Source organism: Ambystoma mexicanum, chromosome 1q (genome assembly GCF_040938575.1).
Source record: "Ambystoma mexicanum isolate Mex_15411 chromosome 1q, UKY_AmexF1_1, whole genome shotgun sequence".
NCBI classification, from domain to species: domain Eukaryota; kingdom Metazoa; phylum Chordata; class Amphibia; order Caudata; family Ambystomatidae; genus Ambystoma; species Ambystoma mexicanum.
The window spans coordinates 573741638-573813726 of record NC_090922.1 but is presented as its reverse complement, the minus strand read 5'-3'; positions in this window follow the sequence as shown (position 1 = coordinate 573813726).

The window sequence follows — 72089 nt, the reverse complement described above, 5'->3', positions numbered from 1 at the left end:
GTGCGGGTATAGGTGGGGATCGAAGGGGGGGAATATGGCACCGACAAGTTTGGGGGTTGTTGGTAGGGGGTGGGTTTACAGTAACATGGATGGTTTGGGGGTGCAAGCAGGTGAGAGGTACTTTGGATAGACAGGATGAACTGATAATGGATGGCGACACTTAACCTTTTGACTTGTAACGTCAGGGGTCTTAATAACCCACCCAAATGCCGGAAAGTCTTGCAATATTTGAGACGTCATCAGATAAGGGGTAGCGTTCCTCCAGGAAACTCACTTGACGGGGGATACGGAGTCCAAATTTGGTAATGGAGCTGGGGGTGCCATCGGTATTTTTCATCCTACTCTTCTTACTCTAGGGGAGTGGCTATCCTCGTGCATAGCTCGGTAGGTTTCCGACAGACGAGGATGCTGAAGGATAGTGAGGGAAGGGTGCTGATTGTGCAGGAGGTTATCCAGGGGAGGCTGTATACACTGATTTGTTACTATGGTCCTAACCAGGATGTGATGGATCCTCTGCAGTGGGTCGAGAGGCAGTTGGGGGAGATACCGGAGAGAGATATTTTGTGGGCTGGCAACTTTAATACGGTCCTGGATTCAGCTCAGGATATGGTAGGCAGTGCTTTACGCCAGATCAGTAGAAGCTCGGACAGAATTCGGGGCATTATGTCAGTGTGGGGGGTGGAGGATGTGTGGAGGGTGAGGAATCCGACCGCGTCAATTTACGCACTTCTCCGCCCCACATAACTCGGCCGGATTATTTCTTGATATCCCGCGCACTGTTGGGTCAAACTAAGGGGATAGATATACTAGCTTGCACCCTTTCGGATCATGCCCCTGTTGTGCTAAGGCTTTGCTTACGGGGACGGATAGAGTCGAGACCCCCTTGGAGGTTCAAAAGTGATAGCCTTACTGACACGGTATTCAAGGAGGAACTGTCGGCTGCCATAGATATGTATTTTAGGGAAAACGTTGGGTCAGTCGCCTCAGCTGGGACCCTATGGGAAGGATTTAAGTGTGTGATTAGGGGGGTGTGTCTGGCTAAGGAGGTGGGTATCCTGCGACGCATAAGGAGGGATCTTGCTGACAAAGAAGAGGAGATCGGATATTTTGCAAAGAGACTTCCCTACCGCGACAAAACTCCAACAAGGGGATTTAATGCGGAAATTGCAGGATTTTCACACCCTTGCTCAGAGGGAGGTGAAGTACCTTTGGGACAGGGCAGCACCTCGTCAGCATGGGGAGGGTGAGGCTCCTGGCCGGTCATTAGCCAGGGCCACCCAGCTGGGTGAGCAGGTGAATAGAATCACAGCAATTGCTGATGAGAGTGGGGTGGACCAATTCGAGGATGAGAAGATCATTACCGAATTTCATAAATTTTACAGTCATTTCCCCATATTGCATATTCCCCAGTGACGAGGACCGGAGGCGGAAGCCGGCCCTAAACAGCCTAAGGCCCATGAGCCAAAGGCCCCTCCTGTCTGCCCCTGTCCGCCACTGCGCTACGGCGCGGGACGCTGTCCTGTCGCCTCCCCCGCCCCTACAAGCCTGAAAAGTCTTCTTGTCCATCGCCAGTGAACCCGTGATCCCGCGGCTGTCCTGATGACATTTGAACACAAGGAGACACAAAGAGTTGAACATTTACACCTGACACCCAGGACCCTCACAGGCACTCCTATACTGAAGGCACCACAACAGTAAGTCTTACCCGCCTATTCTCTAAGCTGGGCTTAAGACCCGCCCACCGTGGATAAGCGGACATATACATCTAGTAACAATTAATGCCAAATGCTCCATCCCATATAATGTGCATTCTTCCCTTCAGGCCAATAGTGTGTATTGTGCATTCTGCCCTCCAGGCCAACAGTGTGTATTGTGCATTCTCCCCTCCAGGCCAATAGTGTGTAATCTGTATCTTGCTCAACAGTAATACATGCTCCCTGCCTATGAGCAACATCCTTACCTCTAGAGCACACAGCACAACAAACTCACACACAGTATGTGCTCTCTGCCTTTCCTCGTTTGCCTAGTAAGCACGCTACTCACCCTAATGACCACACCTCACCCTTATACTTCAAAGCTCAACCACCACTAACAAATCGCCTCTAGTCGTCCACACACGATGGACCTCCTGCCCAAGCCTTCACACACTCCAGAAAACACAGCACTGATACCTAACCTCAGCCTCAGACTAGACAGACTCAGAGCCCGCACCCTCCCTATCCACCACCTTGCCACCCCTACACTCATACCACACAGAAACTGCCGACTTAGCTCACGCACCTCCAAAGTGCACACACTCCACCACCGTGACAATACCTCTATATGCCACAGCTCCAAACATACGCTCAACACACCTAGCGGGAACTCCTACTCTCAATGTACCGCTGTACCCAAAGCAGACCCTCACACCATACCCACTAAAAACTCCTGTGCAATGCTATACAAATGCGCCTTAATCAATGTACGATCACTCAATGCCCCACGCATTAGAAGTAAATGACCTAATAACTACCCAAAACCTAGACATACTCGCTATCACAGAGACCTGGCTCAACAAAGCTTCCGGCCCAGCCATCACACTAGCCCTACCACAAGGGTATGACATCCTTCGACAAGACGGGATAGCCAAAACAGGAGGGGGGGTAGCCATTATTCACAAAGAAACACTAACTATCAGAACTTTACCCCACCAAGAGGAAGGAAATATTGACATCCTATCAGTCAAGTTAGCACTCTCTCCAAATAGCACAATAAATATTTATACCTTATACCGTTCACCTGGCCCAACCGCCAACTTCATAGGTCAAGTCAATCACCTCCTAGGAAACATTAAAAAAATCCACGAAATCACTACTCATAGGTGACCTTAACTTAGGATTCAACGACCCGAAGGACAAAACTGCTATCTCTCTAGCTAAAGACCTCCACGACCTAGGCTTCTCTCAAAAGATCACATCGCCTACTCACGCCAAAGGACGCATCCTAGATTGGATTATAGACCATTACTGTAACACTGCCATCACTTCCAATGCTAGCCTCCCATGGACAGACCACAACCTTCTCCTATTTGACATCCCTGTCTCATTAAGCACTAAAGTACCTACCAAAGCACCAGCGACCCTAGACAGAAGTGCCAAAAAACTCACTGCTGACAACGTCCGTGCACTCCTCAATCTGCCATATCTAGCGCCCCCATTCTCCGCAGACCCTAACATCCTCACAGAAATATTCAAAGACACCATTACAATGGCTGTCAACACCGTTGCCCCATTGGAAAACAAAAAAGAGAAAAAATCCTTCCACTCCAATTCCTGGTTCACAGAGAAACTCCAGACTCTGCGCAAAGACAAACGCATGGCGCTCAAAAATTGGCAGTGTAACCCCTGTGATACCACAAATGGTAACTTCAAATCCATAGCAAAAAAATACAAAAACGCCATCTTCCTTGCTAAATCGGAAGCCTATAACCACTGCATCTCCACTGCCAACTCTCACTCTAAAGAACTCTTCAATATCTTCAAAGAACTAACCGTACCACCTACATGCCCTGATGAGATTGTCAAAGACGAGGCATGGTGTACAGGCATTCAATCAGCCATGCTTGCAAAAATAAACCTCCTCCAAAATAAGATATCCCACCACTTCAATACTCTACCTAAGCAAAGCACACATGCACAGACAAAACCAAATGTAAAAGTAAGAAACATGCCCAAATTTGCATTTACCGAAATCTCCGAAGCCGAGGTCACTGACATCCTCAGACACCTCAAACCTTCACTATGTAAGGGTGGTGTATGCCTCCCTAAAATCATCAAAGACTTCGCAGAACCACTCGCCTCTCTTCTCACAGCTTTCATCAATGCATCCTTCAAAACGGGCATAGTCCCAGACAGCCTCAAAGAGGCCTGGGTACGCCCTCTCTTAAAAAAAAACGACGCTAGACCCTGCCAACCCTAACAACTACCGACCCATAACCACAGTCCCATACCTCCTGAAACTACTTGACAAGGCTGCCCACAAACAGATTCAACTATACCTTGAATCGAACGCAATCCTAGGTAAAAGACAATCTGGGTTCCGCAAGGGACACGGAACTGAAACAGCCCTTCTATACCTAAAAAATGAAATCGCCAACATCCTAGACAAAGGCAAGCCCGCTCTCCTCCTTCTCCTTGACCTTTCAGCTGCATTTGATTTGGTAGATCACACTACACTTACCAGTCACCTGACGCACGCTGCACACTTCTCTAAGGACGCAGCATCCTGGGTAACATCATTCCTAGAGAGTAAAGCTATGAAAGTGTTCTCTAACACAGCACATGCAGCACCCTCCATCATCCACTGTGGAGTCCCACAAGGTTCCTGTACTGCCCCCACGCTCTATAATGTTTTTACCAAGCCTCTCTTTGATAAACTAGACCCGCTGGGGATCACCTACACAAATTATGCCGACGACACGTAGGTTCTCCTTCCCCTGACGGGGGAATTATCACCAAGACGCCACTACCTTACAGCAAATCTACTCTACCATACAAGCATGGATGGCTACTAACGGCCTCTGCTTGAACAGGGACAAGACCGAAATCCTCATTCTAGGCCAGAAATCCACCCTCTCCAACCTCAACCCTCTATACACCAACTTCAACATAGATAATTGTATCATCCCAGTCCTATCCTCAGTCAAAACACTGGGGGTTCACATAGACGCTACCCTATCTATGGGCAAACAAGTCAGCGCCATAGTCTCGGCCTCAGCACTGAGTACTAAACTCATTAACGCAATAAAACCATTGCTAACCAAGGATAACAGCCTCTCCATCGCCCGAGCATCTATAGGAGCCAAACTAGACTATTGTAATGCGCTCCAAGCCGGCACCTCCAAAAAAAAGTATCTATGCTCCAAACAACCCAAAACAACGCTCTCAGAGCAGCCCTCAGCATACTGAAAAGAGAACACATCACACAAGCCAGAAAGACAGCTCATTGGATCCCAGTCAAGGACCGTATCTCCTTCAAAATTCTAATAACCACGCATAAATGCATCAACCTCTCAGCTCCCTCCTACCTATCTGACACGATAGGTAGATCTCAATCTACGAGACCGAGAAGATCACAATACACCAATCAACTAATGATACCTCACATCAACAGAACCAAGGCAGGAGGTATAGGCTTCCCCTTCCTCGCACCGAAGCTCTGGAACTCTCTGCCCACTGACCTCAGAGCTAAAACAGCTCTCTTCTCCTTCTGAAAAAAAACTAAAAACTGCCCTCTTCAACTAACCTTGTTCTCATGTTCTCTCCTGCTGCTCATCACATATATGTGAAAAAAAAAAAGAATAGATCATCCAATGTAACCGTACGGACATGAATTGTATGTAACTAAGTATAAGCAACACTGTAACTAGCGCCACAATGCCTTCGGTCTGCTGTGCGCTCAACAAATGCAAATAAATAAATACATTTATACTCTACTCGATTGCAGGCCACGCAGGGGGCTATAGACGCTTATTTGGATGAGGTGGGGCTGTACTGGTGCTTGGAGGGGAAGCAGGAATGGCTGGGCAGGCCCTTCACATTAGAGTAGGTGGTTGAGGCCATTAAATCGCTGCAGAGTGGGAAATCGCCTGGACCAGATGGCTTCACGGCTGAATTTTATAAATGTTGTGGGCGAATTGGCACCATACCTGTTGCAGGTTTACCAGCAAGTAGTGGTTGAGGGCAGGTTTCCGGAGTCCCTCCGAGAAGCGGTGGTTGTCGTGGTGTTAAAGGCTGGGAATCCTGCTGAGGATTGTTCTTTGTAGCCCCCGATATCTCTTATCAATCTCAATAATAGGATATTAGCTAGTGTTGGCGACCAGACTAGCGCCATTGATGGCCACTATGGTCAGGGCTGATCAGGTGGGGTTTATACCTGGGCGGTCAACATCGTTTGGGTTGCGCATGATGTTTCGATTGATGGCGGCATTACCTAAAGATGAACCAACGGTGGCGGTTCTACTCGATGCCGCCAAACCATTCAATTCTGTTGACTGGTCGTTCCTATTCTCGGTTCTGCTGAGGATGGGGCTGGGTGACTGATTTTTCGCAATGATTTCTCTATTATACACAGATCCAGTGGCCAGGGTGAGGGTGAATGGACAGACCTGATAACACTTGTGCGTGGCAATTGAACCATGGGCAGAAAGGGTTAGGGAGTTACATGTACACCGGGGGGTCCAGCTGTTCACTCATAGGGTGGTGATCTCACTTTACGCGGACGATATGGTCCTGTTTATCCGTCGCCCTGAGGTCAATCTGGACCCGATTCTGCTAGATGTTCAGCTGTTCGGAGGACTATCTGGGCTTCAGGTGAACGCCAGTAAGTCGGTTATTTTTCTGTTAACAGAGGCAACGAGCCAGTTTCGTGATGCCTGGGGTTTTCAATGGGAACTGGTCCACACCCGCTATCTAGGGATCACAATCGCTAGGGAAAGGGGGGTTGTCTATCGCAGGAATTATCTAGAAACTCTGAAGTTGGCTAGGTCCGCAATGGCTAGATAGGGCAGACTCCCGCTTAACTTATATGGACGGATTTCAGTGGTCAAGATGACCATTCTCCCCAGGTTTCTTTATGTATTTTTGAATGCGCCCATAGCAGTGCCTAGGGCGTATTTTCGAGACCTCCGATCGGCAGTGACCAAATTTCTATGGGCTGGTAAGCAGGCGCGGATCTCCTGGAACAAATTGGTGGCACTGGTGCCAGAAGGGGGTTTGGCTTTGCCGGATTTTGAGCTATACTATACGGTGGCACAGGCGAGCTTCCTGTGGTACTGGTACGGGATGGCGGTGGAGCGTCGCCATGTGGAGGTGGAGAGGTCCATCGCTTCTCCGGCACTGCTGTGAGCGATCATTCTCACGCCACCAAGTCGGCCCCATGCAGCTCGGAGCATGGTGGATCTCACCTGCAGGGCCTGGACTCTTTTTGAGCGAAAAACCAGGGGGGAAATCCTATATTCGCCAGAGCTTCCGGTTATCTATGTCCCGGGTATCCCTCTGACTAGCGATAGGGGCTATGTGGCTCTGATGAAGAGGTTGGAGGTGACTAAATTCAGTGAGCTGTTTCCAAATGGCAAATTTATATCAGCTGTAGAATTGCGGGGCAGGGGAGATCTATCTGCGCTGGACGTTCTTCTGTATTATAGACTGAAGGTGTCGTTGCAACGTTTGTTTCCATCCTTTCCAGAGCAACCCTGTGTGGCAGGCCCACTAGATAAAATAATACAGGGTTGTTTAGGGGACCGTGTGATGTCCGCGCTTTATGCGATGGCTTTGAGGGACAGGTCAGATACAAGGAAATCGCCGCGGTAGGTGTGGGAGAGGACGCTCGGCAGGGAAATTCTGGTTACCATGTAGAGGTACTGCTGTGAAATGACTAGGAAAGGGGCGATTTGCACTAGGTTCAAATTAGTTAATTTTAAGTTCTTACATCAATATTATTATTCTACAGCTCAATTAAAGGAGTTTTTCCCTCAGAAGACTGAAGCTTGCCTTAGATGCGGGCAAGTTGAGGCGGGGTTCCTCCATGTGGCGTGAGCTTGCGTGGAGCTGCAGCAATTCTAGAGGCAAGTCTTTGATGTTGTTGGTGAAATAGTGGGGCAGCGAGTCGAGCCGGACCCTATGGTTGCCCTATTGGGGTACACCAAACAAATACCTAAAGAGACGAGGAAATTGATAAACCTTCTTTTGAATTTAGCTAAGCAAAGAGTGGCTATGGGTTGGGGAAGTAGGGTGTGTCTTAGGGTTGATCAGTGGACAGAGGATATTCTGTACTGTAATGATATTTAATCCAGATGGAGCGTGATGCAGGGGAACCGGTGGGGGGACAGGCATATGTGGGATGCATACACCCTGTATCTCCTTAGACAGTCGGGTGCTTAGCGGGTGGACCCCCCTGCCCCATGACATGGTGCATGTGGTCCTTCAGGCTTGCGGGGTGCCTGCTGTCCTTCCCTCCCGGCCGATGAGGCCGGAAGGGCTGGGACCCAGGTGGGGACTGGGGCACCGAGTTTGAGTTGGGCTCTAATCTGCGGCCTGCTTGCTTGGGGAGCCCCCGTGGGGGTTGATCTAATGGACTTGTTGTCTGAACCATGGAAGGGTTTAGTTTGTCATCAACTGTATTCTCTCTGCAGCTCGGACTTAATGTTAATTGGTCATGTATAAGGTTGCCCCTGCTTGCTACTACTTGGGGGTGGATCTGTTGGGGGGGTGCTGTTTCCTGTTTGTTATGACATAAAAATGCCAATAAAGAAAGTTTAAAAAAGAAAATAATAAAACATGGAGACACAGAGGAAATGCACAAACTGAACACCTGCGTCTAGTCTACTTACCCGTTTCCAAAAAGAGACATGATTTAAAGCATATTTTCATATTTCCATGTGCAGTGAAGGTTCGCAAACATTTCTAAGGTCATTATCAGCCTTTTAAATAACATGAGCACCCTGTGTATTGCAAAGATTCTAGCAGGGGGGCAGTGCATTTCTGCCAGAAGGGCAAACCCATTTACCTCTACTAGAGTGGCTCATGATAGGGGATAGCACCGAGCAGTGCTGAAAGTGCACATAAGAGACCATGGCCTTACTTCATTTGTTTGGTTTCTGAATAAATGTTCCCAAATTGAGCCTAGTACCTGATCTAGTAAAGAGGGTTCTAGCTGTACAGATGCAAAGGTTGCTATGGTGTACCCATCCAAAGAAAGGCTTGAAGCATTCCTGGCAACTGTTCCCAGTTACCAGCCAACATGAAAAAAGCACAGTGAGGAAGGTCGTGAAACTGAGAAGTATGATGGCATTGTGTCGTTTTCTAATAGCCCTTGCATGGCTGAGCATGAGGCTGCAGCAGGGGTTGCTTGGCTCTAGTTGGTCGCAGGCAACCAGGGATTGGGAAGATCTAGTGGTCATTTCAAAGGTGGTTCTATACATTCTGCAATGATGGAATGCAACACACGTGTTGACAGGGTGACTGTTCTTAAGTCCCTCAGTGCAAGTGACTATTATGACAGACTGGCTCCTTTTGAGGTGGCGAGTGTGCCTTCATATGCTCGAAGCATGGGGACAGACGAGTCCCACCAGAAGCTCCAACACATCAACATACTGAACCTGACGGCAGTTCACAGAGAACGGCTCCTTTTACAAGCTCTAATGAAGGATAAATGTCTTTCAATAAGACGCTCACACAACAATGTTTTGTCTGAATCAGTAGGGGGGACAATAGCTTCATTTAAGCTGTGAAACTGTCTCCACAGTCGGCATGTCCCTGGAGTGGGGAACCTCGGCAGGTTTGTACAGAAGAAACATGAGGGGGAACTAAGCACAGGAGCCCCCAAACACCTTTTCCAGAGGTGGGACAGATATGGACTTTTGTGCATCAAGTGCAAATGCAAAAAACCCATACTTTCGCCTCTAGGTTCCCAGAAGTAGGTCACTGAGCAATGTGCTATGGATGACATAGCCAAGGATATTTTGTTATGCTTTTCCCTCAACACCTCTATTAGAAACTATGGTGGGAACAATTGACTGTTATTAATTGCCCTGACATGGGCTCAACAAGTGTGTTATCCTCACTCGCTACACATGCTACTAGAACTGACAAGTTGAAACCAACACCAAATCTGCTCACTCAACAACTGCAACAAATAACACCCAAGCACACAAGCTATGTACTTGGCAACATGACCCCTGAGGTTATAGTCTTGACAGCTGCCACCCAGAACAATGGACATTCTCAGAGACACATGCAAGCACATAATTACACATGTTATTTTAGTAAGTGTTTTGTTTGGTCATTTGGTGCACAGGAGGATCCATTACCTCGAGACCATGGGTATTAACGTGGTTATTAATTTCTCATATCTGTTGGATTCAGGGCTTCTGTATAATTCCGTAGAAATACAATTTGCAGCTTCGGTCCTATACCCCGCACAGAATGTTCTGGTGGTTAGAGCCTTCATGGAAGGAGTTGAACATAGTCATCCACCAGTGGCTAACCCAGGACCTAGCTAGGACCTAAACAGTTTTGCACAAGTCAATACTTCCAACTTTAGAACCCATTTGTATATCTTCATTAAAACCCTAACATACAAATGCGCAATTCGTTCAATTAGAAGAGTAAAATAACCTTAAGCCTTATCTGATGTGTATTTGGTCACTATTCATGAAGACAGGGTGGCTTTCGGAATACAAATCCATGTTTCAGGTTAACCAGTCCATTTAATTGCCACATTTTTCAAAAGCCATAGACGGGGGCACAAAGGTCTTTGCTTACATTTGATATAACACTACTGCTTCGGCTGTCGCTCTGGTTAGTTCTAAACTCGACTGTGGTAACAGCCTGCTGGCAGGTACTTCAAAGTCCAACTTGGACCTACTCCAAGTTGCCCAAAATAATGCTGTTTGAGCTGTGTGTGGCCTCTCTAGAAGGAATCCTGTCACTGAGACCCATATATACCCTCATTTGCTTCCTATTAAACATCGTATTACTTACAAGGTCCTGCTTCTCACTCATAAGTGCCTCACTGATAAAGCGCCAATCTATCTCAAGGATAGGATCAAGCGTTCCTGTATTTCCCGTTCACTTCATTCTAGTAACTCGAACAGACTCGATCTACCTAAATACAATCTGACTCACTTTGGTGGTACCAGTTTTGACTCCATTGCTCCTCACCTGTGGAACTTACCACATCTCTTCGACTTTGTTTGGAAATACTTTCCTTTAAGAGATCTCTTAAAACGTTTCTTTTTAATTCTAATGACTAAATACCTCTTTTTCCCATTGGTGTCCTCCAGGCTCATCCCTGTTTTGCTGCACACTGAGGCCTTCAGGAGAGTTGCACCTTATACAAGTTATATAACAATAACAAAATATAGGGGTGTTATGTTCCACATGAATAGAATCAAGAGAATACAAAAGACAAACCAGTTCTTGGTTTATTTTGCTACAGAAAAAGAATACAGCCCTGTAAGTAAAGCATTGCGAGTTGGATTTTGCATTGCCTTCAAGAATGCTATATACGGCATAAACAATTTGGCAAGTCACAAAGTATATTGTACTAGAATAGGGATCTGCAACCTTTATGATTCCTAGGGCTGATGGGAGATGTAGTCTAAAACATCTGGAGTCAGTGAATGATGTGGCATGATGAGCCGTAGTTCAAACCACCTGGAGAGCCAAAGGCTGCAGAACCCTATACTAGAGGGACTGGGGCCACTGGAGCATTTATAGCCAGCGTTCATCCAGAAACCACCTGCTAGGGTTCAGCGTGGGCACCTGTACACACCTCAGCCAAGTGCAGATTCAAGTGGGGGCATGAAATGTTTTCTAGCATGTTCCCTGCGCCCCCGCCACCAAGTACACATATGGTTCATTAATCTATGCATAGCATGCAAATCTAAACAGATACACAACCTGTCAATTGTGATGAATCCTGTGGAGTCTGCACTGATTCCCAGTGATGATCTCCTCCCACATGGCCAGGGGATGGCAGCCGCCAATAGATCCTGACCCTGAGGGTGGTATTATGAGGGAGGATCATGTGGGAGGGGAAGACTATTGGGAGGAGGTGATGACTCCATTCAGATAAACGCAGTATACTTCCTTCCCCTTTTGAAGAAAACACTAACATCTAAAACGATAATGGCATATTGTCAATCTGAGGCAAGTGCTATTCATGCCTCATATACACATAATGCTCCCTTAACATCTAATGTCTCTGATGGTTTTGATTTAAACCAGAATTCAAAACGATTTATCTTTAAAAAGTCTAAAACTGCTATGGACTCCAGCTCTCATAAACCCTCAAGTACTGATATGAGGAAGAGGACAGAGGAGTTAATGTGGATTGATGGAAACACCAAGTTTCATACTAGTTACAGTATAAATCAGCTGTGTGGGACATTTAAACAGGCAGAAAACCTTCAATTGGGAAGTGAAGGTGGTGACAAGAGATGCAGAGAGGGTGAAGCCGGAAGCAGAACCGGCGAGAGAAATGAATGCATGTCTGCAAAGCAGGGGAAGATTTCCCAGAGTAAAAACGTCGCCACATCAACGTGCCATGATTTGTTAACGCCATCAAACATCAGTGAGTCTGCCCACAGGTGTTGGGACCCCTGGGGTGTGCCAAAATGCAGATGAACAATTGAAAACATATTTTGAATACGGACCAAGTAAATTAGAATGATAGTCCTTATATTGATCTCCATCTTGACCTTCTCCTCTCTCACCACATTTCTCTCACTGCTAAATCCTGTCGCTTTCACCTCTATAACATTCATAAAATTCGACCCCTCCTTACCTTTAACACCACTAAACTTTTCATTACTTCCCTCCTCTTCTTCAGACTCTTCTACTGTTCCTCCCTTCTCTTCGGACTCCCCTCCACTCATCTCTCCCCTCTTAAATCCATCTACCACTCTGCCATCCGCTACCCATGCCTTCTCTCACCTCTTGACTCCATCTCCTCCTCCCTCACCTCGCTGGGTTGGCTCTCGTTCCACTCCCAAATCAAGGTCAAATTCCTCCGTCTTGTTTTCAAATCCCTCTATGATCTTGCTCCCCCTTACCTCTCCTCCCTTCTTCTACACCCCTTCTCCTCCTCTCCGCTCTGCTAATCTTTTCCTACTCTCTCCTCCTCCTCCACCCTGTGCCCCCTCCTGCTTCCGCTCATTCCAACTCCTTGCTCCTTTCCACTGGAACCGCCTCCCCCATCACATCCGCTCTTCTCCCTCCTACCCTTCCTTTCACTCTTCTCTAAAATCTTACCTCTTCCACTCACCTCCCTAGCACCCCACCTTCCCTACCTCCTTCCTTCCTTCCCTTTTACCCTTACCTCTTACTCCTCCTCTTCCTTACCCTCTCCATCCCTCCGATCCCCTTCCTCCCTTCCCCCGTCTGATTCTTTTCTCACCTTCTCCGCTCTTCTTCTCTCACATACCTGCTCTTTCCCCCGTCCTTACCTCCTCTAACACCTACCACTCCCTTGATCACCCCCCCACACCCTCCTCTCCGCTGCAATATTGTAAGTTGTTCTTCATGCTGTTATCAGGTTGTGGTTCAAATGTCATTTTATGCTTGCTGTATGTTTACTTGTTCTTATGTAAAGCACTTTGGAGTAAAGGGCTATATAAATTCAATAAAATACAAATACAAATATTAGAGAAGTCAATATGGGGAAAGTTGGAGTATTACATTATGACTAGCAGATGAACATTAATGAAGAAGTTGAAAGGTAAAATCTGTACTAGTCTCCATATTTGAGATGTCAATTTGGGGAAAATCAGAACAGGCATTGCCACAAGCAAATGAATACCATTGAAGAAGTTCACAGACAGAACTTGAGCAAGTCTCTATATACGAGATGTCAATATTGGGAAAGTTGGAACAAGTAGTGCCTGAAGTATAAACATTGAAGGAGTACAACTGTGTTATACTGAAAGAGAACGTCAGAGAAGCACGTCAGGCAGTGAGCCTTTGGGAAAAAGATACCTGGCAGGAGAGTATTCCAGGGGATCTACAAAACCCTGAAGGGGACTTCTGGAAAGGAAAAGACATTGGGAGGAAAGATACCAGGCAGGAGAGTACACAAGGGGATCTAAAGAATCTACTGAAGAAGCGTGTAGAAAATACACTTCTGGCCATCCTTAAAATGTTGTCGTGTAAAGAGACACTTTTTTGCCATTTCTAAGAAAGTGTATGAAAAAGCCATTTCTGCTATTCTTATGTAATCGTTGTTTGAAGGGGACACTTTCACTATCCTGTCTGAAACAATCCAGGGGAAGGGAACCACATCCTGGATTCCAGGATTATTTGTTGGATTTTCATATTTGATGCTTACACACTTTTTGCTCAATCAAAACAGACATACACAGACCATACCCCTCTAATTGTTCATTTTTAGTGCAATGGTCAGTTATAATTTTGACACGAGGACAGTTTGCATACTTTTGATGACAAGATGCAGACTAATCTTAAATTTTAGTTTCCTAGGCAGGGAAACATTTTAGGATAGGGACAGAAAGGCCTTTATCCAACTCCTTTATTTTAATAAAGATGGCTGATGTTGAAAATATTACAACTTTGTGGCGACCTCTCATTTCTGACCCCTCATATATGATGTTAGAAATGGGATCAGATTTACAGGGTAATTCATAGAATTTCGCAGAAAAGTGTCGCAAGCGGCTGGCGCAGAGTGTCCGCGTGCGATTGACTGCGCCAGGCACGTGCGCTAAAACCGATTTCCGCGCACAGCGTATTCATGGATTTCAGGCTCCCAAACCAGCCGTGGCGCAGAGTATCGCAGCGACCCTGCAGCAGCGCCAGTAACGCCCCCAAGAACGCCCTTGCGCAAGGAAAAGCCATCAAAATCGCTAAATCATCGCAAAGGGCTGCGCTAACCCTGGACCAGTTTACAGGGCTGCCAAACAAGGAACGCAAAGCGGGAAACGTGCATATCAGGGGTACACGTGAAGTCATACACGCGATTAGCCAGGGTACGTGTATTACAGGGGTACGTGGGAAGTTTAACACGCGATTGGCCAGGGTACGTCTATTACAGGGGTACGCGGGAAGTTTAACACGCAATTAGCCAGGGTACGTGTATTACAGGGGTACGCGGGAACTTTAACACGCGATTGGCCAGGGTACGTGTATTACAGGGGTACGCGGGAAGTCTAACACGCAATTGGCCAGGGTATGTGTATTACAGGGGTACGCGGGAAGTTATACACGGGATTAGCCAGGGTACGTGTATTACAGGGGTACGCGGGAAGTTTAACACGCGATTGCCCAGGGTACGTGTATTACAGGGGTACGCGGGAAGTTTAACACGCGATTAGGCAGGGTACGTGTATTACAGGGGTACGCGGGAAGTTTAACACGCGATTGCCCAGGGTACGTGTATTACAGGGGTACGCGGGAAGTTTAACACGCGATTAGGCAGGGTACGTGTATTACAGGGGTATGCGGGAAGTTTAACACGCGATTAGGCAGGGTACGTGTATTACAGGGGTACGTGGGAAGTTTAACACGCGATTGCCCAGGGTACGTGTATTACAGGGGTACGCGGGAAGTTTAACACGCGATTAGGCAGGGTACGTGTATTACAGGGGTACGCGGGAAGTTTAACACGCGATTGCCCAGGGTACGTGTATTACAGGGGTACGTGGGAAGTTTAACACGCGATTAGGCAGGGTACGTGTATTACAGGGGTACGCGGGAAGTTTAACGCGATTAGGCAGGGTACGTGTATTACAGGGGTACGCGGGAAGTTTAACACGCGATTGCCCAGGGTACGTGTATTACAGGGGTACGCGGGAAGTTTAACACGCGATTAGGCAGGGTACGTGTATTACAGGGGTACGCGGGAAGTTTAACACGCGATTAGCCAGGGTAAGTGTATTACAGGGGTACGCGGGAAGTTTAACACGCGATTAGCCAGGGTACGTGTATTACAGGGGTACGCGGGAAGTTTAACACGCGATTGGCCAGGGTACGTCTATTACAGGGGTGCGTGGGAATCATCACACGCGATTAGGCTGGGTGGGTCCTCACAGGTGTTCCCTGTACACCCTCCACGGCCCCTGCAGGCAGCCTACAAAACAGGGGACTACCCTGCACACCTGCTCATGTCCCCCTGCACCCCCACCCCCCAGCAGTGCAGGGGCAGCCTCCACCAGGCCCCCACTCATGTCTCCCACCACCCCCACCCTCCCGCCACCAGGGGCAGCCTCCACCAGGCCCCCACCCATGTCTCCCACCACCCCCACCAGTGCAGGGGCACCCTCCACCAGGCCCCCACCCATGTCTCCCAACACCCCCACCCACAAGCACGGTGGGGCACGTGGCCAGCAGGCAGTCAGGCAGCAGCAGATGGCAGGTGGGAGCGTGCTCAGGGCTCTGGGGGGCAGTAATTTGGCCTCCTGGCCAGGAGCGTGGTCTCTCGTGTGTGAACGCGTGGACAGCCTGATAGGTAGTGAAATCCCACACGTCAGCAAAGGCCCTTAGCGCGTAAACCCATCAACAGCATATGCGCGCCTATAGTCACCTGCACGTGCAGGAAATTGTTGCGTGACACGTCCCAGTGTCAAAGCGTGTGATTGGTGAAAATGGATCTACACGCAGAAGTGACAAAGCGTGTGATTGGTGAAAATGGATCTACACGCAGGAGTGACAAAGCGTGTGATTGGTGAACGTACACGCTGCGTAAGTGACGCTGTACGTGTGGGCCTGTATATAAGGTACATGTAGAACACCATTTCCTTGTACGTGCTTTTCGTGGAGAGCGAGTGGGTGAATTCTGTACTTCTTGTCGTTTCACACGCGATTTACTTCACGGCGTTTCCAGTTCGTATTCCCTGTTACCTCTGACAGCTTTTTCTCTTTTTTCTCTTTTACTGGTTTACCTGGGCCTGTTCCCTCAAACAGTGTCCCCTTCTACTGTTGTCCTGTCTTCTCAGACAGCGTACACATCTTCTTTTGGCGGGGGTTTAGCCAGCCAAACGCGCTCATTCTTCACGCTCTTTTACCTGGCAGACGGTGAGTCACGCACGTATCCAACTTCTGTGCTTGCCCCGTGTGTAGCCTACCCCTTCAGAGGTCATTCTAGGCTGCGTGTGACACGCATACGTTCATTCTTGTGTTACTGGGTGCCACAGCGTAGTGCAGGTTTTTCTTTCTGCACACGTGGTCTAGGAGGGGTTGCGTGCACGTCATCTCCCTTTTTTGGGCCTCCTGTGCGTTGCGTGACCCGTCATCTTTCCCCAGGGGTTACAATCAGCCGTGCTAGAGCACTAGGGTACAATTACCATCTGGTACCCAACCCCTTTGACCCCCAATTGCCCAGGACAATTGTCTACAGCCACTCCCATACGCACATTAATATCAGTGCCATGGCTGGGAGGCGAGGATTCCGTAAGGGTGGCAAAGGTGGAAGAGCCACAAGTGGTGGCCGTGGTGAATCCGGTAGGGGATGTGGTCGTAACTTGCAGGGTGAGCCTGTCCCCCCCATGTGTGGAGGACCAGTCAAGGGCACCCATCATCCCCCCCCTCCCCCCCTCCCCCCCTCCCGTTGAGGCTGAAGTGGCTGACACCATCCATGCTCAGCCCTTGTTGGACCAGCCCATTGTGGCACCAGACCTGGCTGACTCCATGGCTGACTTCCAGGTCAGCAGGGCAACGACACGTGCGCTGGTGCACGTTGATGCCATCATGCCACGTGGATCTGGGGCAGCAAGGTCATCTGCTGCACCAAGGAGGCAGGGCGGAGTGGCTGCAGGGGCAGCTGCGGCTCCATCCACCCCAGCCCTCACACACCCAGCCAGGACAGTGTCGGTCCTAGTCCATGCTGCTGACATTCCCCCTGACACCATCACACTAGAGCCAATGCCTGCACCAACTCCCATGCTGAGTGTGCAATCCCACACTCCTGATACAGAGTCCACCAGGGCTCCTGCCCCTAGTGTCCAGAGCGGCGCAGGACACTCAGGATCACCACCACCTTCCAAGCGGAAGAGGAAGAGTGCTCGTCCGGCACAGGCTGATGCCCCAGACACGGCTACACAGTCCGGCCCGTCCAGGAAGCCCAGCTTCACGGATGACGAACTGAATGCACTTGTCGAGTATGTGTCCGGACATGACAACGAGATGGTCATTGTTGTAGGATCCAAGACCACACCTGCACAACGGCAGGCACACTGGCAGACCGTTGCGGACATCGTAAGTGCCCTTGGAATCGTGAGGCGCACAGCCAATGATTGCTATAAGCGCTGGAATGACCTAAAGCGCAGGGCAAAGAGTAAGCTGGCCTCAAGTCATGCCGCAACTCTAGTGACTGGAGGTGGGTCTCCAGTAGTAGACATGGAACTCACTCCACATGAGTCAGTCGCTGGGACCTACGTCACGGAGGAACAGATCCAAGGCGTGGGAGATCTGGCTGATTACGAGGCATTGTCCGGTGAGTGCACATGCATGTGTGTGTCATCCATGTGCATGGTGTGTGTGTGAGGGCTTCTGTTTGGGTGCCAGGTGAGAGTGTGTGCGCCTCAGTCGTATGGGTCAGCCATGTGCTTCATGCAATACTTCCTGCGCAGCTGCATTTGGCCATAGCAGTATCCCTTCTGCCAACAGTAGACATCTAGCACAACTGCACGCCAGTTGCCCTTGAAGTGTCACCTTGACACAACATATTTGCTTATTTTTCACTGTTCATTCAGTCAGTTTGTTTGCATTCCACCACTTTCACTAGGCATGTCGCTGTCCACTAGTCACATGTCTGACATGGGTATGGTAAAGGGGAGTGACTTTGTTACCTGGATATCATTTGTACACACATGTCCCTGTGCAATTTGACCATTACAGACTGGCAGCTCCAGGTGAAAAATCTGACCTGTTAGAATCAGAAAAGCTATTACATGCGGGAACTGGACTGAATGAATAGGTGCTGCCCTCCTCTCCATCTTCACTCAATAGCAATGGTACATGCCATCTGTGTGATGGCATGTGTGTTTCACCTGCCAATCACAGGCCAATGTGTGATGCCACTGCCAGGCAGCATGCAGAAAATTTGTTCATCTTCCATCTTGGTGTCATCAGTGTGTGCCGTTTGCCTGCACTTCATACGCAGTGAGGGTGCATGCATGGGAGGGTTTTAGTCATGTGGGACATGTGTCAATCAAGTACTGGTTCTTTTGCTTCTCAGCCCTCAATGTGTGCCATGGTGCTAATGCCTGTTTCCATTACTTTGTTTTCATGTCTTTGCAGGGGAAGACGCACCTGATACTGCTGGGGTTGTGGAGATGGTGCAGACCCAGGAGGTGTCCCAGGGCCGACCAACCACCAGTGAGGGACGTGGTGTGGTGGTGGGGGAGAACCCACAAGTGCTGCAGGTCGTGCTCTCAAGGGGTGTCTCTGGCTGCACCTCCCCCGAGCTGTACTCAGGTGTTGATTCGGATGAGACCTACGTGCCGTCGCTGGTGAGTGTTCCAGGGAGGGATTCTGTTCTGTCTCACCCACCTGCACCAGGGTCAGTACCCTCCATGGGGATGTCAGTGTTGGCAGCTACGCCTTCGGTGGTTACGGATGCAGGGTCACACTCTGCAACATCTGATCCTGTTCCTGGGCCAGCAGATCAGAGGGGGAATGCAGTCCTGCAGCCTCAGGCAGTGCCGGCACAGCAAGGCGCAGTTCGCCTTGCCCCAGACAGGTGTGGTGCCCGCCGACGTGGTGGCCGTACGCCACCCGGCAATACCGCATGGGAGCAATCCATTTACGGTATGGCTACCCAACAGGCTGCATCATCCGAGATGATGGCTCAGGCCATGGATAGGGTGGCCACTTCCATTGTCCCCCCAGAAAGGCTGATGGAGCGACTAGAGCAGGCAACCGACTCCATCTGCCAGTCACACAGGGAGGACATGTTGGGGTCCAACAGGGACAGGCGGGCGGCACTGGCGACTCTGCAGGAGGCCATCTCCATTGAGTCCCAGGGCCACAGGGAAGCCCTGAGGCAGGAGCTCCTACACCTCAGGACGACTCTTGTTGAGCTTGAGGCTTCAACACACCAAAGGACAGAACAGCAGCTGGAGCGTCTCACCCGTACGCTCTCAGCTGAGATGCAGGCAACGAGGGCGGAGGTCCGGGCATCCCGTGAGTTGTTGCATGGGGACCTCCGCACACTCATCCTCCAGAACCAGACCTACCACACCCCCATGCTTGCAGCCATGGAGGAGCAGACTAGGGCCTTGCGTGGGCTGCCTCCCATAGTGCAACCACCTCCGGATGCAGCTGCACAGGGTGATAATAGCGACAGCAGTGACACTCCCACAATAGGGTAGCCGTGTGGGCCATGAGCCCATGGAGGTGTTTTATCTTCCCAGGATCCACGCAGGTGGGTTCTGGTGTGCATCCTGTCCTCGGACCTCCTGGGTGGCCTCCCCAACCCCCCCGGGCCCATCAATGGCCATTTTTGATTGTTTCTTATTTTTATTTTTATTTTGATTTCTTTTATTCCCAATTTTTTTGGGAGGATCTGTTGGCTCCGATCTGTTGGCTCCGATCTGTTGGCTCCGATCTGTTGGCTCCGATCTGTTGGCTCCGATCTGTTGGCTCCGATCTGTTGGCTCCGATCAGTTGGCTCCGATCAGTTGGCTCCGATCTGTTGGCTCCGATCTGTTGGCTCCGATCTGTTGGCTTCGATGTGTTGGCTTCCGTGGTTCCTGTGGGCATACGCTGCATTGTGGCTGGGCACATGCAGGCTTGTAATGTATTTGGTTCAGATGCTTGGGTTTGAGTCACACACACCCCTCCTGCTTCCCGTTTACATGGGCTTGCAAAGGGTGTGCCCAAGTGACAGTGAATTACACAGTGACGTGGAACTCCCATGAGCGGTGTGGCCAGTCTGTAGTCAATACTGTGTATACATTCATAGTGCATATTGCTGTTGTGTTGTACACTGCATGTTGCATTGATGTGTAACTCTTCTTCTGTGTCTACCTCCCAATTTGCAGGTCCCTTCCTCAAGTCCACACAAGGACCTCTAGTCTGGCGAAGGGGACCATGTTGGCAGCAGTGCACCTACAACTCTACATGGCGCCAACACTGCACAGTTGGTAGTGGTGGGAGTGCAGGCATTTCCAGGTGGTGAAACTACTAATATGTAACCTTTTTGATGTCATGTTAATGGTACTACGTGCTCAAGTATGTTGTTGGTCCGGCATTGCTGTGAGCATTTCAGGTGTTGCAGGTTTCTAATAGTGCCACTGTACATAGTGAGAGTGATGTCATGTTGTGGGGATTACTTTGTTTACCTGCAATTAGCATGACATGGCACGGTGTGTCGTGTGGCAGTGCTGGGGTTGGGTTGGCTGACATGGCACTGTCCTCTTGTTGCATTTTGCAAGTGGGTATTCATTTTAGCTGCTTCAATGTGTAACTTCACAAAACTGCATTGGTGGTGTCTGTGTGGGTAGGGATGCACACATTGTGACACTTCCAGGTGAACAATCTCAGGCTGACATGGAATTCCCGGTTCATTCTCCACACATTCAGGATCAGTGTCAGGTTGAGTCATCATTGATTGTCAGATGTAATGTGCCAGGGCAGTGTGCACTCCACAGGGGTGTGATTTCTATGTAAAGTAATTAGCCACTAGCTGTGTACGGGCTGCCTCCCCCCGTGCCCTTTCCCCTCCCATGCGCGCAGCGGCTGTGCATGTGGTTGGGGATGTGGGGCCACCACCATGTCCACGGCCAGGCCCCGGCGTGTTGCAACATTGTGCAGGACACATGCTGCCACTATGATCCTGCACACTACTGGGGGAGCGTATAACAGCTGCCCGCCAGAACGGTCAAGGGAGCGAAAGCGTGACTTCAGCACTCCGAATGTGCGCTCCACTATGCCCCTGGTTGTAATGTGGGCTGTGTTAAATCTTACCTGGGGTGGCGTGGTGGGGTTCCGAATTGGCGTCATCATGTGGGGGCTGAGAGGGTAGGCACTGTCCCCTGTGGAGGTGGTGATTGGTATCATTGGTGAGGTTGTGACCTTGCTCAGTATCCAACATGCATGCATGTGCAGTGGCATACATACTCACCAAGCAGCCATGTATCGCCATGCCGCCCAGCTTCTAGGTCCCGGCTTAGGGTGGACATTCGGTAAATGAAGCTGTTGTGGGTGGAGCCGGGATAGTTGGCATATACTGAGGTGATGATTCCCTTGGCATTACATGCTACCTGCACGTTGATGGAATGCCAGTGCTTGCGGTTCCTATAGATGTGCTCAGATGCCCTGGGGGGACGTAGAGCCACATGGGTGCAGTCGATGGCACCTAGCACTTTGGGGAATCGTGCCACTGCGTAAAAATCCAGGGCGGCAGCATGCCTTTCTGCAGGTGTTCTGGGCAGGTATATGTGCCTGCGGACTGATGGGCGTGCAGTCATGATGTTCAAGACCTGGTGTAGGCAGCATGACTGGGTGGCCTGTGACACCCCACCCACTATGGCACTTGTCCGCTGAAATGATCCAGTGGCTAAGAAGTGCAGTACATTGAGGACCTTCTCCAGGGGGCTGAGTGCTTGGGAGCACAGGGTGGGTGATGTGAGGTCATCCTCCCACTCACTCACCAGGTCCAGTATGATGTGTGGTGGAAACCTGTACCTCCCATACACCTGGTCATCAGGCATCCCGAAAAGGCTGGTTCTGGGTGTGAATATTCTGGCCCTGACTATCCTCCTCCTCCTCCTTTGGTAGCCCACTGCCACTGCTGCTAGGAACGGTATGTTCATCCTGGCGTCTGAGCTTGTTATTGTTAAAGTCCGCAATTTATGCTTAGCGCGTGTTCTAGGCGAGCGTGTGACCCGCGCACCCCTGGAATCCAGTTCCCAGTCCAATAGCGTGCGGAAATTCACACGCACCACGGGATACAGCGTGTGACCCGCGCACCCCTGGAATCTAGTTCCCAGTCCAATAGCGTGTGGAAATTCACACGCACCACGGGATACAGCGTGTGACCCGCGCACCCCTGGAATCCAGTTCCCAGTCCAATAGCGTGTGGAAATTCACAAGCACCACGGGATACAGCGTGTGACCCGCGCACCCCTGGAATCCAGTTCCCAGTCCAATAGCGTGCGGAAATTCACACGCACCACGTGATACAGGTTCGCTGACGTACTTGCGTGTGTAAGTGGCCGCGCACCCATTAAATACACGTACATAGGCCAATCGAGTGTACGCGCACTTTTGTCCAATTACACGCGATGACACTCTGACGTGCAGTATCTCCACGTGTGCCCCGTCATCACGTGCTGAGTGGGGAACACCCGTGCGGGTCACGTCACAGACGCGCTTACGCGCTGAGGGACTCTGGTCCAATAGAATCGCGTATGCGTGCTGACGCGCTTACGCGCTAAGGGCCTTTCCTCGGATTTCACGCTGACGTGCAGGATTTTCACGTGCCAAATCACTCCGTATCAAGCTGGCCACGCGAAAACACACGGAAGCCCACGCTCCTGCCCAGAAGGCCGAGTTACTGCCCCCCAGTGCCCCGAGCAGCCTCCCACATGCCATCTGCTGCTGCCTGCCTGCCTGCTGCCACCGTGCCCTGCCATTTGGTGCCTGCACATCAGCCATCTGCAGGGGTCCAGTTGCTGTGTCCACCCCTGCTGGAACTGAAGACTCCCGACTGGTATTACATCGCTCCACAGCCCAGCCCCAGGACCCAGTTGCCCACCCACACCTGCCTCTGGGGTTGCCATGTCGGGCACTTCCACATCTGGCACCAGTGGCAACCCCAGGCCAGAGGGGCAGAGGGGCACCAGCTTCACTGTCACCGAAGTTGGTGTCCTGGTGGAGCATGTCCTGGGGCAGTATGATGCCCTCTTTGGATCGTCCCGCGCCAGCAAGGAAGGACGGCAGAGGATCTGGGCCGACTGTGTGGTTGCCATCAACGCGGAGGGGGTGGCAACCTGCGACGTCCTGAAGATCAAGAAGCGCTGGGAGGACTTGAGGTCCAGGACCCTTGTGAAGGCCCGGCGCCTCGTGGAGGGGGGCCGGGGCCGCATGAGTACCATCCAGATGAGGGTCCTGGAACGCGTACGCCCAGCGCTCCACGCCCAGATCCTTGAGAGGGAGGCCCGTCTGGAGTTGAGCGGTAAGTGTCCATGCATTACTGTGTGAGACAGGGCATGTTGCGGTGTGCTGGTTCTATGATACTTGCCTGTATGTGTGCCATAGGCCATGTATGCATGTATGTGTGCAGGGACATCATGGTAATGCATGTGCAACCAGTGATGTGTGATGCACATGGTTGTTGCATGTGTTGAAATGCCGCATGGGGAGCCCTAATCAGATTTTGAACATGAGAGCATGCCAGTCTCTGTACCTGGACATGGGTGGGGGTGAGGGATGGGTGCTGATGCCAGGTACATATATGGTAGCCATGTCTGTGTGCCTGACCTGCGTGTCTGTGACTTGTGCATGCCATGGATGCATGACACATGTGTGTGACAATGCAGAGATTCAGTAAAGCAGCAAAATTACCCTTGTATCCGCTGTGTTTGGTGTGTTTGGGGCCAGATGGATGTGACTGAGGTGAAGTATGTGCATGTGAAATGCATGAGCCATGATGCATGTGAGTTCCATATCATTGAATGTTTCAAGAGTCCATTGGACATGCATGGAAATGTCCATGGCATGCACCATGCCTGTTACTGTGTGTGTTTTGCCTGGACTGACCCATGTGTTGTGGAGGGACATGATGGAAGTGTACTTTGACAGTGGTGCTCATCTGCTATTGCTTCCTGTCTAGGGGACCATTGTACAGTGCCCTGATGCTTGTGTTCTTTGTCTCCCTCTACGCAGCGGCTAGTGAAGAAGAGGGCGGAGACGGCGCTGTGGAGCAAGGCGGCGGGGATGCCCCCACGGCTGCAGCGGAAGGGGTGGGTGAGCCCCCACAGGGGCCTGCTACGGTGGGAGACGGTGAGGAGCCATCCAGGTTGGTGGTTTGCACAGAGGAGGAGGAGGCCGCCACTGGGGCACACATGGGGCCTGGAGGGGGCATCCCTGCTCGTGCAAGTGGTGCAGTCCAGGGCCAGGGGCAGGAGGCAGCACAGGTCACCGTGGAGGGGCCTGTGCATGTCGCTGTCCCTGACCCTGTGAGTGCACCACCATGCACCAGCAGGGATGCCCCGTCCCAGGCCTGTCCGCAGGTAGAGGGGATGTCCATGTCACCTGACTCCCCTCCACCTGCGGACGTGGGAACCCCTGGCCGTGCGGAGAAGGTCCTGATTGGGGTCGCGTTGCGCACGGCTGTGATTCGTGATGCCGTGCGTGCTTCCCGGGAGGAGCACGCACGTCATCACGAAGTGCACCGTGCCGACGTGGCCCAATTGGGATCGGCCATGTTCGGGGGTTTCCTGCATGTGTTGGCCAATGTGGCGGCCCTCTCCTCCTCTGTGCAGGCTATCCACCAGTCGTTCTCCTTGCCGTCTTCCAGCCCAGATGCCACCAGGGCCCCCTGTGGACCTGCCCCGACCAATGCAGCCAGCTCGGTGGGGATCCCATCCCTGCCACAGTCGGGAGTCAGAGATCCAGCAGGGGTGGACACCAGAGCAACTGGACCCCAGCAGATGGAGGATGTGACGGCATCATCGGGCAGGGCACGTGCACGACGGCGTCGGTGGTTTCCATCAGCCTGGATGCCGTCGTGCTGGCACAGGCAGTTGCGTCGGAGGCAGCAGCAGGCTCAACGTGGGAGGCATCATGGCTCGGGGCCATCAACATCAGGGGTGCAGGCATCGGCCGGAGGGCAGGAGAACCCTGGAATGGGAGTGGCTTCCGTGTGGGAGAGGTTGTGCCAGCGGATAGGTGCGGAGCGGCAGCGGGCAGAGGAGGAACGGCTCACGATGGTCAGGGCGGAGGACTCCATGCGGAGGGCGCTGAGGCGGGCTGAGTGCCTCGAGGGTCTTCGCAGGGAGTTTGAGCTTGACACTGCGTTATCCCTGCGGGACCTCGGGGCCAGGGAACATGCCCGCCTCCAAGCCATTGACCAGGAGTTCGATGATGCCCTGGCCCATGACAACAACCAGTGAGCCGTCCGAATAGCCCGCTGCCTTTGTATATAGTTGTATAGTTAGGGTTAGGTTTCCTTTGTTTTTTTGTTTTTTTTTTGGTTGCGATTGGACAATGCACCACTTTTTTGTATATAGTTCCCTTTTTAGTTAGTAGTCAGTTAGGTTTAATTTGGTAGGGCTCATGGACCCGGGATGATCTTCTTAATTGGCTTATTTTAATTTTTCAGAATTTTTTCTTGGACATTCTTCTTGTTTTGTTTGATTTGCTTTGTGTTTTTTCTTATTTGCTGTTCAATACATATTATTTTTTTAATCTTCAATGTGTCGTATCATCTCATTGCTTTCAGGCATGTCATGTTGGGTGTTTTGTCATTCACTTGCAGCCATTGTGTGTGACAGACATGTGTTAAATTGCATTATTTACATTGGGGGTGTAACATGTAATTGCCTTTGATATGTGGGTGGGTGTGATAGTTGGTTGGGCCTTTTGGCAGGGGAGGATGGGCATTACGGACATGATTGGGGAATGTTGGGACCCAGGTGCAGGGGGGCATGGATTGGACATGGGTGGGGGCCTGCTGGCAGGTGCCCCACAGTGCTGGGGGGTGGGGGTGGTGGGAGACATGAGTTGGACATGGGTGGGGGCCTGCTGGCAGGTGCCCCACAGTGCTGGGGGGTGGGGGTGGTGGGAGACATGAGTGGGGCCCTGGTGGAGGGTGACCCTGCACTGCTGGGGTGTGGGGGTGGTGGGAGACATGAGTGGGGCCCTGGTGGAGGGTGACCCTGCACTGCTGGGGTGTGGGGGTGGTGGGTGACATGAGTGGGGGCCTGGCGGAGGGTGACCCTGGTGGCTGGGGGGTGGGGGTGGTGGTAGACATGAGTGGGGGCCTGGTGGAGGGTGACCCTGCACTGCTGGGGGGTGGGGGTGGTGGGAGACATGAGTGGGGCCCTGGTGGAGGGTGACCCTGCACTGCTGGGGTGTGGGGGTGGTGGGTGACATGAGTGGGGGCCTGGTGGAGGGTGACCCTGGTGGCTGGGGGGTGGGGGTGGTGGTAGACATGAGTGGGGGCCTGGTGGAGGGTGACCCTGCACTGCTGGGGTGTGGGGGTGGTGGGAGACATGAGTGGGGCCCTGGTGGAGGGTGACCCTGCACTGCTGGGGTGTGGGGGTGGTGGGTGACATGAGTGGGGGCCTGGTGGAGGGTGCCCCTGGTGGCTGGGGTTTGGGGGTGGTGGGAGACATGAGTTGGACATGGGTGGGGGCCTGCTGGCAGGTGCCCCACAGTGCTGGGGGGTGGGGGTGGTGGGAGACATGAGTTGGACATGGGTGGGGGCCTGCTGGCAGGTGCCCCACAGTGCTGGGGTGTGGGGGTGGTGGGAGACATGAGTGGGGCCCTGGTGGAGGGTGACCCTGCACTGCTGGGGTGTGGGGGTGGTGGGTGACATGAGTGGGGGCCTGGTGGAGGGTGCCCCTGGTGGCTGGGGTTTGGGGGTGGTGGGAGACATGAGTTGGACATGGGTGGGGGCCTGCTGGCAGGTGCCCCACAGTGCTGGGGGGTGGGGGTGGTGGGAGACATGAGTGGGGCCCTGGTGGAGGGTGACCCTGGTGGCTGGGGGGTGGGGGTGGTGGGAGACATGAGTTGGACATGGGTGGGGGCCTACTGGCAGGTGCCCCCAGTGCTGGGGGGTGGGGGTGGTGGGAGACATGAGTTGGACATGGGTGGGGGCCTGCTGGCAGGTGCCCCACAGTGCTGGGGGGTGGGGGTGGTGGGAGACATGAGTGGGGCCCTGGTGGAGGGTGACCCTGGTGGCTGGGGGGTGGGGGTGGTGGGAGACATGAGTTGGACATGGGTGGGGGCCTACTGGCAGGTGCCCCACAGTGCTGGGGGGTGGGGGTGGTGGGGGACATGAGTTGGACATGGGTGGGGGACTGCTGGCATGTGCCCCACAGTGCTGGGGGGTGGGGGTGCAAGGGGACATGTGTTGGTGTTCATTAGTTCAAGGAGACATGTGCCTTTGCTGGGGGGCATGCCCATGTTGGGTGGGCTGCCTGCGGGACATGACCAGGGATGCAGGGTAGTCCCCTGTGGTGTGGGCTGCCTGCAGGGGCCGTGGAGGGTGTACAGGGTACACCTGGGAGGACCCACACTGTCAAATCACATGTGGGACTCCCCGGCACCCCTGAAATACACGTACCGTGCAGAAATCGCGTGTAAAACTTCCCGCGCACCCCTGAAATACACGCGCCCAGGCTATTCGCGTGTAAAACTTCCCGCGCACCCCTGAAATACACGCGCACAGGCTATTCGCGTGTGGAACTTCCCGCGCACCCCTGAAATACACGCGCCCAGGCTATTCGCGTGTGGAACTCCCCGCGCACCCCTGAAATACACGCGCCCAGGCTATTCGCGTGTGGAACTTCCCGCGCACCCCGGAAATACACGCGCCCAGGCTATTCGCGTGTGGAACTTCCCGCGCACCCCTGAAATACACGCGCCCAGGCTATTCGCGTGTGGAACTTCCCGCGCACCCCTGAAATACACGCGCCCAGGCTATTCGCGTGTGGAACTTCCCGCGAACCCCTGAAATACACGCGCCCAGGCTATTCGCGTGTGGAACTTCCCGCGCACCCCTCAAATTCACGCGCCCAGGCTATTCGCGTGTGGAACTTCCCGCGAACCCCTGAAATACACGCGCCCAGGCTATTCGCGTGTGGAACTTCCCGCGCACCCCTGAAATACACGCGCCCAGGCTATTCGCGTGTGGAACTTTCCCGCGCACCCCTGAAATACACGCGCCCAGGCTATTCGCGTGTGGAAGTTCCCGCGCACCCCTCAAATTCACGCGCCCAGGCTATTCGCGTGTGGAACTTCCCACGCACCCCTGAAATACACGCGCCCAGGCTTTTCGCGTGTGGAACTTCCCGCGCACCCCTCAAATTCACGCGCCCAGGCTATTCGCGTGTGGAACTTCCCGCGAACCCCTGTAATACACGTAGCCCGCTCCCCCAGGCCCGATCGCGTGAGGAACTTCCCGCGCACCCCTCAAATTCACGCGCCCAGGCTATTCGCGTGTGAAACTTCACGCGAACCCCTGAAATACACGCGCCCAGGCTATTCGCGTGTGGAACTTCCCGCGCACCCCTGAAATACACGCGCCCAGGCTATTCGCGTGTGGAACTTCCCGCGCACCCCTCAAATTCACGCGCCCAGGCTATTCGCGTGTGGAACTTCCCGCGAACCCCTGTAATACACGTAGCCCGCTCCCCCAGGCCCGATCGCGTGAGGAACTTCCCGCGCACCCCTCAAATTCACGCGCCCAGGCTATTCGCGTGTGGAACTTCACGCGAACCCCTGAAATACACGTAGCACGCTCCCCCAGGCCCGATCGCGTGAGGAACTTCACGCGAACCCCTGTAATACACGTAGCCCGCTCCCCCAGGCCCGATCGCGTGTGGAACTTCACGCGAACCCTTGAAATACACGTAGCCCGCTCCCCCAGGCCCGATCGCGTGAGGAACTTCACGCGAACCCCTGTAATACACGTAGCCCACTCCCCCAGGCCCGATCGCGTGAGGAACTTCACGCGAACCCCTGTAATACACGTAGCCCGCTCCCCCAGGCCCGATCGCGTGAGGAACTTCACGCGAACCCCTGTAATACACGTAGCCCGCTCCCCCAGGCCCGATCGCGTGAATAACTTCACGCGAACCCCTGTGATGCACGTACCCTGCAAATCGCGTGTGACACTTCCCGCGCACCCCGGTATACATGCACACGTATTTTTTGTCAGCGGGTGTCCGTGTTTGTGGGTACCCCTTTGCACGTCATTTTTCCTGGAGGGCCACAGTATGGGACATTCATCATGGCAGTATATAGGTGCTATTTGTTGGCGCACCTTTTGGCGCACATTTCTTACAGCCGCAGAGACGCTACCGCCTCCTTTCTTGTGGCGGTTGTGTTTGTGCCTGTGCGCTGGTTTGAGCGTGCGCTTTTTTCCCCTATTCTATTCCATGAATACGTGTTGTAGGCGAGCGTGTGGGCGTTCCGCGCACTTGTGCCCTGTACTTCCCCCGTGACGCCCACGTTTTGGCAAGTTGTTCCCCATTCCGAGTGTTACGCCCGTGTTCCGCCTACTTTTATTGCGTGCGCCGCGCTATGTGCGAATTTCGATGTGGCCTGTGCGATTTTCGCTGTGACCTGGCGCACGCTGTTAGATGGCCTGTGCGCCAACGTGCGCCAACGTGCGCTGCGCACTTTTTTATCGCACATCCGCTGGTTTTCTCGCGCACGGCCTTCCATGAATCGACGTGCGCTGCTTTTCGTGCGATTTTCGCACTTGCACTGCGATTTTCGCTATTCCACTGCGATTCGCACGTTTTTGCCCACTTGCGCCGCGCTAATTATTCCAGGAATCGGCCTCTTAGTTGTCACAAACTGGGGGACCCTTAAGTTTGAGAAACTTAGTAAGGGAGATTTCGATCCTACTATTGTCACTCAACAGTCTATAAGAATTGACTTTTACAGTAGTAGGGTGTGTCATAGACCCAGATTATAGAGGGCATGTAAAAATGATGATACAAAATAACTGGAAAAAAAACCCTACCAAGTTAAAGCAGGGGAGGGGATAGTCCAAGGGATTTTGGAGAAGGCTCTATTTCCTAAACCCCAAGAAATCAAGCGGTGTGATGAAACTGCCAGAGGAACTAAATGTTTTGGAGAAGCAGATATAGAGCCTCACCCTAAACCAGCAGTAAATCCCATCCCTATAGTAGTAGTATCTGAGGTTATTCCTTACCTAGCTTTCACCCAAAGAAATGATCCCTTACTGACGGAACCGTTTCTTCATGTATTACTTGAGGAAGGAAAGGAAAAGGGTGGACCATTTTTTTTCTTGAAATCTAGTTTGTTATATAGGGGAGATGTTGGACCTGACTGTATCCATAGGTCACAAATGGTAGTACTGAAGCGTCCTAAAACCATTGTTTTAGATATTGTGAGGCGAAAGAGAGGCAGTCATAGCAGTGACCATATCTTTTGGAGTCTGCTTTCCCTGTCTACACGAAGGAGGCAGTGCATTTACTTCAAAATCCCTTTCTCCCGCGGAGAGGTAAAAGAAAGGCAGTCATAGCAGTCTGAGCTGTTGGGCGGAAGTGCGGGGGACTCCTGCTTTTTAGAGGCCTGACTGACCGAACTACTATAAGGTGAGCTGGGTAATATGGGGCTGCTGCACCCGCGTAGTTTGCAAGTTATGCCTCAAATCTCTCCTTTGGGTGTTTCATCAGCTGCTCGCTACCTGAACTGCTGCTTTGGGTGGTGACTGCAGGCCGGGGTGCCTTTGAACCATGCCAGGCACCACTTTCTTACTGTTTGTAATGATTTTTAGCTTTGTGTACTCTTTGTTTTAGGCGATTACTGTGGGCCTGGTGCCTTTGGGCCATTCCAGGGGGCTCATTGAAACTCTGCATTTTCCATTGGGGTTGTTTATTGACTGCTGATCGAGTTGTTTCTGGATACTCTTTCCTGCGAGGAGTACCCTTGATTGATTACCACCGGAACAGGGTGGTCGGTGCCGGGAGGTTGTTGAGTTTTGGAGCGACCTCGTGTGGCGGCTGCAGGGCTGAGGTGCCCAATTGTAGTCCACTGGGCACGGACAAATGGCTGACCATCAACTTTGTGCATAACATTAGTGCTATCTTGTGATTACACTTACTGGTGTGCACTCCCCTGTCTTGGCCGGTGACTGTGGGTCACGTGCCTGTGATCTATCCTTGGGAATTCCAAATTGATCTTGGTGAATTGTTTACTTGGTTCTTGTTTATAGAACCTAAGAACACATTGATAACCTCTTTTTTCTCTCCTAGTGAGGTTTCTAACATGGTGTCAGATTCCCCACTTACAGTAACGTTTGAGTGGGGGGGGCTCTAAAAGTTGTAACTCCTCATTGGAACCCTAATACCCAGTCTTTTGCTGATAAAGATGACCAAATATCCTTGTGTGAATCAACCAATTGATTAAACGCAAGCACGTCTAATGTCACATCGGAGTACAGTGAAACAAGAGAGTTTGATATGGACTGCTCATTTTTCTGTCCCCCCCACCTCCCATCCTCCCTGAGTTGGATCATCGACGTCACCCTTCTTTGTCAACACTGGGCAATAACATTCGTTGGGACGCCCCATCTGATGAAACCCTGATTGAAATTAATCAAGTCTTGTGTATAATGGTTAAACTATACAAAGGACTGAAAGTTGATGTGAGTAATAACTCCGACCTGTTGAAGTTAGTCCTTGGAAAGATTGAGGGGTTAAGTAGTTTGTTTGGTAAGATAGCCGAGGTGGGTGAGCTGGGAGTGATCGGGTCTTCTCAGGTGTTAAAACAGGAAATTGTACCTGATGTGAGTAGGGCTACCCCAGGGTCTGCAGTAGATTTACAGGGAAAGCCAGGTGAAATGGAAGGGAGGAGGTTGAATTTGAGTGATGATGAAGTAATGTTTGTGAAAGCCTTGTCCCCCCACCTGTGCCTGTCTTGCTGTCCAAACAGGCTGGTGAGGGAATTGATCCAAATAAGAAGATGGGCCTCCCCACGGTCGTCACATTTGTTAAAAAAAAATAGGAAAGAGCTTAGGGCAAGTCTCAGAAGTAAAAAGGAAAAGATCACTACTGGAAAGAACAGTTCAAAGCGATCAAACATTTTTTTAGTGATTTATTTTTATGCAACCTATTGTCAGAGAGATGCTGTTTGGTAGCCTGAGAAATATCCCGCGGAAGAAGGTTGCTAACCTGTCTCGAGCATCTAATGAGATTGTGAAAGAGGGGGAATCTGTGAGGAGTACATTTGTGGCTGTTGGAAAGGAAAATGTTGTAGATGCTGGGATAATCCACCATGGCTGTTCAAATAAACAACACATTCTGCTCCCATTAAGCAGAGCTAAGGGAACTCTGGGTCTGAGAAATCTCGGTGAAGGTTTGAATAGGATCCCAGTGGAGAGGACATGTATTATCCCAGGACGCCCCCCCCGCCCCTTCTTGAATCTTAGGGAGAGCTGAATGGGACGACAAAGGGGAAAATGGGCAAATGTTCTATCAGGGAAATTGAAAGATAACAATGTTCCACATGAGATCCAGGCCGACCCTTTAAACATATCTCCTTCCTCTCCCCTTCTTAGAGATGGTGAGGGAATAGCCATGGGGCACCGGAGTTGTTAGGCAAGGTAACTCAGAAGCGACCCTGGAAGGAGACCCGAACTGAGTTCCAACAAGCAGACAGGGGTGTGCCAACTCAGAGTCCCGGTGAAAGATGCCTGGGGAAATGTACCATATGGTGATAAGGGTGGTTTGAACAATAGGAAGCAACTGTAGAGGTTTCGTAAGGATCCTCTTCTTCGAAATGGGTCCAGAGATCAGAAGACTTGGGGGCGCAGGAGTTGGGCAAGGAAAGCGAGGGGCAGACCCCTAAGATGGGTGTGGATTATTCATTGACAATTCTTGTTGAGAGAGAGTATCCTTCCAGAGAACAGGGAAGAAGTTGAGATGTTCCATCATCTTGTAGTTGTTTGCAGAGATACCAAATTTGTTTGGTATCACTTTCAGTGACCTAAAGAGGGTGGACATTTTAGATTATGGGAAAACTGTGAGCCGTGGTAGTGCTAAATTCCAGATTTGTCCTCAACTCTATTTTTAGAGAAAGGGACAACCTTAAAGTCTTGGGGTTTGATATCAACCCTAACAGTGTTGAAAAAATGGGGACGGGGGGGGGGGGGGGAAATCTAATTTAACACCATGTGCTGAGATTGCGTATCTGACGCAGAAATTAGAACAATCTGAAGCTACAAACAATTGGGCGTGGCCGCTCCATGCGTCAAATCAGAAACAAGACTTCAAAGCTTTTGGCCTGGGGTGAAGTTTCACCCTTAAATTAATATCTTGGAATACTACAGCCATAGGCACTTGTTTTCTGCTCTAGATCTGGGGGAAAATATGCAGTCAGCACACATTGTAGCACTACAGGAAACATGGTTGACTAAGATGCCAGCCATGGACGAATTTGTAGTTAGAAGTCAGCCAGCAGTCCAAGGTGCTGTGGGACATCCTTCAGGAGGTCTATCGACCTAGATTAGATCCTCTAGTGAGCTGGAATTACTTAATTCTTTTGATGTAACCAGAGGCGTTCTAGCTTTGCATATTCGTTGGAGGGGGGATAAACCCTATGATTTACAACTATTAAATGAGTACTGGCATAAAGGGATGGGGCTCCTGGAAGACTTGTTGTGGGACATCTCGGACTGTGCGTTAGAATGGCGCGAGGTAGCCCGGGGAAGACACATAATGCTAGTCGGGGATTTAAACTCAGACTACATAAATTGCACGAATGGACTGGATTCTGGGATTTGAATGGCTCCGAATAACTATAAAAGGAGGAATGGCAGTAGGTGGGTTTTGACCCTGGCAGGTCTAGGGCTGTGGTTGTGAATGAGGCTTTTTGCTCTAAAACCCTGGTTCAATCTACGTGGAGAAATGGCTTCACAAGACAAAACCTAGAAGAACTATTCGAAGACGCTGACACCCCAAAACCTACACCTCAACAAGATCAGAAGACGATCCTAACAAGAAAAGACAAACCAAACTACACCTCCAAACTCCACTCCAATCTAATAAATGCAGGATCCATGTCAAAACACTCTACATAGATCTGCAAATAAACAGGAAAAACAAAAAAGGAGGAGGCATCACAATAGCATTCAAAGAACAGGTGAAATTAAAAACAGACAAACCACTCAACATCCTCAACTGCAAAACCACGGTTATATACCTAACGGCGAGCCCAAAAACGAACCTCACATTCATCTTGGTGTACAGACCACCGACATATGATGCATCCTTCGTCGACAACTTCATAGAAGCCATCACCCATCATCATCCTGGGGGACTTCAAAATCTGGTTCGAAGACAGTCACGCCAACTCCCAAAACTCACTGATTGAACAGCTCACTACCATGAAACTACGACAACTAGTAAAAGGGGCAACACACTGGGCAGGACACACCCTGGACGCAATCTTCGCCAAGAAAAAACTCCTCACCATGGCACCGCCGATACAAATACTTTGGAGCGACCAACTCATCATCCCATTCCTGATCACTCTGCCTACTCAAGTCTGCATCCAACCTCCTGAACTCACAACCATTATAAAAAGAAACTGGAAAGACGTCAAAGAGAGTAACCTATTCGAACAACTGGATTTAACCAACCCCCCAACTACAGAACTACAACTAGCTGACCTAGACGAGAAAGCAGAGCTGTTAAACAAATGGATTGCAGATACAATTGACAAGATCGCCCCAGAAGAACCATTCACCCCATCAAAAAAAAGAGCAATGGCAAAATGGTTCACCCCACTATTAAGCACAATGAAAAAGGAAAACAAACAGATGGAACTAGAATGGAGGAAAGAATACAACCCAGACCAAAAAACACTGTTCCAGAAACAAATCGGTGCATACAATAAGGAAATTCAAAAGGCAAAGAGATGGCATTATGATGACAGAATCACCAATGCCACCAACACACAAAAAGTAATGTTTAACATCATTAAAGAAATGAGAAACCCACCAGGCTGTGACAACACCCCAACCCCCTCAGAGAAACTATGCATCGACTTGGCAGACCACTTCAAGAAAAAAATCAATGACATCCAACAAACCATTCAACAGAGACCAATCAACGACAACATACAACCAAATGAACCTAACTCAGAACCGCAGCACAAACTCAAAAACTTTCCTGAAATATCAGCAGAGGCATTCGCAATGCTGGTAAAACACAGCAAGAAAGCTGGTTCACCCATGGACCCCTGTCCCCCGACATCTACAAATCAATCCTCGCACAAGGAACGCCAGCAGAATATTACAGAAACCTTCTAAATCTATCACTAGCAACAGGAAATGTACAGAGGACCTTCAAATCAGCATATATCAAACCACTTCTGAAAAACACAAGTGGCAACGTAGAAGACCTCTCCAACTACAGACCGATCTCAAACACCCCCTACCTGGCAAAACTCCTGGAAACCTACGTATGCAAACTAACCCAAGCACATGTAGAAAAACACCACCTGCTAGACCAAGCTCAAGTCGGTTTCAGACCTCCAAGAGGAACTGAAACAGCACTACTATCCATATGGGACGACCTAAAAACTAATGCAGACTCAAACACAACCTCAGTCCTTATTCTGCTTGACCTATCCACAGCCTTCGACACAGTTAGCCATGACACCCTAACTAAAAGACTAGAAGACATAGGCATAACAGACACAGCACTACGCTGGACTAAATCATTCCTAGCAGACAGAACAGAAACCGTATGGATTAAACCCTTCAAATCCACCCCACGAGTTAACGACTGTGGAGTTCCACAAGGATCCTCACTATCACCACAGTACTTCAACATCTACCAGACCCCAGTTATTAGAATCTTCAAGAAATGCAACATTACATGGTACAACTACGCAGATGATACTCAAATCATCTACACAATCAAAGACACCCAAGCCGACCATTCAACCCTAATCAACCGTCTAAAAGAAGTCTTCAACTGGATTGAAAATCCAACAACCTGAAAATCAACCCAGGAAAGACAGAAATCATGATCATATCCAAAGACCAAGAGAACAAAACCACCATACCGTGGCCAACGGAAATGGCAACCGCACCATCACCATCTAAGGTAGTAAAAAATCTGGGAGTCCTGATGGACAACACCCTAACCTTAGAACGACAAATAAATGCAACAGTCAAGAAATTTTTCTTCCTCCTCCACACGGCAAGAAGAATCCTACCTTTCCTCTCCTTCACGCACAAAACACTCACTTTCGTCGCCCTCATGTCAAGAATCGACTATGCAAAACTCGGAATACCAGAATACCTTGTGAAGAAACTACAACGATCCAAAATACAGCAGCCAGACTACTCCTCAAACTATCCAGAAGAGACCACATCACTCCTGCCCTAAAAACACTATACTGGCTCCCAGTAAAACATTACATCAACCTTCAAAACAATGTGCATAACGCACAGGGCAATCTGTGGACAAGGAGCAGAATTACACAAAAGAAAATAACAATCTACAAGCCAATGGGACTCCTCATGCCAAGCAACGAAATCCGCCTGGAACTAAAACCATACCTTAAGAAAAGAACTTGGAGGCACCGCCTTCTACCACTTAGCCGCAAAAACCTGGAACAACATCCCAAAAGAAATATGAAACACCAAGGATCACCTAAAATTCTGAAAATTACTAAAAACCTGTCTCTTCAACACCGCAGACTCAAACTCCAAACCGAAACAACAAAGGAAAAAGAATGACTAAAAAAAAAGGACACTGACAAGCTCACAGAACCGACTGAGAAGCACCCACGGCACCTGGATGGGTGACGCCGGGTAGAGTAGAACACAGGCGACACCCATGGAGACGGAGTCGACAACCCCAGCCAACATCTTCACTCGCCCCTTAGCTGCTACTAGGCACCACAGTGTTGTGGAATTGTCGAGATATTACCAATCGCTACACTGGCAGGTGCACTGGCCATTTAAATGGGAAAGAAGGACAGGTGGGGTTGTGAGGGAGGCTGGTGGAGATGGGAGCGAGATGTGAAGGGGACCTTGAATGCCGGAGAGATTACACAAGCCCAACACGTCAATTCAGGATAGAGATGCCAACTAACCAATTCCACTTACAATTTCCCCCTCTGCATACACCTCTCAAACCCCAAACCAAACACAACCACAAACCTACAGCACAACAAACCGCACAAACTTCACTACAATGAAACAACAAAACAAAAAACACACATAGACTCGCACAACAGTACACGACGACTACCGGCCGCCAACTGCATTATTGCACTTTTCCAGCTTCCTCCCACCAACTCACCCTCCCTTTCTCTTTCAGAGCCGCCAGAGCGCCAGGGGACCACTCCGGTGGTGATAGTGCGCAGTACAAATGTCCTTTAACATTAACATAGTCAACACTAGATTACATCTTTGTCGATGACTGATTGGCGGCACATTCCATGAGATTCAATGCAAACTTTACCTCATATCGATCCTGCGCTAGTTGAGGCACAGTTTGATATTTTGGGGAATTATGACAAGAGTTTGAGGGGAGAGGCCCAGAAACCTCAATGTGTCTCGAACTTGACAGTTAATGGTTCGGGCACTCATATTTGTTGGAACTCAGAAAAAGTCCTAAAAGTAAATATATTAGTAGATATCCTCTTAAATCTATGAATCAGTCCTGGAAATGTAAAACCTTTTGTTCCCAGTAGATTTGATAACTTTAATGGAGCCTTATTACAACAGGCTGGGGTGGGACCCAAGGGGTGCTCGACCAGATTCTGGGATAACTGTAAACACGTTTACAATAAAGATGTGGTCGTCCATAAGAGGGAGATGCGGAAAACAATTGCACATCTGAAAAGACAAGGAAACATTGCTAATTTGGAAATTTGAGAATGGATGAGCAAAATTAGGCAAGCTCACCAAAATCGGGTGCTCTAATCAAAAAAAGCAAGAGAGCACTTGGATGGAGAAGCAATGTTAATTTGCTTAAAGGACAATAATTCAAGAGCCTTTGGCAGATTATCAACAGCAGTGAAGCACCCCAGTCCTCACTCAAATTAACAGAGTTTCTGAGACAGATTGGGTGGTGTATCATGTGCAGGTCTTTGCAGACAACATGGGGTCGAGAGGGGACTTTGAGATTCCAGCCTGGGTTTCCTTTGCAGTGTCACACATGGATTTCGGAGAAGAAACGATGCCTAGGGTGTTGAATTCGATTAGTTCCTCATGTACGCTTCGTCTCAAAGGCCTGGCTAATCTTGTCTTTAAAGCAGATATGATGGTGTGGTATAAAACTCGATCCATCCTGTTTGCCACTATACTTGCTACGGGAGCTTTTGCGCACTCTTGGTCTTCTGCCTATATTGTTCCTATATTGCGCCTATTTTCAATAGAGAGGATAGAGCTAGCCCTGCGAGTTATCGGCCTGTTGCACTGCTCAACGCGCATAGTAAGATATTCGCGTTGATCATGCTACATCATCTGGAGGCCTGGGCAGCTGAGACAGGTAGAATTTCCAAATGGTAAATTGGTTTCAGGTATCAGATGGGGACAGTGTTGAACGGATTACTCACAACTCAGTCCTGAAATTGGCATGGAGTGAAAAATATGAGGTAATTTACGGGGCAACCCTTGACCTGACGGCAGTCTTTGACGCTTTGGATTGAGGGCTGCTTATGTCAGAAATTATCTAGTTGGGGTATTCTGGCTGGTTTTAATAATCTATTAATTGGTCTCTATTGAGAATAGAGATTCAAGTCCGACTGATTGAGGGGCTCCTATCAAGGAAAATGCCAACCTACCGCGGGGTCAGACTGGGATGTGTGCTCATCCCTTTTGTATTCAATTTACCTAGCTGATATCGAGGAGGCACTGTCTCCTGCCTTTTATATCTCCACAATTACAAAATCTGTGTTTCCATTGACTTTCATATGCTGATGACATTTGTCTGTTCGATGCTACTAAAATCAGTTTTGAACGCCTGATTTCCTCCTTTGTATTTTACATAGAGGAACCCGATTTGATTGTGAATCCTACTAGATCAAAAATAAGATTCTCAAAGATTAGGAAGAAGTGTCAAAGTGGTGTATCTGAAAATCAGTGATCAGTAGTGTTGACTCATTGATTTATCTGGACTTCTAGTCAACACAAGACCCTATTTAAGGAATAGTCTGGTTTGGTAAAATGAGTTAACTTCGAAAATGATCACCCAGTTAAAGATGATTGACATAAAGTTTGGCAGGTTCTCCTTGAAATCAGTTATAAAATACTACGAGGCCAAAATAATTCCCAAGCAGCTGTATGGAATTGAAACCCATACCGTTGCAACCTTTAGACTTTGTGACAGTTTTGGAGGGAAGAATTTGGAAAGTGTATTAAACTTACCCATGAGTTTTCCAGTAACAGTCATTCACTATGAATTAGGACTAGTCTCCTTAAAATCAAGAGCGTACTGGAAAACATTATCGCTCTTCCGTAAGATTCTTTGTCGGTAGTCAACTCTTTAATTGAAGACTTTAATACCTTTTACATTAAGAAGTGTTGTCGTAAAATTCTAGCCCTTCAAGAGCTGTTTAGTACGTTATTGGACAAGATAAATTGTTCTGTCCAGGACTTTATTGATTATCCAGGCAGGGTAAAGTTACTGTTATATCAACAGGATTGGACACCGACACTGGAAAGGTTCCACTCTTATCCATCGTTGGAATATCTGAGGTGCGACATTAAAAGGCTGTGCATGTTAGCCCCCTTCCTAAGCATACACCCGGACAGATTGGCCCGTGCACAGGTACGGAAAGCGGCGCAGCTACTCAGGGAATTGCCAGAGGTTTAGTGGCTGGGTACCGGGGGGAGTAAAAGGGGAGGAGAGTCGGGGGGACAACCCCAGGGGAAATGAGGGACAGGCAACTGGGTAAGGGAAGGGGACAAGTGGAACAGGGAATGAAGGAGGACAGAAACTTAATGGGGGGAGCAACAAAGGGGGGAGTCACACGAATGACGGGGAGCAAGTAGTAGGCCTGGAGACCGGCTGGAAGGGGCAGAGGTCAGGTACTTGGAGAGGAGGGGGGGAGGAGGCCACGTCGTGGCAGGATCCCAGGGACGAGGGAGAAAATAGGGACCTGGAGGCGGGGGGCCGGGGTTGGGAAGGGGTTGGGCGAAGGGAAAGTTTAGAGCACGAAAACCTGGACTACGGGGAGCGAGGGGGGGGGGCAGTTGACAGAGGGGGAGTGGTTTAACGATCCTGCACCTGTGAGAGTAGTGGAAGTGGCACCAGCTGCAAAATAAAGCTGGTGCCGAAAGGGGGAGTGTTCAAAGTACAAGTTTACAAGTGATACAGTGGAAAAGGAAGTTCATACTAGGTTAAAGTGAAAAGTAACGGCGTTGGTTCCACTTACCGGATGCTGCACGCCATCAAGTTTGGTTTCCTGCTAAGCAAAGTGTAAAATAACGGCATCAGTTCTGCTCAACGGATGCTGCTTGCCATTCAAGTTTGATTTAAAGTGGAAAGTAACAGCTTTGGTTCCGCGTAACGGATGCTGCTCACCATCGAGTGGGGAGTATAAGGGGTGCGGCTCAGAGCAGAATAACCTGATGCTGTATTACCCAGTGACAAGTAATGGAGCACCTGTAAGCTACCTCTTGCTTAATAAAGAAAGCAACTGCGGCCTATACATCCACAACCCGAGTCAGTGTATTATTTACGGGGGGGGGCGAGGTGGTGTTATATGAAAGGGGAATGTGTGGAGAGCTGCAAGTTAAACAAATGAATGGGAAACCAGGTAACCAAATATGGGCCCGGGGAAGGCCGGTGTGGGGTGTTGCAGCTATGGAAAGCGATCTTACGTTCATGGCACAGCTTTGCCATCCATCTGGCCAACGCCCTATAAGCGACCAGACAAAACCGTAGCCAGGATCGCCCTGCCTGGCAAGCTTTCTGTCTGGCATGAATCGCACCCTTCTTTCCACCTTACATTGCAAACATCGGCTTCCCACAAGCACACTGGGGTTTCTGCCTGCTGGTACGCCCCACCCCTCAGCCCTATGCCACGAACCCACCACGTCATCCCCGCCCACAGTAACAGTCCCTATCAATATTCATTCTCAGGGCCGGTCCTGCTGGCAAACGCACGCAACACATACCCACATCAGAGGCGCCACGGCCACCCTTCTAAATACGCCGCTCCCGTCCCTCCCCCAATGGTTACCCCTATGAAAAATGTCAGGGGGTGCCACTGACCCACATCTGGGCCTTGCCTCCTAATGCACGCACCACAACTCACTATACTGGCAGGGGTTCATAGTGACTGTTTCGACAGTCCCAGTTTCAAATGACAAAAGTTCTGACACAAAAATGTCGGGGAAAAAAAAGTTTTTAAGTTTTTTTTTTAAGGGGGCCCCCCCCCCAAACCACGATTTTTTTAATACACTTATTTTACCATGCAAACTTAAAATAAACCCTTTAATATTAACAAAAATACATTCCAAACTTTGTTTTGGGAACGTGATTTCTTCCGATCTGCACTAGGCTACACTTAAGGTGTCACGCCTTGCTTCTAGCGCTAACTTCCCCCGTCGCTTGCCGATCCTAGCGTTAAGAAGCTGGCACCGTTTTAATGCAAGGCAGGTAGCCCAGACCAGCCAATCAGTGCCAAAAAAGCCCTGCTGTGGAAGCGACAGGGAGGGATTGTGACATTTATTTTAGGGGCGGCGTCTTTTCCTTTCGAGGCTGGCATTGCCACACTAAGACGTGGGAAAAATATCAAATTAGGAAAAATCTTCCCCTGCTGCCTTCATGCGCAGAAACAGCTGCGCAACACTGAGCAGAAACAGCTGCGTGCCACTGAGCGGAAACAGCTGCGCACAACTGAGTGGATTTCGGGTCGAGTACAAATAATAGTGCAACAAAAAAAACATAGCGACTTTTGGGGGATGAGGTCCGGGCACGTGCCCAAGGAATGTTTGCTGGAATGTGTCTTCTGTGCTTGGAATGGATGCTGCCGTGGGAGACGCGCGTGCTGGCAAAGCAGAGAGCGTGATGCAAGGGGCCTGGATCAACACAATCATTATTACAATACAACAAGAGCCCCCATAGTCACGTATGACAAAAGAGCCCAGGGGCTGTGGGGTGGAGAGGGGCAGAGGTTTGCTAGATTGGTGGAATAAGGTAGTGACTGAGGGGACCAAGATGGATAGAGCGTGGGTTTGGTTTTCCCAGTGGGAGTGTTGCACTTGAAAGGGGCAAATACATATTCTTTCTTTAATCTTTATTTTGGATTTGAATATTGATGCCCGAACCCTTGACTTGAAACCACTGTCCGACTTTGCATCCTAGCCAAGCCTCGATGACGTTGGTCCTTTGAGCTGGCGTCATTTGCTAGACTTTAGTAAAACTGAGCCTTATTTTGTCACATTTGGTGACCTGATTGTGTATTTAAAGGATACTTGGCTTACTAGTTGAAGCACAACTTTGAAATAAGCAGAATATATTCAGACACCCCAACATTAGGGTAGTGTCAACAATCATATCTGTGGTTGGAGCCCTTCTTGTTCTCCGTCATCTGCCATCGAGCCATGAAATGATTGACCTGCTACTATCCCAGTGCAAGGAACACGCCAGCACGCCTGCATCCAAATGCCTTGAAATGGCACAGATTTGGGATTGGAGTTAGTCGCCTGTATTCCAGGTATAAACGTTTTCCCCTGTGCTTACATTTTTTGCATTTCTGCAGAGATGAAAAATACCCCATATTTTTTTAGTTTTTTAAGTGTAACATTTCTGATAAATGTCTTCCATGCTTACTGGTTCTAATTTCGAGGGTCAGGTCTCTGAATAAACCACGTTTTAAAACAAATTATTTCCTGGTTTCATATTTTTCAATGTGCATGCAGCATTTGAGCTGGTGAGGTTGGTGGTGTTTGCAGGTTACAAATAAAGCCTTACAGTAGGCAGCCTGTCAATAAAAAGAACTGCCAATGAAGTTGAGAAGAAGAGAGAAAGGCAAGGCAATCCGGGGATGGCCTACAATCAGGGATGTCTCTAGAAATAAGGGTTAGGTTGGCCACAAAAAAATCGAGGCAGGTGGAAAATGATGGCTACGAGAAGACCGTTACAAATTTGGTGGTAACACGCCAGTGCTACCGGCGGGTTGCTGCCGAACTCGTAACACTGTTCCACCGCCTGATATCCTAGTGCCACCGGGACATTGCGTCTCTGGATATCAGGCAGCTGAAAGTTTATGTCCCCATTCTGGTGGAGTCCTATAGGACTCGGGACACAGAAGCACTGCCACCTTTGCTAACGGTGCCGGTGCTTGCGTGCAAACAATACCTGCAGGGGCCAGTGAACCCAGGCAGGTCAGACCTGCCGGTAGCAACGGCCCCTGCAGGCATATTACAACTGTGGCAGTCTGGAGATAAGGATGCCGGTTGCATCGTACCAGCACCCTTTCCGGACCACCACAGTACAACTCTGCAGGCGGGGGCTGTTGCGCCCGGTAGGTCTTATCTACCGGGCGCAATGGCACCCACCTGCAGAGTTTTCATAGAAGCACCGTTAGCCATGGTGCCAGTGCTTCCATCTCCCCCACTCCCATAGAGTCCCCACAGGAATGGGGAACAACATTTTCCAGCACCTGACATCCCTGGCTGCCGGGACTGTCATGACCCATAGAACTTGCCCTTTCTGGACTTCCTGGTCCTTATCGCGACAGGGCTTGTATTCCTTGTTACTCCCAACATGGCCGTGCCAAGTGACTTACATCGCACCAGCCTTTACGTCGGACACGGCACGTTCTATAAATTGGCCATGCCCCCACGGCCCCACGCCTCTCAACGCTATCATTAGGTAGTGACTAGACGTGTGTGTGCTTTTCGGCGAATCCACTATTCCTAGTTTCCTGGTCCCTTCTTCCTTCCTTCCACCTTTTCCCTCTAAATCTGCTCCCGGAATCCTCAACCCTAGCGACCGCTACTTTCTTCCTGGACATCCTGGAACTGCAACCTTCCTGGAACTCTGAACGTGCCCTGGAGCCGGACGGGACTCGAGCGAGCCTATACAAGACCCCATCCGTCCACAAGAGGAATCCTCCCGCCGAACAGAGCAAGAAGCGATCCCAGGTGAGATGGGGGGAGATTTACGACAGTTTGAGACGCCAAACGACCGACACTGATACTGCTATGGAGAAAGCAGTCCAGGACCTCATGCGTGGCATGCAAGAACTAACGACTGAAGTGCAGAGCTTAAAAGCGGAGAATGCTGCGTTAAAGCAACTTGTTTTGTCTCGCGACTCCACTAACATGGAGAGTGTGTTTCTGGGTGGAGTGGTAGACAAATATGATGGCTCGGCAAAGTCCTTACGTGGATTCCTGGATTCCTGCTTGGTGCATTTTACTTTTAAGCCCTACTATTTTTCAACTTCCAGGGCAAAAGTGGGCTTCATAATCTCGCACCTCACAGGGAACGCGTTGACCTGGGCCACTCCCCTAGTCAACTCTGGAGATGCCCTCCTGGATGATTATGATGGATTTATTCAGGCACTCAAAACTTTGTTCGATCGCCCAGAACAGGTTTATAGTGCTCAGGCACAGGGATCCCAGGATATGCTAACGTATGTTACTAGATTCAAACAACTGGCCAAAGAAGCAGATTGGTCCTCAGAAGCAAGTTTCACTCTATTTCGCAGGGGTCTAAATGAGGATATAAACGATGAATTAGCCAGAGTGGCTCGTCCTAGCTCATTCCAGGCTCTTCTGGATCTAGCCATGCAAATAGACTTCCGAATCCAGGAAAGAAAGGCTGAAAGAAGAAAGACCAAGATACCCTTTCAAAAGAACTCCCTTGAGACTTCTGTAAAAACCGATCCTGCCCCAACCCCTGACATAGATCTGGAACCCATGCAAATAGGAGCCTTCCGTGGACCTATTTCCCCACAAGAAAGGATGAAAAGGATCCACACAGGCCTGTGCATGTATTGTGCCTCGGATAAACACCTTGTTAGAGAATGCCCTCTAGCCCCTCGACGGCGTTTGGTAAACGCCAGCTCCCGATCCTAGATGGAGCAAGGTGTCGGGAGAAAGATGTTTCATCCACATCAATTCCATCCTTGAACTCTCCTGGACAAAATAATGTGGTGATACTACAGGCCTTCCTGTCGCCCTCCAAGAATAAGAACTATTCCATTCTGGCCTTGGTGGACTGCGAAGCTACGGGAATTTTCATTGATCAAGACTGGGTTGTTAGTCATCATATTCCGTACGAGACACAAAGCACCATGCAGCCGGTGGAAGCAATCGACGGAAGAGCCCTCTCTTCAGGACCCATAAGCCTGCAGCCAAAAGAGATCCAACTTTCCGTAAACCATCACCAAGAGCGGATTACATTAGACATCATTAAGTCAGCCCATTACCCCATGGTATTGGGTATGCCCTGGTTACAAAAGCACAATCCGTATATCAATTGGACAGCAGGATCACTATTCCTGGGCTCAGAGTTTTGTATGTCCCACTGTCTATCCCTGGATCCCCCCTCGACACCTCCTAAAGAACCACTAAGAGACCAGAAAACACCACTCATGGTTTCCAATATCATACAAGTCCCAGAGGCCTATCAGGGATATGCTGATGTATTTTCAACTGCCATAGTCCAGGCCTTACCCCCTCACAGACCTGAAGACTGTGCCATAGATACAGATCCCTCAGCAGTGATTCCCTTCAGCAGAATGTTTATTCTTTCTGAACCTGAGAAAAAGGCCCTCCGAGAATACCTGGACACCAATCTTGAAAACGGCACCATAAGACCCTCAAAATCTTCAGCGGGTGCTTCGTTGTTCTTCGTTCCCAAGAAGGACACCAAGGAACTCAGACCTTGCCTCGACTATCGTGGCTTAAATCAATGCACCCTCAAAGATCGGTACCCACTGCCCCTGATCTCGGATATCCTGGAAGCTGTGAGAGGCGCCGTAATATTCACGAAGTTGGATCTCCGGGGTGCCTACCATTTAATCCGTGTCCGGGAAGGAGACGAATGGCAAACAGCCTTTAGAACACCCTTTGGTCAGTATGAATATCTAGTCATGCCTTTTGGACTAGCTAATGCTCCCGCAGTCTTTCAACGTTTTATGGATAGGGTGTTTTCTGACATGTTATTCCTATTCGTCATTGTCTATCTGGATGACATATTGATCTTTTCCAAGGATCCTCTAAAGCATGAAGAACATGTAAAGGCAGTATTACAATGACTCCATGAACACAAACTTTTAGCCAAACCCGAAAAATGCTTGTTTCAGGTTACTTCTGTTCACTACCTAGGATTCATCCTTAGCCCAGAAGGAATTGGTATGGACCCTTCAAAGGTAAAAGCCATACTGGCTTGGCCCGCTCCCACATCTGTGAAACAAGTCCAATCCTTCCTGGGGCTTTCCAACTTCTACCGGAAGTTAATTTCTACCTTTTCCGAGATCGTTCAGCCGATCGTTGCTCTCTTGAAGAAAGAGACCCCTTTATCTGGTCTACACCGCAAGATAAAGCATTCCAACGATTGAAGACAGAGTTCACACAAGCCCCCATCCTAGCCCAACCCGACATAAATTGCCCATTCCTAGTGGAAACGGATGCCTCTAACTACGCCATAGGAGCAGTCTTGAAACAGGTACTTGAGGATAAACTGGAACACCCCATTGCTTACCTCTCACGAACCCTGACTCCCAGTGAGACACACTATTCCGTCCTGGAAAAGGAACTGTTAGCCATCCGCCAAGCCTTCACTGAATGGCGACATCTACTTCTGGGTGCTAGATATCCAGTTCAGGTCCACACGGACGATCGGAATCTTCAAATTCTACAGTCGTTGGAGTGCAGGAACAGTCGTCAGGTGCGTTGGGCCTACTTCTTTGCCCAGTACCAATCCCAAATCACTCATGTTCCCGGATCACAAAACATGATTGCTGACGCCTTATCTCGACGTCCTGACTATGTGACCACTGAAGACAAGGCCTATCCTAAGATGTTTCCCCACACAATCTTTGTACCTCAAGCAGTCAACCTCCTGGAAGAAATCCGAGTGCAAACCCAGTCCTCTGACCTCTGGAAGGAAATTTCAAGGAAGAATCCATGGAACCTAAGAGTTAAGGAAGGATATTTATTCAAGGACAATGCACTGGTCATTCCTACACAGAAATTACAACAAAGAATGATAAACCTCTGCCATGATACCCTTCACTCCGGACATCGTGGCATAACTAACACCCTCCGTCTTACACAAAGACAGTTTTGGTGGCCTGGAATGAAGACCGACGTACAACAGTACATCAAAGCTTGTGCTGTCTGCAGTCAAAACAAACATGATGACAAGAGACCGGCGGGTCTTCTACTGCAACCATCGCTGCCAACAAGACCATGGGAATTCAGTGCTACAGACTTCATTGTGGAATTACCACCTTCCCGAGGATACACGACCATCATGGTAACCATAGACTTGTTCACTCATATGGCTCATTTTACGCCTCTGCGTAAACTACCATCCTCCTCAGAACTTGCTGGAATCTTCCTGGAACACATTTTCTGTCTTCATGGACTTCCTTCCAAGATCATATCGGACCGAGGACCTAAATACATCTCACAATTCTGGAAACATCTGTGTCGTATTCTAGGGATCCAACGCGCTCTCATCAGGTTATCATCCACAAACCAACAGAGCCACAGAACGTGTAAATCAGACTCTAGAGCAATATCTTCGTTGTTTTGCCACCAAGGTTCAGGATGACTGGTCTCTCCTTATGCCCTTGGCCGAGTTTGCCTACAACAATTCCGATCACTCAGCAGTCAAGGTCAGCCCTTTCTATTGCAGTCAAGGTTTTCACCTGTCTGTTTTACCTTCTGTTCTTCCACATCCCAAACCAGTACCTACTCTCGACTCATGGATTGAGACTCTCATCAACATACACAAGGAAGCCAAGGAACAATTGGAAAAGGCCCAGACACGCACTAAGCATTATGCAGACTCCAAAAGAAGACCAGCGCCTTCTTATTCCGTTGGTGATCAAGTCTGGTTGTCCTCGAAACTATTACCACGACATCTACGGCCAAACAAATTAGCCCCCCGGTACTATGGACCATTTTCCATAAAGGAAATCATCAATCCTGCCTCATTCCGGCTCAAGCTACCAGACTCCTGGAAGAGAATACACCTAGTCTTTCACACTTCTCTATTGAAACCCTACATCCGATCCACCTGGAAAACCTGCAGACCCAGTCCTGTGATTGTGGACAATCAACTGGAATATGAAGTGTCCAGAATATGCGATTCCAGGTATTAACAAGGTCAACTTCAATACCTGGTTGAATGGGAAGGATATCCTCCTAGCGAGAAAACCTGGGAAACAGTTTCTAACCTAAATACCCCTCGATTGCTTAGAAGATTCCATCTCATACACCCGGGCAAACCTGGTGGAACAGGTTTTCGGAGGAGGCATGCTGTCATGACCCATAAAACTTGCCCTTTCTGGACTTCCTGGTCCTTATCGCGACAGGGCTTGTATTCCTTGTTACTCCCAACATGGCCGTGCCAAGTGACTTGCCTCGCACCAGCCTTTACGTCGGACACGGCACGTTCTATAAATTGGCCACGCCCCCGCGGCCCTGCGCGTCTCAACGCTATCATTAGGTAGTGACTAGACGTGTGTATGTGCTGTTCGGCGAATCCACTATTCCTAGTTTCCTGGTCCCTTCTTCCTTCCTTCCACCTTTTCCCTCTCAATCTGCTCCCGGAATCCTCAACCCTAGCGACCTCTACTTTCTTCCTGGACATCCTGGAACTGCGACCTTCCTGGAACTCTGAACGCACGCTGGAGCCGGACGAGACACGAGCGAGCCTATACAAGACCCGATCTGTCCACTAGAGGAATCCTCCCGCAGGAACAGTGCAAGAAGTGATCCCAGGTGAGACGGGGGAGATTTACGACAGGGACTTGCCGGTGGCACCAGTATATCAGGTCCCTGAAATGTGTTATGAGTCCGGCGGCAACCCGCCGTTCGCACTGGTGGGTTACCGGCAGACTCGTAATTGCGCCATTGTTGTAGTCTGGCGGTCTGGATAGGGTGCCGGTATGTTGCTACCGGCACCCTTCTTATTTCCAGACTTAGAATGCGGCCCTAAGTATAGTTGTAGCTATATATGCATTTAGAGCACATGCCAAAGAAACATAATATATAATGTATTCCACTTTGTTGTGCAAAGAGGACCACACTCAAAAGAGGAGGTGTACTTGATAATTGGTCAATAGGCAGCAGCACTATATTTTACTACAGCGGGGAGGCTGTTCTGCAACACCATCACTTCCAGTGATTTACAGAAGAGCACATTGTTTGACCAAGAGGGGCGCTTGGATTTGAGTCCTGTTTTCTCATTTTATGAGTGTGCAATTTTGGCAAGTAGATCCCGTCCCACCTTTACTTGTACACCAGCACCCAAAGCGTTCTGCAAAGCTGTCAATCAGTAGTTAAGTTATTACTTCAGTGAAATAAAAGAAGTGAAAAGGCAGTGGGTGAGATCTTTTTTTTTAAGATGGCTAGTTTAAGTTTGCTTTAGAAACAACAACTGGCAGATGTTATGTGGTTGTATTGCATTGCAACCATATCGTCGCTTTAATAACGTTTTTTCCAGTGGATTTCAATGTTTAAGGAAAATTTAACCATAAGGTCAGGGGCGTTGCTAGGGGGGGCTAAGGGGGCGATAGCCCCTGATCTTTCGGTTGCAGCCCCGGATAGAATCTCAGGAGCTACAGCCAAAAGGCTAGCTAGCCCCCAGTCCCAATAGTTCCGACATCAGCTTAGCCCCGGGTCTTTTCCAGACCTAGCAACTCCCCTGCATAAGGTCCTTTTTAGCAGCGACACCCACCATTTAAGTCTATGCGCAAATATGCTGTCGCGGAGTGATCTCCCATAAGGCCATTTCTCCACTGTGAAGAGTCCATGAACTGTGCCCTCCATCAGCCGAGGATACTGTTGTGCAAATATTCGAAGGCAAATTGTTACTGAGGACAAACACAGGATTTGTTCCAGATGTAGCCTAGCAATTTCATATTTTATTTGAAAATAGAATTGTGAAATGCGTTAAGAGCTGTAATAAGCAGGCATTGGCCACTGAAGAACAAATGGAACTCCGAATTCAAACATAGTTACTTTGCAAGATCTCTGCAGAGCTGCAAATTCGGGACACAGTTTTCCAAGGCACTATTGGATAGACGTTCATTTGTCCAACTGTGCGGAACGCCGGCGCCGATAACGGCACGGACTTAACATGTACCTTAACTATAATGATTAGTGTTCCAAGCAAACATGCCAAGATCTCCAAAAATTGAATAATATAAGATTTTAGCTTGAACGGCTGCATTTCTGCACAGTTTAGTCCAGCTTCTAAGGCAAAAATACAGCCAATGGGAGCTGAAGCCTGAAGTCTACCATGCTGAATACATACTGAATAACGAAGCGTGTGCAATATGCACACTAGACAACATTTAAACAGGGGGCACTCTTCCAGGACTGCCATCTGACAGCCTTGAAAAATGACCTTCTAGATCGAAATGTGTGTCGGCCTAGGCAAACTAAGATGGTTTCTGTTAAAGGCTTCACTTGGACACCTAATATGGTTTCTCTTAAAGGCTTGACTTGCGCATCTAATATGGTTTCTGTTGAAGGCTTGACTTGGGCAACTAATATGGTTTCTGTTGAAGGCTTGACTTGGGCATCTGATATGGTTTCTGTGGAAGGCTTCACTTGGGCAGCTAATATGGCTTCTGTTGAAGGCTTGACTTGGGCAACTAATATGGTTTCTGTTGAAATAACAGTAATCCAGATGGTTTAGATAAACCAAAACGTTTTTTAGTGAATACATGTGTTTTATGTTGAAACCTAGAGCTGTTATTGTGTTTGAAGAATGTTATAATGGAACGAATTGCAAATCTCTATATTGCCATATGAAAGAATACATTTGTTGTAGTCAGAGACTTTGTGACCACCACTGAAGCCTGAAGTCTACCATGCTGTACAGATACTCAACAAAGAAACGTGTGCAATATGCACACTAGAGAATATTAGAAAGGGGGCGCTCTTCCAGAACTGCCTTGACTTGGGCAAACTATTATGGTTTCTCTTGAAGGCTTGACTTGGGCAAACTAATATGCTTTCTGTTGTAGGCTTGATTTGTGCATCTAATATGGTTTCTGTTAAAGGCTTGACTTGGGCATCTAATATGGTTTCTGTTGAAGGCTTGACTTGGGCAACTAATATGGTTTCTCTTGAAGGATAGAATTGGGCATCTAATATGATTTCTGTTGAAGGCTTGACTTGGGCATCTAATATGGTTTCCGTTAAAGGCTTGAATTGGGCATCTAATATGGTTTCTGTTGAAGGCTTGACTTGGGCAAACTGATATGGCTTCTGTTTAACTCTTGACTTGGGCAACTAATATGGTTTCTGTTGAATGCTTGGCTTGGGCATCTAATATGGTTTCTCTTAAAGGCTTGACTTGGGCATCTAATATGGTTTCTCTTAAAGGCTTGGCTTGGGCATTTAATATGGTTTCTGTTGAATGCTTGGCTTGGGCATCTAATATGGTTTCTCTTAAAGGCTTGACTTGGGCATCTGATATGGTTTCTGTTGAATGCTTTGCTTGGGCTTCTAATATGGTTTCTCTTAAAGGCTTGACTTGGGCATCTGATATGGTTTCTGTTGAATGCTTGGCTTGGGCATCTAATATGGTTTCTCTTAAAGGCTTGACTTGGGCATCTAATATGGTTTCTCTTAAAGGCTTGGCTTGGGCATCTAGTATGGTTTCTCTTAAAGGCTTGACTTGGGCATCTGATATGGTTTCTGTTGAATGCTTGGCTTGGGCATCTAATATGGTTTCTCTTAAAGGCTTGACTTGGGCATCTGATATGGTTTCTGTTGAATGCTTTGCTTGGGCTTCTAATATGGTTTCTCTTAAAGGCTTGACTTGGGCATCTGATATGGTTTCTGTTGAATGCTTGGCTTGGGCATCTAATATGGTTTCTCTTAAAGGCTTGACTTGGGCATCTAATATGGTTTCTCTTAAAGGCTTGGCTTGGGCATCTAGTATGGTTTCTCTTAAAGGCTTGTCTTGGGCATCTGATATGGTTTCTGTTGAATGCTTGGCTTGGGCATCTAATATGGTTTCTCTTAAAGGCTTGACTTGGGCATCTAATATGGTTTCTCTTAAAGGCTTGGCTTGGTCATCTAATATGGTTTCTGTTGAATGCTTGGCTTGGGCATCTAATATGGTTTCTCTTAAAGGCTTGACTTGGGCATCTGATATGGTTTCTCTTAAAGGCTTGACCTGGGCATCTAATATGGTTTCTGTTAAAGGCTTGACTTGGGCAAACTGATATGGCTTCTGTTGAACTCTTGACTTGGGCAACTAATATGGTTTCTGTTGTAGGCTTGATTTGTGCATCTAATATGCTTTCTGTTAAAGGCTTGACTTGGGCATCTAATATGGTTTCTGTTGAAGGCTTGACTTGGGCAACTAATATGGTTTCTTTGAAGGCTTGAATTGGGCATCTAATATGATTTCTGTTGAAGGCTTGACTTGGGCATCTAATATGGTTTCCGTTAAAGGCTTGAATTGGGCATCTAATATATTTTCTGTTGAAGGCTTGACTTGGGCAAACTGATATGGCTTCTGTTTAACTCTTGACTTGGGCAACTAATATGGTTTCTGATGAATGCTTGGCTTGGGCATCTAATATGGTTTCTCTTAAAGGCTTGACTTGGGCATCGAATATGGTTTCTCTTAAAGGCTTGGCTTGGGCATCTAATATGGTTTCTCTTAAGGGCTTGGCTTGGGCATCTAATATGGTTTCTGTTGAATGCTTGGCTTGGGCATCTAATATGGTTTGTCTTAAAGGCTTGACTTGGGCATCTGATATGGTTTCTCTTAAAGGCTTGACCTGGGCATCTAATATGGTTTCTGTTGAAGGCTTGACTTGGGCTAACTGATATGGCTTCTGTTGAACTCTTGACTTGGGCAACTAATATGGTTTCTGTTGTAGGCTTGATTTGTACATCTAATATGGTTTCTGTTAAAGGCTTGAAATGGGCATCTAATATGATTTCTGTTGAAGGCTTGACTTGGGCATCTAATATGGTTTCCGTTAAAGGCTTGAATTGGGCATCTAATATGGTTTCTGTTGAAGGCTTGACTTGGGCAAACTGATATGGCTTCTGTTTAACTCTTGACTTGGGCAACTAATATGGTTTCTGTTGTAGGCTTGATTTGTGCATCTAATATGGTTTCTGTTAAAGGCTTGACTTGGGCATCTAATATGGTTTCTGTTGAAGGCTTGACTTGGGCAACTAATATGGTTTCTCTTGAAGGCTTGAATTGGGCATCTAATATGATTTCTGTTGAAGGCTTGACTTGGGCATCTAATATGGTTTCCGTTAAAGGCTTGACGTGGGCATCTAATATGGTTTCTGTTAAAGGCTTGACTTGGGCATCTAATATGGTTTCTGTTGAATGCTTGGCTTGGGCATCTAATATGGTTTCTCTTAAAGGCTTGACTTGGGCATCTAATATGGTTTCTCTTAAAGTCTTGGCTTGGGCATCTAATATGGTTTCTGTTGAATGCTTGGCTTGGGCATCTAATATGGTTTCTCTTAAAGGCTTGACTTGGGCATCTGATATGGTTTCTGTTGAATGCTTGGCTTGGGCATCTAATATGGTTTCTCTTTAAGGCTTGACTTGGGCATCTGATATGCTTTCTCTTAAAGGCTTGGCTTGGGCATCTAATATGATTTCTGTTGAAGGCTTGACTTGGACATCTAATATGGTTTCCGTTAAAGGCTTGAATTGGGCATCTAATATGGTTTCTGTTGAAGGCTTGACTTGGGCAAACTGATATGGTTTCTATTGAATGCTTGGCTTGGGCATCTAATATGGTTTCTCTTAAAGGCTTGACTTGGGCATCTGATATGGTTTCTGTTGAAGGCTTGACTTCGGCAAACTGATATGGCTTCTGTTTAACTCTTGACTTGGGCAACTAATATGGTTTCTGTTGAATGCTTGGCTTGGGAATCTAATATGGTTTCTCCTAAAGGCTTGACTTGGGCATCTAATATGGTTTCTGTTGAAGGCTTGACTTGGGCAAACTGATATGGCTTCTGTTTAACTCTTGACTTGGGCAACTAATATGGTTTCTGTTGAATGCTTGGCTTGGGCATCTAATATGGTTTCTCTTAAAGGCTTGACTTGGGCATCTGATATGGTTTCTGTTGAATGCTTGGCTTGGGCATCTAATATGGATCTGATATGGTTTCTCTTAAAGGCTTGGCTTGGGCATCTAATATGGTTTCTCTTGAAGGCTTGAATTGGGCATCTAATATGATTTCTGTTGAAGGCTTGACTTGGGCATCTAATATGGTTTCCGTTAAAGGCTTGAATTGGGCATCTAATATGGTTTCTGTTGAAGGCTTGACTTGGGCAAACTGATATGGCTTCTGTTTAACTCTTGACTTGGGCAACTAATATGGTTTCTGTTGAATGCTTGGCTTGGGCATCTAATATGGTTTCTCTTAAAGGCTTGACTTGGGCATCTAATATGGTTTCTCTTAAAGGCTTGGCTTGGGCATCTAATATGGTTTCTTTTGAATGCTTGGCTTGGGCATCTAATATGGTTTCTCTTAAAGGCTTGACTTGGGCATCTGATATGTTTTCTGTTGAATGCTTGGCTTGGGCATCTAATATGGTTTCTCTTAAAGGCTTGACTTGGGCATCTGATATGGTTTCTGTTGAATGCTTGGCTTGGGCATCTAATATGGTTGCTCTTACAGGCTTGACTTGGGCATCTAATATGGTTTCTCTTAAAGGCTTGGCTTGGGCATCTAATATGGTTTCTGTTGAATGCTTGGCTTGGGCATCTAATATGGTTTCTCTTAAAGGCTTGACTTGGGCATCTGATATGGTTTCTGTTGAATGCTTGGCTTGGGCATCTAATATGGTTTCTCTTAAAGGCTTGACTTGGGCATCTGATATGGTTTCTGTTTAATGCTTGGCTTGGGCATCTAATATGGTTTCTCTTAAAGGCTTGACTTGGGCATCTGATATGGTTTCTGTTGAATGCTTGGCTTGGGCATCTAATATGGTTTCTCTTAAAGGCTTGGCTTGGGCATCTAATATGGTTTCTCTTAAAGGCTTGGCTTGGGCATCTAATGTGGTTTCTATTAAAGGCTTGACTTGGGCATCTGATATGGTTTCTCTTAAAGGCTTGGCTTGGCCATCTAATATGGTTTCTGTTGAATGCTTGGCTTGGGCATCTAATATGGTTTCTCTTAAAGGCTTGGCTTGGGCATCTAATATGGTTTTTATTGAATGCTTGGCTTTGGCATCTAATATGGTTTCTCTTAAAGGCTTGGCTTGGGCATCTAATATGGTTTCTCTTAAAGGCTTGACTTGGGCGTCTGATATGGTTTCTCTTAAAGGCTTGGCTTGGCATCTAATATGGTTTCTTTTGAATGCTTGGCTTGGGCATCTAATATGGTTTCTCTTAAAGGCTTGGCTTGGGCATCTAATATGGTTTCTCTTAAAGGCTTGGCCTGGGCATCTAATATGGTTTCTCTTAAAGGCTTGACTTGGGCATCTGATATGGTTTCTCTTAAAGGCTTGGCTTGGGCATCTAATAGGGTTTCTGTTGAATGGTTGGCTTGGGCATCTAATATGGTTTCTCTTAAAGGCTTGGCTTGGGCATCTAATATGGTTTCTCTTAAAGGCTTGACTTGGGCATCTGATATGGTTTCTCTTAAAGGCTTGGCTTGGGCATCTAATATGGTTTCTGTTGAATGCTTGGCTTGGGCATCTAATATGGTTTCTCTTAAAGGCTTGGCTTGGGCATCTAATATGGTTTCTCTTAAAGGCTTGGCTTGGGCATCTAATATGGTTTCTCTTAAAGGCTTGGCTTGGGCATCTAATATGGTTTCTGTTGAATGCTTGGCTTGGGCATCTAATATGGTTTCTCTTAAAGGCTTGACTTGGGCATCTGATATGGTTTCTCTTAAAGGCTTGACCTGGGCATCTAATATGGTTTCTCTTAAAGGCTCGACTTGGGCATCTGATATGGTTTCTGTTGAATGCTTGGCTTGGGCATCTAATATGGTTTCTCTTAAAGGCTTGACTTGGGCATCTAATATGGTTTCTCTTAAAGGCTTGGCTTGGGCATCTAATATGGTTTCTGTTGAATGCTTGGCTTGGGCATCTAATATGGTTTCTCTTAAAGGCTTGGCTTGGGCATCTAATATGGTTTCTGTTGAATGCTTGGCTTGGGCATCTGATATGGTTTCTCTTAAAGGCTTGGCTTGGGCATCTAATATGGTTTCTCTTAAAGGCTTGACTTGGGCATCTGATATGGTTTCTCTTAAAGGCTTGGCTTGGGCATCTGATATGGTTTCTGTTGAATGCTTGGCTTGGGCATCTAATATGGTTTCTCTTAAAGGCTTGGCTTGGGCATCTGATATGGTGTATCTTAAAGGCTTGGCTTGGGCATCTAATATGGTTTCTCTTAAAGGCTTGACTTGGGCATCTGATATGGTTTCTCTTAAAGGCTTGGCTTGGGCATCTAATATGGTTTCTGTTGAATGCTTGGCTTGGGCATCTAATATGGTTTCTCCTAAAGGCTTGGCTTGGGCATCTAATATGGTTTCTCTTAAAGGCTTGACTTGGGCATCTGATATGGTTTCTCTTAAAGGCTTGGCTTGGTCATCTAATATGGTTTCTGTTGAATGCTTGGCTTGGGCATCTAATATGGTTTCTCTTAAAGACTTGGCTTGGGCATCTAATATGGTTTCTCTTAAAGGCTTGGCTTGGGCATCTAATATGGTTTCTGTTGAATGCTTGGCTTGGGCATCTAATATGGTTTCTCTTAAAGGCTTGACTTGGGCATCTGATATGGTTTCTCTTAAAGGCTTGACCTGTGCATCTGATATGGTTTCTCTTAAAGGCTTGACTTGGGCATCTAACATGGTTTCTGTTGAATGCTTGGCTTGGGCATCTAATATGGTTTCTCTTAAAGGCTTGACTTGGGCATCTGATATGGTTTCTCTTAAAGGCTTGACCTGGGCATCTAATATGGTTTCTGTTGAAGGCTTGACTTGCGCAACTAATATGGTTTCTATTGAAGGCTTCACTTGGGCAACTAATATGTTTTTTGTTGAAATAACAGTAATCCAGATGGTTTAGATTAACCAAACTTTCTTTAAGTGAATACATGTATGTTTTGTTTAAACCTAGAGCTGTTCTTGTGTTTGAAGAATGTTATATTGGAATGAATTGCACAACCTCTATATTACCATATGAGAGAACGCATTTGTTCTAGTCACAGACATTGTGACCACCCCTGGGACATTATTTTCTAAGTTGCAAACAGGAATTTAAGTCCTTGGTGTATGGTTAAACTGCACGTTTGAGCACAGGTCACATTAGCACTCTACATAGATTTATTTTTATACGTAAGTAGCATTTGTCCATGTTCCACATTCAAGACTGATGTTAGGACACAAGGCCACAGGAAGATATTGCAGGGCGATCATTTCAGTTTACACCTCATAAAGATTTAGTTGGGCCAAGATTGGAACTGGAATTTCATTAAAAAAAAAACACAAACAGCGTGCCTTTCATTTGTGAAATAAATAGAAGCAATATTGGCTGTTCTAGGAGTTCCTTGATCGACCCTGAAACAGATCCATATAATTCTGGCAGTTGGTCGCCTCAAGTCCACCTCGGGTTGCGGAGTTTCTCAATCTACAGAAATAGGATTGTCTGGCTAAGGGGAAGCTGTTCAGTGGAGAGGATGAGGAATAGTTGGAAACGAGTTCAATATTGTCCAAAATATAAAAAAAGAATGTTTTATAAGCAATTAAATCATTTAACATAAAATACATGTATTGATGTAATTTGTATTTCAAGCCAAAATATGACAAGGCAAAATGATTGCACAAAATCTATGTGTGACACTTTCAGTAACCTTTTTTTTCAGAAGGAAACTGAGACCTGACGTGGAGCTACGTGGCAGATGTGCTAAGATGGTGGTTGGCTTCAGTGAGACAGGGTGCCCACTCAAGTGCACGGATCCATGATGGCTGCAGAAAGCCAAGATGTCCACCAGAGGAAGGGGCTCTAAAAACGAAAACCTTTTATAGTTTACATTTTTAGAAACCTGAAAGATGATGCTCAAAGGAATTGTGTTCAGAATGTGCTATTAGTATGGAATCGCGCTGTAAAGGTGTCCCTTTCTGGAGTAGATGAGAATGATTTTAAATAATAATTATTAATATTATTCTTTTGAAAGAGCACTTATTTTTTCAGGTTAAAGGACTGCTGTTCTGCCCGCTATGATTTCCGTTTCCGGCTGGGGCTTGGATTTCCTGCGATTAGATTTATCAATGGAGTAGAGCAGCAGGCTGTGATGTCATCACTGTGACACATTTGCTGTGGAAAGCGGCAAATTAATTAATAGGAATTTGGATATTTGATGAAATAATGGCTGCATCCAGTAGAATGTTTTCTATTGCATGATATTTTGCTCTCGTCCTGGGATAGTGGGTTGTTCCCAGGAGGCGGTTGGTGATAATCTCTGGCAGGCGCTTTAAATAATAAATTGCAGTTTTTGGTACCTATCTAAAGGAAGCAAAGAGGCAAGTGTCTCCGGGCGGTATTGTGGTCTATCGATTGACGTTCTGGATGGTACATATGCCCAGCTGTGCCGTATTGGCCATAACCCTAGCCCCTTGCTCCGTAAATGTCTACTTTGAATTATTTACTTGGTTTTTACTGAGGTTATTTTCTAGTCCTCTTTCTAGGAAGAGCTAGTAGCCCTGCTTCAAAGTGCTTACCTAGGAGGTTAGCAATTTCAGAGCAACATGTCACCAAGTAATTTTGGGTAATGCACTACTACCATTTTAGAGACCTGGTTGAGGGGGTCCCTGCAAGAAAAGAAGAGGGATACAGGCAGGGTTGTCCAACTCAGTCCTCGAGGACTGGATCCATGCTGGATTTTTAGGATACCCCTCATTGATATTCATGAGCAAAGTTTGCATACAATGATTCTAAATGTATGCATATTATTCCTTATGAATATTAATGAGTCATATCTTGAAAACCCGTCAGGCTTCCGGCCCTTGAGGCCCAGAGTTGGGCAACTCGGAGTTAGTAGAATACAGGGAAAGGCAGTTGCGAAAGTGAGATGTTGGTGAGTGCCTAGTCCTGTCTGCCAGGCTTAGGCTTTTCTGACTCTGATGATGTTCCTCATTGATTATTCCAAAAGTGCCCATCGGGAGATTGTTCAATGTCCTCTTCATTGATTGTAGAGGGTACAGAATGGTCTGCGCGTCTTTTACTCAAAATGTTGATATTTCAGCAAATTGTGTTCCTCCGTCTGCCTCGAATAAATAGGCTCTGTCTCGTAGATTCAGGTCACGTGTGTAGGGACCTCGAAATGGCACTCTTTTGCTTGCAAGTAAGAGGATTATGGACTGTGTCCCTTGCAGGTGACCTATCTCCTCTGTTAAGTGGAAACTTTCCTTTCCTACTTGTCCTTGGCGAGGCTGTGTACTATGCCTGCGTTAGAAGCTTTGTCTGCTTGCTTCAGCAGGATCACTCTGTCAGCCTTTCACTGTAGGCTGAAGTTCGTATTGCTTTTCTCATTCACTCCAATGTACTTTTAGCAACCAGCTTTATTTGCGTGGCCGCCAATATTAGTTGCAATTAAGCAAAGGTAAGCAGTTCATATGCATTCTTAGGGGTCTTGCAAATTCCACATAGCAAAAGGTATGTTTGTCAGTCCTCTATGTGAGTCATAAGCATTTGCTTCGTGACTATCAACAATAAACTAAGGTATTTGTGTAGCTTCGTGGAGCGATGACTACGTGCGTCATGTCTAACGTATCTGTCATTATATCATCAGCGTTCTTCGAGGTTGCAGTCAGTTGATGTGTTCAATTGATGACATCTGTATGTCTTCAATACCATCATCCGGGCACGTTCTGAATAGCTGGCTGAGTGAGCGCTGCTTTTCACACCTGCGATACATCAACGATGGTGAGGAAGGGCCCAGAAGTGGTGTACATCCCTCGTTTCTCAGTCCTCGGGTTGAGAGTGGGATGGAAATGATGAGGGCCATGTTTGAGTCTCCCTCTTCACAATGACTGTCTAAGAAGAAAAACTGTGCAAAATCATGGTTGTCACTGCAAAGTTGCGTTTACCGTTGCAGGGCCGGTGCAAGGAACGTTGCTGCTCTAGGCAAATGGTATGTTTGCAGCCCCCCTCAGCACCCCGACAGCTGCATGCCCGACCACTTCAGATAAATGTAGTGCCCTCACATAGTGTGAATGACCAACAGCATTCACTTTACTCCTACTCTTTTGAAACAACGTGAAGCTTGTTACATTTTACCATACGCAAGAAACAACACAGGATCTTATGGTGATGATGCCTTTATTAGGCTGTGGAAATCGATATAATATTGTGACCCCAATCGCATTGTTTGAATGTATGTTGGCCTACGCCAAGTTGTCTAAAAAATACCATGTACATAGGTTCCGCGGCAAGGTCTTGACCTTATTGTATTGTGTAAGCCGCCATCTTGGATCTAGCCGCCATTTTAGGTACTCTTGCAGTGTGGAAGTCACCCTGAATCACAAAATGGAGGCCGAATGACATTTCGAACAAGACTCCGGCCATGGTGACCTCCGCACACGTGAATAAATAATATGTCCGCAGGCCACTTGTTAGGGTCATGAACTAAGACCTTGACCTCTCTTTAACCTGTGTGTAAATATGTAACTGTATCAGCGGAACTGATCAAATTATGTAAATTGTGTGTTCGACCTGGCTACGAACCCTAGCCACAGTTCCAAGAATGGTTAACTTGCGAGAGGCCTGGCCAATGCAGGACAAAACGTATAAAAACCCAAGCATCCCGATGATCGGTCTCTCCCACTTTCAGTGCGAACCTTACGTTGAAGGTTTGTGTGTTAGTCAGAGGGCCGAATAGCTATTCGTATGGCAATTGACTTTGGTAACTTTGTAACTTTGAAATAAAGCGCTTTGTATGTCCTTTGTAACCTGTGTTGGTGTGTTTCCTTTTGGGCTTCCCGGCCTCATCTCAATTTCTCTGTTTCCACAGTTGGCGCCCGAATAGGGACCCTCAAGATTGATGCCGGATCATTGAAGGTTGACGCAGACTATCGAATCGGGATCGGACGGTGTGATTCTGCGGGCCCGACCGATCGAGACGCGATACCTCGGCAGCGCTGCACGATCCGATCCTTGGGCGATAGTCGTGCGGTCTGACACGGCATCTTGACGAGGGTCCAAATCCGAGGCGGGCAGATTTGCCGAAACCACCGAACGCAGGTAAAAATTTGTTAGTTGAAGTCCTTTGTAAACCGTACGGTCCTCCTTAGGTTTGGTCAGGTGTAGTCGTGACCCGGCTCTTAATTTAACCCTGACAATTTGAATTTGGCGTATTGTATCTGCAGACACAATTATTGGACCAGGTAACACCAATTCTTTGAGAAATGCCTGGGAAATTGTCTAGCTGCTTTAGGGCTCTGTTCCGCAGCGATCGACAATCTTTGGAATTTAGCCGTCCGGCACCACAGGAGGGGTCGCCGGCGTGTACTATGTACTGTAAGTATGGCATTGGTAGTATTGTATTTAATGACATTTGGCACAGACAGACCAGAAATGCCTCCGAATTTCAGTGGCCAATCAATGGTAGTTTTGAGATCCCCCGTATTGAATACTTAGAATCGATCTTGCTTAAGAAAAAGGCTAGGCCAGCAGCCTTTGATGTGTTACAAAATTGGAAAAAGGAAGCATTGCAGCGGTTTAAAAGTAGGGATAAACATGCACGTCGTCATAAAACAAATGCCGAAAAGGCATTGTTGTATGACAAGGAAAAACGATTAGAAGAAGCCCAGAAAATGGATAGAGCTTTCTCGCTCGAGGTCCAGAAATTTTACCCCTCTAAAGATTTCCATGTTTCCGAGGAGTTTATTGATAAAATATTGAACGAACGGAGGCCTGATTCTTCAGCGCCACCTCCGTATGCTCCTGTTGTGGGCACCTTGCCCGTTCCTGCTATTCCCGTTGCTATTCCTACTCCCCCTGCACAGCCTACTGCTCCTAGTTCTTTGGTTGTCGCTCCTCTGTCTATTACCCTGCCTCTCTCCCCTGCACCCTTGTTAAGTCCACCTACACTTTCGATTCCGGGGAGCCCCGTGTTCGTTAAAACAGATCCCGGTGCAGGGTCAACAATTGTGACCCGTAGTACTGTTCCTGCGGGCAGGAAACAGGAACTATTTGCCTGGGCTAAGCATTGCATGGAAAAAGGTGATCAAACTGATGCATTTTCAACATTATCTAATTTGCTCGATTTTCCTGAGAAAAATGTTTTTATTGAAGGACTGGGGATTCACTTAGGTGTAATGTGGGGTAGATTGCAGACTTCGGATCTCCCACAAGGGGTGAGAGATCTGAATGCTTTGGCACTTTCGAGGGATACAGAGCAGAAAGTATATGGACATGTTGATAGGTTGTTTGAGTTTAGGAGGGATTTTGAAAGGTTACAAAACGAGGATGATGAGGACGATAGGATATATGTACAGAAACGGTTCCTTTCGTGCCGGAGATCAGCACCTGAGGAAGTACGAATTTGTACCAAAGACGCGATTCGATGGATCTCGGATTCATCGATACCGCCAGATGAAGTGTATGACACATACAGTCAATACACGGTAGGGATGCAAAGAAAGGTAATCCAAGTGATGGTACAGCACTTACAGGAGGAATGTATAAGGAAGAAGGTTGGTTGCCCCATAGAGTTATTAGGTATTTGTAAAAGAGCTTTTTCGCCCGACACTTCTACAGCTGCTTTAGCGCTCGATTTGGCCCTATTGCTCAGTAAGCCGTCGGAGGTCCCTATATCTCAGTTGCCTATGAGAGAGGTCCCTCCAACCCTTGTCCCAAAAGCAGAAATCCCCGCCGACGCGGCGGCTGGTACTCCCGCGGTGGATATCCCTGCACATTACGTATCGCAGTTTGTTCACGTCCCGTTCTCTCGACAGGAAGTGAACACGATTAGACAATCAGTCCCTGATATTAGGAAAAACCCGACAGGGTTTTATAAAGAGATAGAATCCGTCTTACAGTCTTCTGTGTTCACCTTAAGTGACATGGACTTATTGTTTCCAGTGCTTTTGCCAGTTGATGTATGGAAACAGATACGGACAGTAGACGATGTGCCGGGGCTAGGGGATACATGGGTAAATTTGATTAGAATAGATGGGGAACGGCCAGCTGGTGAGAAACCACCGCAGGTAATACTTACCTTACCTGATAGAATAGTTGCTAAACTAAAAACTATAATCCCAGAAAAAAGGATTATTTGGGACAAGCTTACGGCCTGCGTCCAAGGGAAAACTGAAGGTACTACTGAATTCTTTAATAGATTTGAACAGGTGTTCTCTGACTTCAGTGGACAGGATTTAGGCACAGAGTCGGGGAAGAGGTTGTTTGTGGACAAATTTGTACGTGGATTGTTGCCCGATATCCAGTCACAATTTATGTCCTCAGAGAGCGCTTGGCAGGCAAAATCTCAGTCAGAGGTTTTGCATATGGCTCAGTATTATGAGAATCGGGTTAATAATGAAAAAGAGAAAATCGAAAAAAGAAGGGGCGACTTGAAGACTAAGGTATTGTTGCAGCAAATTGTCAGAAACCCCAGAGGAGGTACGACACAGACTAGAGGTCAGTACATCCCAAGAGGAAATACTCCTCCGAATTTTATAAATATTAATCAGTGTGCTTATTGCCGCCAGGAAGGTCACTGGCGAGCACAGTGCCCTGCCCTTCGTCAGAGGTCAGGAGGCACATTTGGAGGTATGGGTAGGCGACCAAGGGGCCGCCCCGGAGCAGGGGGCCCTGATAGGGGTCAGCTTCTACAACATCCACAACAACCTTTTTCACAGGAAAATCAGACTCCGAGTATGGACTCGAGAAATATATTTGATCACCCTTCTGCTGCCTATCTTTCTGAAGAACTTCCCTTTGACGAAGTTCTGCCTTACTAGGATTGCCCGAAGCAGCGTTTGGAACCTTTACCTATTCCCGTTATTCAGAAGGGCCCCTACGTTGAATTATTGGTGGGGAATAGGAAACACCAGTTCTTGATTGACACTGGAGCACAAAAGTGCTCCATTGACCATTCTAGGGTTCCAAACATCCCACTGTCAGGGCAAACAAACGTTTCTATAGGGTTCTCTGGTATACCAACTGTTTGTCCGGTTTCTGCGCCGGTATCTGTTTCTTTGGGTCCTTTCACAGACCAGTGCCCTTTTCTTCTTACTTCAAACTGCGGAGAAAATTTGCTAGGGTTGAATTTGTTAAAGAAACTGAATGCAGTGATTCATTGTTCCCCTGACGGAATAAGATTAACAGTTTCACCACAGCAACCCTTTAACTCCCAGTACTTGACCCGACCTCTACCTCCCGAGTTTGACATTGTCCCGGAATGTTTGTGGGCAATAGACGACAATGATGTCGGGATATTACACATCGAGCCTGTTAAGATAGTCTTGAAACATGGGGTTAAGCTACCGCGCATTCCGCAATATAAAATTTCAATTGAAGGTGAGCGTGCGCTGAAATGCATTGTCTCCGATTTTGTACATCGTGGAGTGATCGAAGAGATAACAGGTAGCTTATGTAATAGCCCGATCTTGCCAGTATATAAGAAAGGCGACAATGCAATTCCGTACCGGTTTATAATAGATCTTCGTGCTATTAACCGGGTGGTAGCCCCACAATTTCCAATCGTGCCTGATGTAACAACGATCTTAACAATGATCCCTGCTACGGCTACACACTTTAGTGTCGTAGATTTGAAAAACGCCTTCTTTAGTATTCCGATACATGAGGAGAGCAGGTATTTGTTCGCGTTCACCTTGGGGGGACGCTCGTTTACATTCACAAGGGCACCTCAAGGGTATACTGAAAGTCCTAGTATCTATAGTAGAGCCTTAAAGGAGCAGCTCGACACCCTTGAATTGCCACCTACTTGCACGCTGCTTCAATATGTAGACGATTTGCTCTTGGCTGCAGACTCTGAGAAAGCTTGTAAGGAAGGCACTATATTGTTGCTTGTTCATTTAGCTGAAAATGGTCACAAAGCTTCACTTAAAAAATGTCAATATTGTTGCCAGGAGGTTGCCTATTTAGGCTACCTCCTGTCAAAGGAGGAGAGAAGATTGACACCTGAACGAATAAAACACATTTCTGGCATGTCTGTCCCAAAAACACAGAAGGAAGTCAGAGCCCTGATAGGGATGGCATCCTACTGTAGACTGTGGATCCCGAATTTTGGCCTAGTGGTAAAACCGATGTTGGATTTGACGAAGAAGGGCATTTCTCTGCCACTGCCATGGGAATCGGAACATCAACGATCATTTGAGCTTCTCAAAACCGCGCTGTGTTCAGCACCGGTTCTGGGTACACCAAATTACGATAAGGCCTTTGTGTTGTTTGTGCATGAATGTGATGGATGTGCTTTGTCTGTGTTAACACAGGAACATGGAGGGAAGAATAGGCCGTGCGGCTATTATTCCTCCGCCCTCGATCCTGTTGCATGTGCTTTGCCGCGATGTCTGCGCGCTGTTGCTGCTGCCGCTGCGTCTGTAAAACAGAGTGAGGGGATGGTCCTAGGCCACGATTTAATTTTGATGGTACCTCACTCTGTTGATATTCTATTGAATAAAACTCAAACGCAACACCTTACCTCTGCCCAGTTGACAAGGTACGAATTAGTCCTATTTGCTCCTCATATCCAAATTAAAAGGTGTTGTGTTCTCAATCCGGCTGAACTCTTACCTCTCCCGCAAAATATTGTTTGCGGTGATGAAGGATCACATGACTGCCTGTATGCCACCGAACAAGAAACAAAGGGCAGGATAGACCTCTCAGATACTCCTTTGGAGAATGCGGAAGGGGAGCTGTTTTGCGATGGCTCCTGCTTCAAACTTCCGAATGGCACATCTACAGCTGCTTATGCAGTTACTACTTTGAACAAGATTGTTGAAACTAAAAGGATTCCGCATAACTCCGCGCAGGCCGCGGAGATTATAGCGTTGACCCGCGCTTGTGAGCTCTCCCAAGGGCATAGAGTCAATATTTATACGGATAGCCAGTACGCCTTTGGGGTGGCTCACAACTTCGGAAAACTGTGGTCGGAAAGAGGGTTTCTGACCTCACATGGGACCAAGATTCAGCATGGTCCCTTAATAGTACAACTACTTTCAGCGCTCTCACTCCCTGAACAATTAGCGATCATGAAATGTGCAGCACATCGCAAGGTCATAGACAATGTGGGCAGAGGAAATGCTTTTGCAGATTTGATAGCTAGACAAACAGCCACAGACCTTAGCACAGACATGTACACCTCAAGGGAAGTGAGAGATGTTTGTATAATAGATGAAGGCATTGGGTCTGTGCGAGACATGCAGACTGATGCCTCAGTTGAAGAGTCTAGGAAGTGGGCTGAAGGCATGGGAAAATTGGATGATGAAGGGTGTTGGGTGGACGCATCCAACGGGAAATGGTTGCTTCCTGATTCTTATGTGTTAGCAATGGTTACAATGGCACACGGTCCAACGCAAGTGTGTGCCCAGCAAATTACGAAGATATTACAGCAGGTTTGGGTGAATGATAAAATTTTGGAAACTGCAAAGAGACATGTTCAGAATTGCATGATTTGCCTGCAGCACAATGTGGGTAAAGGGACAGTGACTCCAAGGGGAAGTTTCGGGCCCCCCTCTGTCCCCTTTGAAACCATTCACCTTGATTTTATTGAAATGGAGCGATGTAATAACTTGAAATATGTTCTTGTCATCATTTGTGCTTTTAGCAAATGGGTCGAGGCTTTCCCTGTCAAAGATGCTACCGCTATGACCACCGCAAAGATCCTGGTGAAAGAGTACTTCCCTCGATTTGGGCTCCCGAGGATAATTTGGTCGGACAACGGCCCCCATTTCATCGCAGCCGTAATGTTGCAAATATGTATTGCCCTAGGGATTGAGAAACGTTTTCATTTAGCTAGGCACCCTCAAAGTGCGGGGTTGATAGAGAGACACAACGGTATTCTGAAAAACAAACTTGCAAAAACATGTGCCGACACTAAGCTAAAATGGCCCGACGCTTTACCTATTGTGTTGTTAGCTATGCGCACCACACCCCAGACTAGAACTGGGCTCTCTCCGTTCGAGGTGGTAATGGGAAGGCCTGCTAATATCTGGGGTCTCCCTAAACCTAAAGCCCTGAGGGATGTGGATTATGTATTGCTCATAGATTACTGTAATCAATTGACTAAAAATCTGTATTTCATTTACCACCAGGTGAATGCTGCCTTACCTGTACGGTTTACGGGCCCAGGACACGATATACTACCCGGTAGCTGGATCCTGGTGAAGGCCTACGAGAGGTCTTCCTGTCTTGCGCCTCGCTGGCGCGGACCCTACCAGGTATTATTGGTCACCAGGACGGCAGTGCGGGTGGCAGGAAAGAAGAACTGGATACATGCAACACACGTTAAGAAGATCCCTCACCCGACGCCACACGCTACAGAAGAAACAGAACCCCTCGCTGGTGCTACAATCTCTGATCTCGGAGTAGCAGGCAGCATTGTGAGTGCGTCGGAGAAGTTCTCTGAGCCTGAGGAGCTCGGGGAGCCGTCCATTTTGTCTCCGCACTCTCTTGATCAATCACTTCTGGAAAATCTTGTTTCGAGCTCTGCGACTTCCGTCGCCACCGACACGACGCTCCCCTCAGGGAGTGACGATACTTTGCTTTTGGATTCAACAAGCTTGGGTACCATCAGGTACAACCTTCGACCACGGAAATAGAACTACGGCACGAGTATCGTGCATCTGGAAGGAAAAGAGTGATTGAAGTACTGTTGTCTTTCTTTTTTCGAACAAAGAAAAGGAGGGTTCTGTTGGCTAGGGTTGGGAAGGACTAAGAAATCGCGCGGCCGAAGTGCCGCCAGCAACGAACATTGGGGCCGTCGATCAGGATGACCATGATGCCTGCCGCCTTCACCGCTGCTCCTCGTATTGAACTATTAGATAAGGAGGTGACCAAATCGAACAATGAACAATGTGCCTGGGCCCCGAAAACGTACTGTTGTGTTCTCGTTCTGATTATTGTTACTTTTGCAACTGCTGCCGTGGGACTTTGGTATTTTGAAGAAATTTATCCTTTGAAGCCTCTGTTACCGACCAAAATCGTACCAACTGTTTTGACTCCCTCTATACACCTTCACACTCTGTCCCCTAGGGACTCTCGGCATAGACAGAAATATCATAATAACACTTTGATGATAGTGATGAATGCTACACATGCTATTTTTAATAAGAGTAATTGTTGGATCTGCACCCACTTACCACAACATGGGAACAAGGGACTGGGATGGTATATACATCCCTTACCTTTAACAACTTCTTGCTATGCCTCTCTTAGAGCACTCTTCTTTGGCCGATGGAATGATAGCATCTCAGGGAACTTCGATGGGACTAATTTGAATGAATTTGAAAAACGTGAATTGACTCCCCTGGGATGCTCGCTTTTCGCAAATAGAAGTAAACCTAACGTCGCTTCTATTAGGCCGTCTGATAAACTATCTTTTCCTTTCTAAAATCTAGTTTCTTTTAAGATGGCTCCGATAGGCAATAAGGATGCCATGCCTCCTTCTTATTCTGTGAATCATAGTCCTGATTCAGTTCCCTTCTGTGTACAAAGAAATGGCACTAGGCCAATGGGAGACTTCGAGCCTTGTGTGAATACTGTAAACTTGACTGGGGAAAATAGGCCTTTGTATGTAGGGGGACCCGTTTATTTTGTTTGTGGTAGTCTAGCTTTTCCCTGGTTGCCAAAGGATTGGCAGGGGACTTGTTATTTAGGGATATTGTTACCAGGTGTATTTATAGCCAGTACCTTAGAGGTATCTAAGGCTCGCCCGCGACGGGATAGTAATGGAGACACCCCTGGACAAGTGTTCGGGGATATAGCCAAATCAGTAGTGCCCTTTTGGGGACAAATAGCAAATTCAGAAAACATTAGGGGATTAGCGAGGGTGTTGGAGAAAACGATCAACCGGACCACGGACATACTTTACAATATGACCTTAGATCAAAAGTCGATAAGATTGGTAGCACTTCAAAATCGAATGGCATTAGATGTCATTTTAGCCGAGCGAGGTGGAGTATGTAAATTAGTGGGGTCCGCTTGTTGTGTTTTCGTACCAGATTCTTCGCCAACAATTTTTAAAGCAATTCAGAATTTACACACTCTCAGTTCTGAAGTCCATATCCCTGTAGGAGACTGGAACCTTAGTACTTGGTTTTGGGATTCTTTACGATCTTGGGGGTGGAAGGTGCTTTCTGTCTTTTTAGGTATTTTAGGGATTCTGTTAGTTCTTTGTTGTTGTTTTCAATGCCTCCCGAGTATATGTGGAATGATGGGGGGATGTTGTGCTCAGGTAATGAGCGCAATAGGGCATAAGATATACACCCCGAAGACAGCATCTAAAGAGTTCATGTTGCAAGAAGTTCTTATGAACAACTTTATGGCTATTGACATTTCGGACAATGATGCGGAACCTATGGATGATAATGCCTTCAGTTATTTTCGAAAGCATTAGGAAATGATGTATTAGCACTTGGCATAGGCCAAAAAGGAGGGTCTGTGGAAATCGATATAATATTGTGACCCCAATCGCATTGTTTGAATGTATGTTGGCCTACGCCAAGTTGTCTAAAGAATACCATGTACATAGGTTCCGCAGCAAGGTCTTGACCTTATTGTATTGTGTAAGCCGCCATCTTGGATCTAGCCACCATTTTAGGTACTCTTGCAGTGTGGAAGTCACCCTGAATCACAAAATGGAGGCCGAATGACATTTCGAACAAGACTCCGGCCATGGTGACCTCCGCACACGTGAATAAATAATATGTCCGCAGGCCACTTGTTAGGGTCACGAACTAAGACCTTGTCCTCTCTTTAACCTGTGTGTAAATATGTAATGGTATCAGCGGAACTGATCAAATTATGTAAATTGTGTGTTCGACCTGGCTACGAACCCTAGCCACAGTTCCAAGAATGGTTAACTTGCGAGAGGCCTGGCCAATGCAGGACAAAACGTATAAAAACCCAAGCATCCCGATGATCGGTCTCTCCCACTTTCAGTGCGAACCTTACGTTGAAGGTTCGTGTGTTAGTCAGAGGGCCGAATAGCTATTCGTATGTCAATTGACTTTGGTAACTTTGTAACTTTGAAATAAAGCGCTTTGTATGTCCTTTGTAACCTGTGTTGGTGTGTTTCCTTTTGGGCTTCCCGGCCTCATCTCAATTTCTCTGTTTCCACAAGGCTAACTCATATGTTTGCCCTCTACTGACTGTGGTCTTGGAAGCTAGCAGACAAGAATATAGAGATGCGCTTTATATAATTATAAAAGTAAATCCCACATAAGATCTCTCTCACACTGGCAGAAACAGAATTTGCCATAACAAATCGAATGCAAACAAAGAACATCAGTCAAGCATGACCATCCCCACCCAACATGATAGAAGTCATTTATAACGCGCCTGTACACAAGTGTTTCTAGGTCCGACAAGCCAATGAAGGGGAAGACCAAGGGGAACAAAACAAAAATAATCTTAGTAGGCCTTGTGTCATTCAGATCATGCAAGTGCAAGGGGAAGGGAGAAGAGAAGTGTTGGGGGAGGGAAGGACAGAGTGCAATAAGCAAAGGTCCAGTAAATGCCACCAGGGTGGTCAGCTCTATGTAACTGCAAGGATGTAGGTAGGGTTGCAGATACCGTCCCTAGTGCGCGGTAGGCCTGGAGGCAGGGCATGGGGCTCCTGGTTGTGAAGGAGCCTGATACCCATACCCTTCACAGGGAGGCCACACCAGGTAACCAGTTAGTGCAGCAGACAAGAACATCAGCAGAGGAGACAGAGAGAGAAGTCAGAAGTGAAAAGGAATGTCTTGCGCTGCTTCTGGAACCTGAGGTGGTCCTGCTCAAGTTTCAGAGAGCCAGGACGCTGTTCCAGAGGGAGGCACCAGCCGAGGCGAGAGATCTACCCCCCACTCTCTGCCTGGAGAAGCAACTGACCCTCAGAGTTGGAGGTGGATGAGGGGGGGGGGCTTGAGAAGGAAAGTGCTTAGGAAGAGAGAGTTGGATGTAGTGTGGCCCCAGCCCCAGAAAACGCAGATAGAGGGCCCAAGGAGGACAGCCAGAGTGAATGAGGGAAAGCAGGAGCACTGCAAGCGGCCCCCTCACAAAAAAGCATAGAATAGGTAACAGTGTTAAGCTTGCCTCAGGCATCCACTTGTTTAACACCAGAGTGGCATGACACATGGCCTTAAACAGAAACAAGGGCATGTTTTCTTCTCAAATAGATGGTATAGCATGTGCTGCACTTTTGCACGCCTTTCCCACTAAGAACAGCGGCAGCACAAATTACCTCGTCTCATACACACAGAACAGAAAAGAGCATGAGCATTACTGCAATAAGCCCCCCGCGAATAGTACAGGCACAGGATGTGCAACCACTATATAACTTTCCCTCAGTTATGTACGTCCAGTGGAGGCTAGTGAATTTTTAAAGTGGACATAAATGTTTTTCCTGACCAGAACAAAAACAGATGTTTTGGGGTTTACCCCAAGGAAAAAAAAAAGAATGCAATAAAATTGCATTGTATGACACTGGTTACGGTTGAAGTCTGTGAAATAGCCATAGAATTTACCATCAGTTCTTTGGGTGGTC